At 42.6% G+C, this 68,725-nt stretch overlaps 2 protein-coding genes across 3 annotated transcripts; both read left to right on the plus strand.

Moving 5' to 3' along the window:
* Positions 1-30,789: 30,789 nt before the first annotated feature.
* On the plus strand, positions 30,790-45,570 carry LOC310635641 (serine/threonine-protein kinase pim-1-like). Of its 2 annotated transcripts, XM_083354816.1 has the most exons (6): positions 30,790-30,957; positions 37,507-37,607; positions 40,491-40,541; positions 40,650-41,016; positions 42,646-42,822; positions 45,054-45,570. In XM_083354816.1, the coding sequence occupies exons 1-6, from the start codon at positions 30,873-30,875 to the stop codon at positions 45,218-45,220; spliced, it is 948 nt and encodes a 315-aa protein (XP_083210942.1). In that variant the 5' UTR covers positions 30,790-30,872; the 3' UTR covers positions 45,221-45,570. The 2 variants fall into 2 exon arrangements, with proteins under 2 accessions (XP_083210942.1, XP_083210943.1); XM_083354817.1 differs by lacking the exon at positions 42,646-42,822.
* Positions 45,571-55,354: 9,784 nt separating this feature from the next.
* On the plus strand, positions 55,355-56,407 carry LOC310633378 (epidermal differentiation-specific protein-like; the record flags this gene model as incomplete). The annotated part of the gene is made up of 1 exon (XM_083351080.1): positions 55,355-56,407. The coding sequence occupies one exon, from the start codon at positions 55,355-55,357 to the stop codon at positions 56,405-56,407; it is 1,053 nt and encodes a 350-aa protein (XP_083207206.1).
* Between the last annotated feature and the right edge of the window lie 12,318 nt (positions 56,408-68,725).

Below are 68,725 nucleotides of genomic sequence, written 5' to 3' on the forward strand. Positions count from 1 at the left end.
GGCGGCGGTTTAGCGAGTGCGCGTGCACCTCTCCCAGGCCGCCGCCGTCCGGAGACCTGTCGCATTCGTTGGCAGGTCTCCGGACGGCGGCGGCTTGGGAGAGGTGCGCGCACACTCGCCAAACCTCCGCCATCCCGTTTGCACAGCTGCCGCATTCGTCCATGTTTGACGAACACGGCAGGTATCCGGACGGGACGGCAGCGGCTTGGAGAGGTGCGCGCGCACCTCCGCCCTTCGGAAAGGTGCGTGCGCACCTCTCGGAACAGGCGGTGCCACTCTCCATTTGGAGAGGTGCACGCGCACCACTGCCCATTCGAAGAGGTGCGTGTGCACCGGGCGACTGGGAGCCGCAGGAGACGGCTCAAAGAGCCGCATGCGGCTCCGGAGCCGCGGGTTGCCGACCTGTGGACTAGGCAAACTAGTCCTTCAGAGCTGGGTAGGACCTGGTTCTTAAGTCCCATGGGCCGAGAGCTCCGATGGGTCTCCTTGTCTTTCAGCAAGACAAGGTCGCCTTCTTGAACCAAAGGATCTTCAGGAACCGAAGGAACTGGAACTAAAGGATTCTCAGGAACAGAGGAAACTGGAACCAAAGGATCTTCAGGAACAGAAGAGACTGGAGCCAAAAGAATCTCAGGAACAAAAGAAACTGGAACCAGAGGCTGAGCGTTGAGGATAGCTGCAACTTCTGCCATGAGGGTACAAAGGACCTCATGCGTCAGTGTGTTCTGTACCAGCCTGCTACCGGCCTTGCAGAAAAGGCAACCCCTTTACAGACGGCAAGAGGCTGGAATACGTCTGCCAAATTTATTACAAAAACAAACAAGACACGAACCAAGATACCGGAGCTTTGAAACACTATCTGAGCGGTTGCTTTCAGCAAACCAGCCCTCCCCACACAAGTCCTTTATAAAGAGTTCAGGGCGTGGCTTCTCTCTCCCTCCTTCTGAGAAGCCCCATTGCCTTCCTCTGTTTACTCCTACTTGACTGCCTCCTGCGTCGGGCGTCCTTGAACAGGGCCAGCTGTGGGTCATCTTCATCCACGCTGTCAGGCTCACACAGCTGGGTCTCCACCAGGTGGGAGGGGCCTGGCTGGGGGCTCTGCGGAGCCTCAAAACCATCATCAGCAAGTTCTTCAACACCCCCCTCCTCCCCCTCATCTGAGTCATCCGACCCAACTGCCGAACCCACAGGCTGACCCTGAATCACAACACAGTGTGGGTGTCTTAGTGAACGTACAGTCCAGGGTTTTGCGGGCTACGCCAATCATGCGTTCCCATACCCCTCCCATGTGAGATGCATGGGGAGGATTGAATGTCCAAACACAATTTTGGGCCTTTAGGTATTTGTCAATTACTGGGTCATGACAAATGCTTTCATCAATCTTCAAGACCTTGCGGGCTCCTGAAAACTTAGTTCCTTGGATGCTAAGACAAGTGAACAAGACGATTACTGCTATGCCAAATATGCGGGGTCTCCGTTTGTAGGAGTGTTTAAGGTGGGCTGGTTCTAGGAAACGGCTAGTGGGTGGTTTCTCTGTTTCCTTGTCCAGTGCCTAAGGTTGAACGTTGGCGTCTTGACCTGGATCTGGAAGCACGTAGTGTTCTGGTCTCGGTGACATCAGGCTGCTTGGATGAGCCGATAACTCAAGACCCTTTAGCCATACTGAGTCTGCCAACTGGGATGCAAGAATGGACCACTTAGCTTGGTCTGCAGGGTTCTGATCTGTTGGCACACGTTGCCACTGCTCAGGGCTTGGAGATCTTTTAATCTTTTCTACTCTATTGTTTGCATAGACGTAGAAGTGTCTGCTTTGGTTGTAGATGCAGTACAGCACCACCTTGCTGTCTGTGTAGAAGGTGGTGGATTGAAACTCAAGGTCTATCTCTTTCAATGTGGGGAGTTTTATGGCTATAACGGCACCGCAGGGTTCTAACCTGGGTACGGTGTAACTTTGAAGTGGTGTTAGTTTCGCCTTTCCAATGACAAAAACGACATTGCAACTCTCCCTGCTGTAGACTTTGACACATCCTACAGCTGCTATTGCCTTCTTTGCAGCGCCTGAGAACACGAGCAGCTCTCTGTTTGTTGCGGTGGCAAGTGAGATGGGAACACACGTGCTCTGTACATGGGCGCTTTTGAGAGAACTTAGGGATCCAAGCCACATCTCCCAGTCTTCCTTCTGTTCTGGTGGGAGCGGCTTGTCCCAGTCCGAGACGTGTTGGGAGAGTGAGCGCAGAAGAAACTTTCCTTGGACTGTTATGGGCGTTGTAAGCGTGAAGCATTCTTGGTATGGTTTCAGGTGGGTTGCTCTCCCATTACTGAGAATGGAGATCATTGAGTAAACCTGGACGAATAATGCTAAGAAGCTCTTCTTCTACATCCTCCTTCGACTCAGCAGACTAAAGTTCCACACAGAGAAAAACACAAAGGCCAAGGTAAGTAATAGTTCAGGCAGCATCCAAGTTTGCATTGACCCAACAGGGCACCATTTCCATGTGTTCGGTTCCTTATCAACAAAATCCAGCCTCTATCCCAGTTGCAACCTTGGTAACCTCTCCTTGGTATTTCAGTGGCATTGGGTGTCTCCTACTTCTTGTTATTTAATCCAATAAGAGGAGGGGGCAGGGCACGGTGCTAGGTTTCCTGTGAATGCACTGGATAGGGGGAGCCAGTGGGGAGGGGGCAATGTCTTCTGCTGATTTCTTCCCCCTTCCCCCCCACCCCGACCCTATTTTTAACAGCAGGAGCTTATGATCCTCATCCATTCCACCTTGTTCTCTCCATTTCAGATATAACCCAGGAGCTGTCCAGCTCTGCATTCCTTGGATGCAAAAGAAGAAGAAAAAAAGGCTGGATTGCTATCCTAGCAGAACTTCCAGTGGGGAGGGCTTTTCTGGGAAGGAGATGGCAAAAAGGAAAACGGGGTTTTCCTCCAGAAAGGGAGTTAATCATTTCATTTGCAAAGCAATTGAGCTGGATCGCTGAAGACGAGATATGAGCATGCTGCTTACGAACAAAAAGTGAACTCCATCTAAGGAGCTGGCTTCCATTTGTCATCTAAGAATCCCAATCCATTGGGCAAAGTTTATTAGTCCTTCCAGAAATAATAATAATAATAATAATAATAATAATAATAATAATAATAATAATAATAATAATAATAATAATAATAATTCAATTTCTATACCACCCTTCTCCCAAAGGACTCAGGGTGGTGTACAGGGCAATAAATACAATAAAAATACAATGTACAAAAGTTAAGAAAGAGTTAAATAATGTAGCCCAATGATGGAGACCGGACGATAGTTGTTTAAAACAGCTGGGTCCAGGGCAGGCTTCTTGAGGAGGGGTCTCACCACCGCCTCCTTCAAGGCGGCGGGAAAACTACCCTCACTCAAAGAAGCAGTTATCACTGCCTGAAGCCAGCCTCGTGTCCCCTCCCGAGCCGCATAAACCAGCCAGGAGGGGCACGGGTCCAATAAACACATGGTGGAGCTCAGCTTCCCCATAATCCTGTCCACCTCTTCCAGAGTCATAGGATCGAACTCCTCCCAGATGACATCACCAAGACCGCCCATGTCCTCACCGTCAGACTCTGCCCAGTCGGAGTCCAAACCGGTCCGGATCTGAGCGATTTTGTCCAACAGATGTTGGCTAAACTCCTCAGCACGACCCTGCAAGGGCTCCTCCCTCACCTCCTGATTAAGGAGGGAGCGGGTCACCCTAAACAGGGCGGCCGGGCGATTATCTGTGGACGCGATGAGGGTAGCAAAGTAGTTAGACCTTGCTGTCCTGATCGCCGCGAGATAAGACCTCATAGAGGACCTTAGTCGCAATCGGTCGGATTCAGACCGGCTGGACCTCCAACAGCTCTGTAGGCCCCGTCTCCGGCGCTTCATCTCCCGGAGCTCCGCGGAGAACCATGGAGCCCACTGGGATCTGCACCGGGTCAGGGGCCGCATGGGTACAACTTGGTCGAGTGCCTCCGTGGCTGCACAATAAGGAATTTGCACAATAAGGAATTTATTTATTTTTTTTAAAAAAACCTTTTCACCTTTTCTGTGTCTTCCTCAGACTTGGGTCCTCTACCAGAGGCCTAGAAGTTTGAGGGTTCTGCACACTATCTTTGTTCTTCCTAGCACTGCACTCTTCTGGACAGAGAGTTGTGAGGTTGTTCCTGGGATCTGCTGGAGCCATTTTCCCAATTCAGGAGTCACAGCCTTGAATGCTCCTACTACCACTGGGGCCACTTTGGTTTTTTACTTTACATATCTTCTCCAGTTCCTCCTTCAGGCCCTGGTACTTCTCCAGCTTCTCATACTCCTTCTTCCTGGTGTTGTTGTCACTTGTACCGCTATATCTACCACCATTGTTGTCTTCTGCTCCTTGTCTACTACCACCAGGTTTGGTTGATTGGCCAGTTCTTGCCTGTCCATCTGGATCTGGAAGTCCCACAGGACCTTAACCCTCTTATTCTCCAGGATCTTTCTCTGGACTTTTCCATCTGGACTTGGGAGGGTCTAGCGGCCATACACTGTGCAGATGTTCCTGTATATAATGCCAGCTACTTGGTTGTGCTGTTCACTGTATGCTGTTCCTGCCTGCATTTTACACCTAGCCACTATGTACATTACATATATTCTGAGTTTTGCAGGGGCGAAAGGATTCAGCTTGCTAATATTGAAGGTGTTTGTTTCTCAATTACAGTAAAAGCGATCCAGCATTCAAGCCAAGTTCAACAACTGGCCTGGTATAGAAACTATAATTCAGTCCCTACAAAGCAAAAGTCATCATTTGCACCTTGGTCATAAATATGCCCTCCTAGCATAATCTCCAAAGACCTACTGTTCCTTCCTGTCTAACACACACACACACACACACACACACACACACACACACACAAAGGAACAATACCTCGGTTAAGCTGGTGCCTCATCACTTTTCAAGATAATGAGGTTCATTTGTTTTCTGAATGATCAAGTCATACTTTTTATGATGACAGTCAAAACTGACTCTTCATCTCCACTCTGCTAAAGTGTATTTCAAGGAATGCTCACAACAAAGCACAGCAGCCAAACATTAAGAGTTTTCTGTCCTGCAACTTTCCTGTTTTGATGTCATTTCAGGAGAAGGAAAAATGAGGATTCAAACAGCTAACAACTTGCAGCTACAAATGTAGAAGGTGAAAGGGTACAGAGGGTACAGAGAAGAGCAACAAAGTTGATTAGGGGGCTGGAGGCTAAAACATATAGGGAACGGTTGCTGGAATTGGGTATGTGTAGTTTCATGAAGAGAAGAGTGAGGGGTGACATGATAGCAGTGTTCCAATATCTCAGGGGCTGCCACAAAGAAGAGGGAGTCAAGCTATTCTCCAAAGCACCTGAAAGCAGGACAAGAAGCAACGGATGGAAACTAATCAAGGAGAGAAGCAACCTAGAACTAAGGAGAAACTTCCTGACAGTTAGAACAATTAACCAGTGGAACAACCTGCCTCCAGAGGTGGTGAATGCTCCAACACTGGAGGTTTTTAAGAAGAGACTGGACAGCCATTTGCCTGAAATGGTATAGGGTTTCCTGCCTGAGCAGGGGGTTGGACTAGATGACCTCCAAGGTCCCTTCCAACTTTATTATTATTATTATTATTATTATTATTATTATTATTATTATTATTATTATTATTATTATTATTATTATTATTATTATTACTGAAATCACTGGCTTTTTGATCAACTTTGCTATGCACAATAATCACCAGCAATCTCAGATTTATCTCAGATTCTTGAAAGACTGTCCATCCGTTAGTATCTAGGTCACAAATCTGGGTCAACTTGCCGTTCTATCTAGTGGTATGAATGGAGAAGTACGTATGAACATTTGCAATCACTATGCTTTGTATTCACAACCAGCTTCTGAGCACAAAAAAATAGCGAAAGAGGGGGGAGGCTGGCTGCCACAACCCGCTTTCTCCACAAACAGAAAGAAATTGGAGGATGGAAGTTGATTAAAAAATAACACTGGTCAAAGTTCACATCCTGATGTCAACAGAAACATCCTATTGATTTTATTGGCTTTCAGTCACATTATTTACATGATTGTAAGGTCACAAAATATCTTTTCAGATAGCCCTTTGACCTTTACCCCAAATCAGGCTTTGTTGCTAAACATTGTTTTTCATTTCATTGGTTTGTGATTGAAAAAAGGGACTGCTGGATCTCACAATATTCAAATGTTGCAGTGTCTAGGAGGGGAGATATACTATCAGTACGTACAAGACCATACATGCGTCTGCAACACGGATGCAAACTGTGTGCAATTGTATAAAATACATTGTGTTTTTCTACTTAGAAATTCAAATGGTAGATATGAAATTTATATGCTACTATGTTCTTGAATCCTTTCCTTCCTCCAGACATACTGAGATTATCATTCAGACTTCCCACCCCATGTGGGTCTTTCTTATGGATCTCATGAAACCTTAGAATATATTCTTTGCTGAGGACTAATATCATAAGTAGTCTTCTCCAGGCAATGCTTAAGCATTTTTCCTGTGTAAAATGCTTCGGCTATTTCTTCCCCTTATTAGATTTAACCTGCTTGTTGGTTATAAAGCCAAGGGCATGGCAGTCAGGAATGTTAAGGCTAACAACCCTTAGAAGTGAATCAGTTTAGAGAAATTTCCAAGACTGCATGTTTAGGATCTTGCTCTTCACATGCTGTAGGCTGGAAGCATCAATTTTATGAGGTCTATCCCTTCTCTCGATATATCTGTAGGTGGGGAAAATTTTGTACTGATCACTAAAAAGACACCGAGTACTCTTTCATTTCTAGCGCCTAGAACCAAGGAGAATTTTCCTGACAGTGAGGACAGTTCATCAGTGAAACGACTTAACTCCAGACGTTGAGAGTGCTCCATCACTGGATGTTTTTAAGAAGAGATCCGACAACCATTTGTCTGAAATTGTATAGGGCAGGGGTCTTCAAACTTGGCCCTTTTATGACTTGTGGACTTCAACTCCCAGAATTCCTCAGCCAGCGTGTCTGGCTGAGGAATTCTGGGAGTTGAAGTCCACAAGTCATAAAAGGGCCAAGTTTGAAGACCCCTGGTATAGGGTCTTCTGTTTAAACAGGGGGCTGGACTAGAAGACCTCCAAGGTCTCTTCCAACTTTGTTATTCAATCTGGCATGGAGGCAAACATTTTTTTGGAAAATTACCTTTAAGTGCAGTTTTGCTTCCGAGTCTGCATTTTTTCAAATAGATGATGTTTGCAAATTATTTTTTGTTTTGCTATTATTTGGGATTATCCCACATAAACTCCTCTGGTAGGCTTTTGCTGATACCGGTGATTGAGTATTTATTTTATTTATCTAGTAGTAAATAAACAGAAGGCCACATAACCTCAAGGATTGTGCCTGTTATCAGTTTAGAAACACAACATTATTTCTAGGTCAAGTGCTGAAATAGACGGTTGCTGCTTGTTGGATCTATTCCACTCTGACAGAATACAACGAAATGCACTTAACCGCAGAAGGGTGGCAAAGTGGCAGCAGCTGAGCTGGACTAATGAGCTGATGAAGAATACGCTTCTACCCGATTAAAAATCATTGCACTTAGTTTTACATTTTTCAAAACACTCCACAGTTTTAGACAAAGGCGTTGCTTCCAAACCTCTTTAGCTGATAAAACACAAACTGAGGATGTGTCAGAAGTCAACTTAATAATTCAGCTGACACAGAGCTGGCTGTTCACGTTGAGGGGTTTCAAGCATTTTTGTTGCCAAAATTTAAGTCATGCTTTCTCTTAAATGCCACGGATACCATCTCCCAGCATTGCCCAGCCATCTCCAAGGCAATATAAACCTGATATCCTTCTTACAGTATGGCTATATCAAGTACAGATGCACCTGAAGATGCTGTAAGTCACGTGAGGTGAAATGGCCTCTTCACGAAGACGTCTGATACCAACTGCTATAACATTATAGGCATCACAGCATTATATTGCATTATATTCCATCAGTTGAAAAATGGATTGTTGTTAGCTGCGAAGTCGTGTCCGACCCATCGCGACCCTATGGACAACATTCCTCCAGGCCTTCCTGTCCTCTACCATCTTCTGGAGTCCATTTAAGCTCACGCCTACTGCTTCAGTGACTCCATCCAGCCACCTCATTCTCTGTCGTCCCCTTCTTCTATTGCCCTCGATCTTTCCCAGCATTAGGCTCTTCTCCAGTGAGTCCTTCCTTCTCATTAGGTGGCCAAAGTATTTGAGTTTTAGCTTCAGGATCTGGCCTTCTAAAGAGCAGTCAGGATTGATCTCCTCTAAGACTGACTGGTTTGATCACCTTGCAGTCCAAGGGACTCACAGGAGTCTTCTCCAGCACCATAGTTCAAAGGCCTCAATTCTTTGGCGCTCAGCCTTTCTTATGGTCCAACTTTCACTGCCATACATTGCAACTGGGAAGACCATAGCCTTGACTATACGCACTTTTGTTGACAGGGTGATGTCTCTGCTTTTTAGTGTGCTGTCTAGATTTGCCATGGCTTTCCTCCCCAGGAGCAAGCGTCTTTTAATTTCTTGGGTACAGTCCCCATCTGCAGTGATCTTGGAGCCCAGGAAAATAAAATCTGTCACTACTTCCATTTCTTCCCCATCTATTTGCCAGGAATTGAGAGGGCCGGATGCCATGATCTTGGTTTTCTTAATGTTAAGTTTCAACCCAAGTTTTGCACTCTCCTTCTTCACCCGCAACAAGAGGCTATTTAGTTCTTCTTCACTTTCTGCCATTCTGCAAAGCCGAAAAATGGATACCTGTACATAATTCACATAAGTGTGCCTATGTGGCTCTGGGACATTTTCCAGGGCGGCTTCTATTTTCCATCTGTAAAATTCAAATATGTCCGGATGGCATGGAATTAGATGAAGACTTGCCCAGTTCTTAGAACACAGAACTTCCTGCATCCAATTGCTGTTTCGTTATATTATGGAAAAATGTTGGGAAAAAGAGTCTGGAATACGAGTTTAATATGTCATGTCTGTCTGTCTGTTTCTCTCTCTCCCTGAGCTTTGGGTTCTGTGGAATAAATATACACATGATCCTCGACTTACAACAGTTCATTTAGTGGCCATTCAAAGTTACAAAGGCACTGAAAAAAGTGACTTATGACTGTTTTTCACACTTACAACCTTTGCAGTCCCAATTTCCCAATTTTAATGCTATGGAATCAATCAATCAATCTTTATTTATTGATCAGCCCTTGGGCCATATCAAGTTACCAGATTTCCCCATATAGTCACATGATCAAAATTCAGATGCTTGGCAACTGGTTGCAGTGTCCCCGGGTGACGGGATGACCTTCTGTGACCTTTCTGACAAGCAAGGTCATTGGGGAAGCCGGATTCACTTAACAACCGTGTTACCAACTTAAGAACTTCAGTGATTCACTTAACAACTGTGGCCAGGAAAGTCGTAAAATGGGGCAAAACTCACTCAACAAATGTCTCACTTAGCAACAGAAATTTTAGGCTCAACTGTGGTTGTAAATCGGGGACTACCTGTATGCATCTGCATTTTTTCTCTTCTGTTTTCCACCCCGAGTATCTGTGCAACAAAATAAAGCAGGCTCATCCAAGAGGCACTCTGTTGAAAATCAACTCTGCTCCCAGAACACTGCCAGTGTCAAGAGAACAAGTGTGGTTTCCAAAATGCCATGGAGATCTCAGACAGAGGTAGGCAGACAGGAGCAGGGTACGCACAAACAGTTAAAGTTTTTAAATATGACAAATAAATAAGTAAAGAGAGCATGCTCCTAATATTTGCCATGCCATTTTAACCTCTCAGCGCCCATTCTGTCCCAATGCCGTTTAAAAACTTACAAAGAGCCTTGGTGGAGCAGTGGGCTAATGCCTCCTTAAGTAACACCAGCTGCCTGCAATTAGTGCAGGTTCGCGTCCCACCAGGCTCAAGGTTGACTCAGCCTTCCATCCTTCTGAGGTAGGTAAAATGAGGACCCAGATTGTTGGGGGCAATTAAGCTGACTTTGTAATAATGCCACTGGGGGGGGGGTGTGACAGCCCTAATAAGCAGGCATATACATAGAATGAAGGCTACTGCTAAGCTTGTAAGCCGCCCTGAGTCTTCGGAGAAGGGCGGGATATAAATGGAATTAAAATAAAATAAAATAAATAAATAAAATAAATGCATCCAGAGGTCAAAATGGTCTGGGACCTTCGTGAATGCAAACATATTGGCAAATGAAACACTCTGGACCAATAGCAGTTGTGAACCTAGGGCAGAAAAAAGTCTGCTTTGATGCTAGGTGTTAAGCCAAAGGTCTCTAAATGGCCCAATCAAATATTTTACCTCCAAATGGCGATTTGGACCAACTGCCTGGGAAATTCTGAGAACTGAAGTCCACTCCTCCTAAGGTTGCCAAGTTTTTTTTTGTTTTTGTTTTTTTAAAACTGTTTTAGATTCTAAGCTAGCCGAAAGGCATGTTTGAATTGATATTCGGCAAAACAGCAATTACCAGTAACATGTTCGCCCTTCCATTGGAGCAACGTTTGTGTTTTGAAAGACAGGTATTGACCCAAAAATGTGTGTTGTAGTTAGCATCTCTGAACATGGGCAGAGTGAAATTCCTTCACCACCAGTGGCGTAGCGTGGGGGGTGCAGGGGGGGCCGGCCGCACCGGGCGCAACATCTGGGGGGGCGCATTAGATGCATTTTACTTTAATTACATCAGTATTTTCATAAACAATACATGTGCTTAGGGGGTAAGGGTTTCTTTAACTAATCTAGTGGAAAAGACTCGAGTGCTAAAATCCACGGGTTAGGGGGCGCAAATTACTTGCCTTGCCCCGGGTGCTGACAACCCACGCTACGCCACTGTTCACCACCAAATACTCATTTTCTCAGAAAGTGTTTTCACTTACTCTTTAAAGTGAAAACACTTTTTAAACACATAAAATCAGATGAGGCAGAGAGCCTGGCAGTCACTAAAGGAAGTCTCTGAGGGTTGACGATCGGAGGAACAAGGAGGATGACCCTTTGGAATCAGGTGGGGACTTCAGCTGCAGTCCAAAGACTCTTTACGTGCTGTACCGGAACTGGGGCTAGCTTGGAAAACTGCATCTCTAATTTAGAAGAGAAGGAATTTGCCTATGGCATCTTTTGCAGCCCACGTGTGCCAGCCCATGCTTGGCCCTAGAAGCAGAGGATCCTACATACCTCACAATGCAAGGCATGGCTTCCTTTGAAGCTCTATCCCTGCATTGGCTCTGAAACCCTCCAGCCAGAGGGAGGCCCCAGTCTCTCCCACAAACACCATTGTTTATCTCAGAGCCAGATAAGGGCCAGGCCGGGCAGGGCAGGGCAGCCTTGCAGATCTGTGGGTGGTTGTGCTGGGTGAGTGACTCACTCGGCATTAAGCAGGGCCCGTGCCAGGCTGGAGCCCCCCTTTCTATAAATAGGTGACCTTTCCGGCTCTCCAAACTCTGCTGGGCCAGAATCCAACACAGAGCGTGCTGGTGTCAAAGCATTTGTTCTCGTCTTGTTCTGCATTTGAATCTGCAGGATTTGGGGCTGTCGGCAACCCGTTTCAATGCTTTTTGGCTTTTGCAAATGGCAAATAATACTGCAACCAGTTTTGGTCTCCACACTATGAAAAAGATGTTGAGACTCTAGAAAAAGCGCAGAGAAGAGCAACAAAGATGATTAGGGGACTGGAGGCTAAGCCACATGAAGAACGGTTACAGGAACTGGGCATGGCTAGTCTAGTGAAGAGAAGGACCAGGGGAGACATGACAGCAGTGTTCCAATATTTGAGGGGGTCTCACAGAGAGGAGGGGGGGTGTAAACCTACTTTCCAAAGCATTGTTGGGTGCAATATGGCTTGGGTCCGGATTATCTAAGGGAACACCTGCTGCTGGCATCAACTTCCCATCGTCCTGTGCGCTCCCACAGGGAGGGCCTTCTCAGGGTACCGCCGGTCAAGGAATGCCGGCGGGTTATCCCCAGGGGAAGGGCGTTCTCTGTGGGCGCACTGACCCTTTGGAACCAACTTCCCACGGAGCTTAGGACTGCCCCCGACCTTCGCTCATTTCGCAGGGACTTGAAAACCTGGTTTTTTTGAGCTGTCTGGCCCAGACTGAGGGGTTTTAATTATTTATTAATGGGGTTTTAGTTTAAATTCAGGGACTTAATTTAATCTTAGTTTTAATCGATTTTAACTTTGTATGTTATGTATTTTTAATTTTTCCCTGTAAACCGCCCTGAGTCCTACGGTAATAGGGCAGTATACAAGTTTAAATAATAAATAATAAATATGCAAATAATGCTTCTACATCGTAAGCCACTCAGAGAGTGCTATAAAGGGCTATGGGGCGATATATAAGCCTAAATGCCATTGTTATTGGTGCTAGTAATGCTTCCTCTAGTCTAGTCTGTTCCAAAGCTGTTAATTAGATAAGTATAAACATCCTTACCATCTTATTTCAGCAGATTACTCCAAGCCCTGAAAAATATCAGGGAAAGAGCAGGTCCCCCCCACTTCCCAACCTATACCCCCTACCCTCACCCCAGCACAAGTTGAGTCACCTAACCACAAAAGTGGCTGGAATGTGTCCGGACAAATTCTTTCCAATCTGAGGAGCAGAAAAGCAGCTATCAGCAGAACAGTGTCTGCTCAAGCGTCCATGTAAACATCGGCAGACTCATCTTTTCCATCAAGTGGCTGACTACCTGCGCACAAGTGCACAGAGACTATTTTTAGCTTGCTTTTTTCAGCAGCACAGCCTGAGACAAAAGCACACCTCACTTGAACAACGGCTGTGTAGTTTGATTGCAGCCATCATCCTGGCTTGGCAGATTGCAAGTGAGCTTTTGAAATCCAGCACACCAAATCTTGCATTCCCTACCATGTCCAAATTGCCGAGCTGTAGATGGCCAACATTAATCTTAGGGCAGTGTTTCTTAGCACTGACAACTTCAAGATGTGTGGACTTCAACTCCCAGAATTCCCCAGGCAGTGTGCTGGCTGAGGAATTCTGGGAGTTGAAGTCCACACATCTTAAAAAATTGCCAAGGTTCAGAAGCATTGCACTACAGTAGAGAAACAGTGTATAATCTGTCAGCATCCCCTTTTGTGAATCACTTTGGCGAAAGATTAGTAAATCATGTATCTATTTAATTGTTACAAATTCACCAAAGTGGCAAAGCAATAAAGGACACTCCCAGCTGGCCTCTAAAGCAACTGCCCTATTGACAAATTTAATTTATGATTTATTAAAAGCAGACATCCCTAGTTTGTTGCTCTCCATCTGGCTTGGGATGATAACTGAATTTTTATAAGGCTTTTGTTTGTAAAATTAGTGAGAATTGAACCTGACTGCTTTAGCACTGAGCCAGAGTATTCATGTTTCAAATTCATTAGTACTTCCAATCCTTCTTCAGAAGCACCAAAGTATTCACCAAGACTTATTCCCTTGTGAAATACACAGTATTAAAACTTGTTAGCATCCTTGTGTTTGTGGTCCTTCATATTGGAAGCAATACATAAACATCATGATTGCAAGTAGTCCTTAACATATGACCGTAATAGAGCCTGTGCATTATGGTCATAAATGTTACAACCTTATTATGTGATGGTCATAAATGTTACAACCTTTTTTACAGCAGTCGTTAAGTGAACCCATTGTTTACTGGGGCACACTTTTGCCAAAACCAGAAGTAAATTTCAGCAAACCGTCATTAAAAACATGGTCATGTTAAACGGGGGACACTGCAAGTGGCCAGAAAAATGGTTGTGTTGTTGAACGCCTGAAGTGTAGTCATGTGACTGTGGGGGAATGACTTTCAGGACGTCAGAACCGGGTTGTAAAATGTTTTTCTAGATAGGTTGTAACTTTGATCGCTAACTCTATAGACTCCTTTTAAGCCAACTTTTATTAATTCATTTGTAATATTTAAACCCTGTACAACAGGGGGTCCCAACCGGGGGTGCTCCCACCCCCTGGGGGTGCGAGACGATATTCCAGGGGGTGCAAAAGCTTGGGTTTTCAAAATCATAATTTATATGTGTAATTCATTGACATTATTTCGAACCCTACCTTGGTCTCATCCCTACCTTGCTGTGTCTTTTTCTCCTTTTTTTTTTGAAGTGGAAAATATCTAAGTCAGGGTAAGATGAGGTTCTAGTTTGGGGGGTCCCTTTAGAATGGCCAGTGTTGTTGGCTTGGGAAAGTCCATTAACTCATGCACCACTTTTGAGCAAGGTCATGTCATGGGTTTTCTGTAATTTAGTTATTACAGGATAATGAACACCTTCTTCTCCTGATGTCTGGAGGAATGAAGTGTTTAAACTAGGTCTGTCGAAGGAAATGTTTCAGTGTAACTCAAGGGGCCTTTGAACCTCAGCATCTTATGAGTTTTTCATAAGCCTGGGCCAGTTTCCAGGGTAAGAAATGGTAAAAAAACTAGAAGAAAAGGTTGAAAAAGGAAGAATCCAAAGACTTTGTAATCACCCACATGGCTGGCAATATGTTTTTTCCAGAGCTGTATATTTCTCTGCTGCAATTTACCTCACGAGCATTTTAGAGAAATGCTATTCTCATATTTGCCGTATTGGTGTCGTACTGTGATATGAGCTACAAGGAATCCACCCTTCCTGATGCCTGCGGATTGGGCCATGCCAAGACCAAGCAGAGGAGCAATTACAGGGGATCCTTGGCGACTGTTCAAAGTTACAATGGCACTGAAGAAAGAGACTTGAGTGTTTTCCACATTTATGACCGTTGCAGCATCCCCATGGTCACGTGATCAAAATTCGGACATTTGGCAACTGGAATTATTTATGACAGTTGCAGTGTCCCAGGGTCATGTGATCAACCTTTTTTGATTTTCAGACAAGCAAAGTCAATGGGGAAGCCAGATTCACCTAACAACTGTTACTAATTTGCTTACTTACTAACGTAACTACAGTGATCCACTTAACAACTGTGGCCAGAAAAGTTGTAAAATGGGGCAAAACTCACTGTTGCTTTGCAACAGAAAATTTGGGCTCAATGGTGGTCCTAAGCCAAGGACTACTTGCAAAGTTTTGTGTTTTTTTAAAATGGTTCCAAAGTAATTTAAAGATACAGGGCACACATTTCCATACTCCCAGAGACATCAATGGAGGAAGGGAATCAAAAAAGTTAAGATGGCAGCCACGATTAATGGCCTACCCTTTTATGTCATGTAGGGCAGTGGTTCTCAACCTTGTATTCATCACGGACCTCTTTTAAACACCTTTTGTGGCCACAGACCATGGCCATGGACCAACCCAAATTTAATTCAAGATTTAAATCATAACATTTCTTCAAGCCCTCATGGACCCCCTAGGACAACATCATGGCACCCAAGGGTCTGCGGACCCCAGGTTGAGAACCACTGAGGTAGGGCATCAATCACCCTTGGTTGCCCCATTGTCCTTCAGATTCTCATTAGTCATCTTGCCCATTTCCATAGGACTCAATAGTCCTATAGAGATTAAAGCTGGGTTTTTGCACGCTGCAAGGATTCATTTTTTAGCAGCCAGTTTCTTTTTTACATGGATGCGATATCTGTTCTTCCCAAAGACAGCTTAAAATGGGGGCCAACAGCAGGTTCGCTGCTGAACATTAAACAAAACAGGAAGAGAACTGCTCAAAGTCAAACAATGCTTAATCTTGTGTGGCAAATGGAGTAGCAGAAGGAAGGAGAAGGCACAGAATTTCTCCAAGGTAGGGCTTCTTGATCTTAGCAACTTGAAGATGTGTGGATTTCACGCTGGCTAGGGAATTCTGGAAAGTGAAATTCACACGTTTTAAAAGTTGCCAGAGTTAGGAAGTATTGTTCTAAGGAACTTTTCTAACATGGAATTCACGTTTTAAGAACTATCGAACAGTTTTGCATTAAAATTATTTTCCCACTGTATTCTTGAGTAAATTGATGCAAAGGTGAGGGGAGAAAGCTCTGAAATGAAATTTCGACGCTCGATTGGCTGATGGTGGGATGAGATTTTATGGTCAGGAATAACAGTGGAGGGATTTAAGATTTACTCATTAATTCAACTGGATGCTGCTATTACTACAAAAATTATGAGATATGAAAAACAAAAAAAATTAAAACCCAAGAAATCTTGGGCCAGTCACTTTCAGGGACTTGTTCAGGCAGTCTCCAAGAATTAGACACTATTGAACGGAAGAAAAAAAAAGGCTTCTAGAAGGTCAGGGGAAAGGAGTTTGATTAGATTATCTTTATCGGTATGTGGTTTCTTTGATTCTAAATTTAACACTTCCTCCTGAACATTGCCCCCCCTCCCCCGCCCGATTTCATGGCAGAAGAGAACGACAAGTAATTTTTCCTACTCTATTCACACTGGATGAGAATGACATAACAGGAAAAAGGAAATTTAGAAACTTATTTTTATAAGCCGTAATAATAAAATGCCTCTAATATGCTGCACCATGGGAAAAACCACATTCATTCTTGTTCTAAGCATCGCTTAGGAAAGGAAGAAGGCTCAATATTATTTTTGTGGCAAATAATTACGAAAATTATTTTTCAAGAACCTCCAGTTACAGGAGACTCAAGAGTGCCTTCAGGGAGTCAAAAAAGTCAAAATGGTGACTGAATGAATGAACCTTTATTGTCAAAGTACAAACATGTATACATTGAGATTGGCTGAGCCTCCCTTCATGGCCCCCCCACCACCACAACTCACAGTGACAACAAACCCACCATCTTGTTACACCATGTGAGCTAATTGCACAACACACTGGCCTCGCAAGTCAATCATACATAAAGTTATTTCCCGTTCAACAGCCTGACAGCCCATGGATAGAAGCTGTTCTTCAGCCTGTTGGTACGGCTGGCTATACTCCTGTATCTCCTACCCGATGGTAGGAGAGTAAAGAGATACCGTCCAGGGTGTGAGTAGTCCCTGAGAATTTTCCTCACTCTTCCAAGGCAGTGGGCCCTGGCGATGTCATCCAGTGGTGTCAGGGGACAGCCCACAAGGTCTTGTGCTGTGCTCACATCCTTTGTAATACTTTCCTATCCGCGGCTGTCAGGCCAGCATACCAAACCATATGGTATGGTCATACCTTTGTGATCAGAGTCCTGCCCCCCCCTTTTTTTGTTTTTTACATACAGGTGAAAGCTGAGCTTTGACTGCACAGTTGTGACCATCTTGAATTCTTCTGATTCTGTGGCCCTGACAGAGAGTCCTCAGCTCTGTTTTCCCTGGCCTCAGGAAGCCCTGTTCTCACTCTCCTTCTCATCAGGTCTGGTGACATGAAATTATCACATCCTGACTTGAAAGGTTGGGAGGGTGCTATTTCTGGCTTTGCTACTGTTATGCAGGCAGACCTTGGAGGTCACCTTAAAGAAAAAAAACGGTCAGAGGAAGTTCGGCATGTGACTTTTTGGCACGCTGAGTATTTTTGTGATAAAGGCTACCGTGGATTAAGGGCACAAAGAGTAGAGGTGGGTTTCTTTTTATATCTACGAATACGGAACCTTCCGAATCCTTTTAAATGTTGAAGGAGGGGTGCAAGGGAGAATTAATAAGTGGCTAAATCTGAGAACATGACCTTTGTGTAGGAGATCTGGGTTCAGCAGGCTTTATTTAATCAATGATTTGCTTTGTCTGTCTGCCTCTGTGTATCTCTTTTACTAGGCTTGTGCTGCTCCAGTCATCAAGCTACAGGTAGTCCTCGACTTACAACAGTTCATTTAGTGACTGTTCAAAGTTACAACATTGAAAAATGTGAGTTATGACTGTTTTCACAGATACGACCTTTACAACAAGCCCATGGTCATGTGATCAAAATTCAGATGCTCGGCAACTGGTTCATATTTATTGACCGTTGCTGCGTCCCAAAGTCATGGGATCCCCTTTTGCGACCTTTTGACAAGCAAAGTCAATGGGGAAGCCAGATTCACTTAACAACTGGGTTACTAACTTATGAACTACTACCGCTTAACAACTGTGGCAAGAAAAGTCATAAAATGGGGCAAAACTCACTTAACAAATGTCTCACTTAACACCAGAAATTTGGGGTTCAATCGTGGTCGTAAGTCAAGGACTACCTGTATTAGGTAGATATATAGTGTAGGTAGTCCTCATTCAGCGACTGTCTTGTTTAGCAACTTTGCAGTTATGATGGTGATGAAAAAATAACTTTGCAACCAATCCTCACATTTCGTAGGTCTATAAAGCAAAGGGATATATGTGTGTTTGTGTGTGTGTGTGAGAGAGAAAGAGTATAAGGACATTAGTGAAAAATGCCAAATATAAATACCAAACATTAGCTGCTTATTTTAAATTAATTAAAACAGAACTACCATAACTTCCACCATTGCTATATAGTCACAAGGTAGTCCTCGATTTGTTTAATGACTATTACAATGTACTGAAAAAAGTGACTTACAATTGATGCTACCATTGCAGCATCTCCATGATCACATGATCAAAAGTTGTGCGCTGGCAACCAGCCTGTATTTCCAACAGTTGCACAGTCCTGGAGTCATGTGATGGCAACTTTCCCAGTAGTCGTCCATGTGGGGAGCCTGATTTGCTTAATGACCCCATGATTCACTTAACAACCATGGCACAAAAGGTCTTAAACTGAGCACATTACTAACAGCCATGCTTAGCAACAGAAATTCTGGTCGCAAATATGGTTGCTGGTCAAGGACTATCCATCGCAATGTACATTGTTATAATAATCTATTACTGATACCCTTTTTTCCTTATTATGAATTTTTTTAAAAGGGCAATTGGAATATTGGCAAACAGCATTTATGGGTGAAAGTGAAACAGAAGTTACCGGTAGCGTCTCTTGCGCAAAGGTTGGATACCACATTTTGTTTAGCTTTACTTTCCAAACACTTTTTTTAAAAAAAAAAGCAACTGCACATAGGAGATTAACATGTAGATCACTCTAGCCACTTCCACCTGATCCAGGAAGAGCAGGGCTAGTAGAGCAGACAAAGTTGTTCTTAATAAAAAAAAAGAAAGTTCTTCCACTGCCCCTTCTCTCTCCCCTCCTAGCACTGGAAACAACTTAACAACCATTCATTTAGTGATCATTCAAATGGCACTGAAAAAAGTGTGACTTCATGACCGATCCGAGCACTTACAACTGTTGCAGCATTGCCACGATCATGTGATCAAAACTCAAGCGGTTGGCAACCGGCCGGTATTTACGATGGTTGCTGTGGCCCGGGCTCACATGATCACCACTTCCCAGCCGGTTTCCACCAAGCAGTCAATACGGGAAGTCAGTTTTAAAGGTTGTATGAGTTTCTTAACAACTGCAGTGATTTGATTAACAAGCAGGACAAAAAAGGTTGCGAATTCAGGCATGACTCATTTAACCATGGCCTTGCTTAGAGCAGAAACTCTGGTCCCGTTGTGGTCGTATGTAAAGGACAACCTTTAATTTTCTATCCTAAATTTGGCACAAGGTGTTTTTTTTGTTTTTGTTTATTTGTTTGTTTGGGTTGTTGCAAGCACTAAAGCGATTTTTCTGAATTGCAGCAGCTCAATCTCTGTTTATGCGGCTCCGAAAGTTAAGCATGCAATCAGGTTTGTTCAGAAATCCTTAGGTATTGTTGACATTGCTATGTCAGTGAACCCAATGAATGTCACAATAAACAGTCACAGGGTCCCTTAGAAGAGAGCAAAGATCACCACATTGCCCTGGGGACTTGCAAGCAGTGAAAACAGACATGTTTTGATCTCTGCTCTTCTTCTAAAAGTTCATTTTCCCCTGTCCTATTTTATTTTTGCAACAACCCTGTAAGGTTGGTTAAGCTGTTCCAAGCTGGATTCAGTGAGCTTTATGGTTGAGGAGGATTTGAAGTTGTATCTCCTAATCAAAGTCTATATCAGGGGTAGGCAACCTTGGCTCTTTTATGACTCGTGGACTTCAACTCCCAGAATTCCTGAGCCAGCATGGCTCAGCTTGGAAACCTCTCCCTTTCCCCTCAGCATGGCTGGCTCAGGAATTCTGGGAGTTGAAGTCCACAAATCATAAAAGAGCCAAGGTTGCCTGCCACTGGTCTATACTAACTATATTGTAACCACTTCTTGAAAGTACATAAATACAGGTAAATCTTCGATTGACAACTCTTTGTTTAATGACTGTTTGAAGTTACAAAAGCACTGAAAAAAGGGACTTACAACCAGTCCTCACACTTACAACATCACAGTATCCCAAGGGCCACGTGGTCAAAATTCAGGCCCTTGGCAACTGGCATGTATTTATGGTGGTTGTAGCATACTGTGGCCATTTGGGACCTTCCCAGCTGACTTCCAACAAGCAAAGTCAATGGGTGAAGCTGGATTCATTTAATGACTGCATGATTCACTAAACAATTGCAATAATTCACTTAACAACTGTGGCAACAAGGGCTGCAACATTGGACGTGACTCACTTAACAGCCACGTTGCTTAGCAACGGGAATTCTGTTCCCAGTTGTGTTGAGGATTACCTGCAAGACAAGTAGTTAACTGATATTGACCTCATAGATGAATATCTTATTATTATCCTTTATGTTACTAATAAAAAGGTTATGGTGGCTCAGTGGCTTAAGGATGCCGGAGATGATCTGTGTTCTGGTGGTTCAGGTCCAAGAACCACATAATGGAGTGAGCTCCCGTCACTTGCCTGGGCTTCTAGCAACCTAGCCCTTCAAAAACATGCTACATGCAAATAGCATGTATTTGGTGGGAAAAATAACAATGCTTTGTGCGGAAGTACAAACCCAACTGGTGCCCGACCTGACCTGTCTGAACGCGACACCCGAACGCGAGGCAACATTGGTGAAGGAAACAGCCCTGGATGACACTGCAGAATGCCGTTAGCCATTCTGAGTACGGAGCTTGTTCACTGCCTGTGGTGCACTTCTGAATAGTGCGTGAGCATGAACTGAATGGACTAGCAATTGTAGGCAGCCAATCAACTACTCTGTATTAACACTGTAGTCTTCTGGCTAATGCACCATAGGCTAAATAATAAATGTTACTAATAGTGCTACCACCTGTGAATTTGTACAATATGCGAGTGGGTCTTTCCCTCACCAGGCTGCAGGGAAGAAGGTTTTCTGAGATGACATCTTGGCTTATGAAACATCTTCCCTAGAAAGCCACAGCTGGCTTCCGCATTCATGCATTTTTAGCCCCAAGCAAAGGCTCTCCCCTTACCCCAGGAATTTCTCTTTGTCCCCATTCAGTTTAATTTTAAACTTATTCTTCCTAAAACACCAACACGATCAATTTTATGTTTGCTTTGCCAGTTACAAAGTTAATCAAATTAACTTTGTTTAATTAAAGAAAGAAGTGGGATAGCTTTCTCTCTGGAGCAAGATTGTCCAAATAGGAGCTCTGCCGATATGCTAGTTTCGGTTCCCATAATTCCCTAGCCTGTAAGGCCATTGTGCTTGAGGGCTGGGGAATTGTGGGAGTTGAAATGTGATACCAGCCAAAGGCTTCTGCTTGGGAAAGGCTGCTGAGGATTTATTTCAGAGGTTAAAATGGCAGTAGAGATAAGGTTCAAACATAATGTAGGTGGTGTCCACTTCCCTTCACAGATCCTAAAGCAATGGCGTCCTATTTTAAGAACATCATATACTCAGACGAAGAATGGAAGCTGTTAATTTTGATCAGGACTAGGAGAAACTAAGAGCCTTTAGCCGCTGCTGAACTACTGTATAAGCTACTGCTGAGCATAAAAGGATTCTAACATCATAACTTCAGCGGGCTGATCTGAAATGTTAATGATTAACTCTATCATATTAATTACCTAATATGAGGCCTTGAGGGATTTCTAATTTATTCTGGGGACCAGGGGGAGTGTTTCATTTTTAGTCCTGCCCACTGCAGAAGCTACTGTTGAGGAAAATTAGATAGCAGCATAAAAATTGATCTGTTAAAACCAACACAATATAAAATACACTGCACTTACCCAAAGCCAGCTGTCAAAGAAAAGATTTGCAGTCCTCCCGTCAGGGCATAGACATTGGCTTCCAAGAGAACAGAAACCTCTCCTTGCAGAACCACAGAGAAAAATTAATTTGTTAGAAAAGCAGACTAAAATGTTTATTGTTTATAGGGCTATTGTGATTCATGAGAGGGTGCGCTGCTTTTTCTGTACTCGGAAAAAGACAACCATTTGTAAATAATGGTTTACCACAGCCTAGAATCCATGTCTGGTGTTATGACTCAGTCCTTGTACTCATGATATGAAGAAGTGAAATGAATCCTGGGATGGATTTGTTTGTCCTGAATGAGGGGTTTATATTTATAAACCAACAAATGAGGTTGCATATTTCATATTTTCACTGTCCCCACTGAACAGGTGTAACTATCTCCCTAAATAAATAAATAAATAAATATTAATAATAATAATAATAATAATAATAATAATAATAATAATAATAATAATAATAATAAAGCAGGATTGGGCAATCTTTTGGTGGGTGGGGCCATAAGTAAGATTTTGTGGGAAGGAGGGGGCCACAAGGACTGAGGAGATGTAGTCAAAGGAGAAGGCCTTAAGTCTGCCTTTTCTTTATTTTTCTGGATAGGCAGAGAGAGGTATGTGGGGTTTCGCTTGCTTTATCATAAGGCTAGGGATCTCCAACCTGGGCAACTTCACTTTGTGACTTCATCTTCAAGAATCCCCACTTAGCACGGCCATTGATGAGAATTCTGGGAGCTAAAGTTTAAACAGGTTAGGACAAATGAATTATGCAAAGCTCTTTTTTTAGGTTTTACATTATGGTTTTGTGGTCTTTGCCATTGCAAAAAAAAAGCAGGAAACCTTGTCACCAATATTCTACAGCTTGGCCAGAAAAGCCTGGAGGTGGGGTGCAAAAAGCATGTAGGTCGTAAATGTTAGGTGTCCAAAGTTAACAAAAAGGACATCTAAAGTTTGTTGGAGTTGTGGGTGCTCCAACACTGAAGGTTTTTAAGAAGAGATTGGACAACAATTTGTCTGAAATGGTATAAGGTTTCCTGCCTGAGCAGAGGGTTGGACTAGAAGGCCTCCAAGGTCCCTTCCAACTCTGTTATTCTGTTAAGGAGGCCAAAAAGTTAAGATGGCACCTGCAACCACACAATCAACATCCTGCCCTTTTACATGCTTTGTGTACGCCCACCTCTTCTAGCCTTGACCACATATCTTACAAATTTCAACACAGCATCGACAGCTCATTGCCTCAGCCACCTGAAAGGGCAATGTAATTGAAATATTTAATTACTCTATTAAATAAAGTAAAGAATATTTTCAAGACAAGAAGAATATATAAATCTGTCTTGAAATATTTGGGTGAATATGCTTAATGTAGCATAATGATAAAAGTTGCCAACAACATAATGACTGCATTTCATACATTGCATTAAGCCACAGTGTTTGGCCTTTACTTACTATGGTTTGTGTACATAGACTATTTAGTAAGCCAATATTTATGGCTTGGCCTGTTGTGTAAACCCAGCCAATTGCTGGATTAAGGGCTTAAGGCATTAAACTAAAATCAAAGATATTCAGGTTGAGGTTCACGGATTGTCATGGAAATCTACTGGATGGTGTTGGGTTAGTCGTTCTCTTGAGACTTTCCCTATTACTCATTCTTGAATCTGCAGAAAAATACTGTATACTGGCATAATATTAGTTGCTCCCATCAGTGATCCCTCTTGTGTCTTTGTCCCCAATCACTTGACTTCCCTCCCAGATAATAGATGTCAAAACCTATTGAAATGCTTGAAGGCTGCTCTTGAATGGTTTGAGAACAAGAGGGAAAATATAATCTACCGCTGATATTTAAGGCCATCTCACTTCTAGGCTGGGGAAAGATATTTGGGGGGTCAGAGAATGTTGGGGGACAGTGTTCCTGGGAAATGACTGTGCTGTCAGAGAGTGCAATGGGGCATTTTCTCAGACCCACATTCCTCACAGCAGTTATATTTGTGGGGGGAAATGGGAAGAGAGAGTGCCATTAGCCTCCTGAAGCATCTGAAGGTTAGCAGGAATATAAATGTATTTATTTATTTGATTTTTTAAAATCCTTCCTTTATTAAAGGTAATCCTCAACATACAACCACAATTGAACCCAAAATTTCTGTTGCTAAGCAAGACAGTTGTTAAATGAATTACTGCACTTGTTAAATTAATAACATGGAATCTGGCTTCCCCATTGACTTTGTTTGTCAGAAGAACCCAGGACATTGTAACTGTCATAAATGTGAGTCAACTGCCAAGCCTCTGAATTTTTGATCATGTGACCATGAGGATGCTGCCATAAGTGTGAAAACTGGTCATAAGTCACATTTTTCAGTGCTGTTGTAATTTTGAACAGTCACTAAACGAACTGTTGTAAGTTGAGGACTACCTGTACTTTATAAGTTAACTCAAGGCAGCCAACATACCTGATATTCCTTCTTCTTCCTATCTTCATCACAATAATAATCCTGTGAGTGTCTGGCCTAAACCCCGCCTGCTTTTATGCCTAAAGTGGGACTAGATCTCACAGTCTCCTGGTTTAGAGGCCAGCACCTTAACTACTACACCAAACTGGCTTTTTTTTCATTCAAATTGAATGAGCAAGTGAACAAATGAACCCAGACTAAGAATAACTTTAGTCTGCCTGGAATACAAGTTACATGTAAACCTTGTAAGAATTATCTATTTTCTGGATATGTATGTGTGTTTGTGATTTCTGTGCCACACTATTCCAAAGACTCTGAGCACCTTACATTTACTAATAAAGAAAGAAGTAAATCACATCTACCAATAAAGAAAGTATTAAAAACAGTGGTATGCTAAACCTGGCTCATAAGGTTCATGAAAACCTATTGTTAAAAATTTCTGGAGTTTTGCAAGCAACTGAGAATCCATATCCCGAGTGCTCCAATCAGCTGTTTGGTGGGTAGCCATGCAGCACAATGGTGGCAATGGAGCTGACCAGTTGTTAAACATTTACCACTGGTTAAAAACAACGAGCTTCAGCTTGATGCATCACCAAATCAGTATCTTTTTTCCATTACCGTTACTTGTTTTTGGTTCAGAAGAAAAGCCAGACATCAGCAGATGAGATTCAAAAAACATATTTATTTGAATCCTTCTGAAATATCAAAGATTAATCTTAAAGTGATTTGCAAGGAACAGTGACTAGATTATACTATCCTCTATATCCTGGCTGAGTAAAAATTTACATTCACATTTGATAGGAGCCACTTTGAAATAACATTGATTTAAAGGTCACACGTTGCTTGATTTTACAGGTCTTCTAGTAGAGGATCAGGAAGTCTCACAGGTGCTTAGCATTATAGCCATAAATTGCTCCAATAAAATCTACTTTTATTCCTTTGTTTAGGGAAATGACTACAATTTTAGTATTTGTTAAACATCACCAGACAGCATGGTCTTTGCTGGTGGCAGCAACAGATGTGTGAGTTCATATCCACTAATCTGGAATAGCAACCTGTTTTTTTTATTCCACATTTTGCAGTCATAAAGTTGAAGGAAACAGAACAGTCTTCTCCAGTTTAGCTGGGCCCAATCATGGTCCCCAATGTCACCTGGTAATTAGCAGTGATTTGTAGCATCTTAAACAGCTTTTCCAGATGGCTGCATTTAAAGTGCCATCCATCAGTCTCTGAGCTGGCTGAAAAATATGCCAGCATTAATTGTACCGCCTCTGTTCTAACAAGGCTGACAAAAGGTGCTGACCTTATGCATCTTGGCAGACAAAGTTTAGGAAAGGATTTTATCCAGTTATTTTCCCTCTCCAAACAATTGGCAGGAAAATAGCTATCTTCTCCTTAACCCGGGATGGAGTGAGTCTGGGCAAGGGCAGGCAGTTGCTCAGAATAACAGATTTAGTCCCCTGTCAAGTTGCTCAACTAACAGATCGTAAGTGCAGAGGGGTGCACAGGAGGAAATGGATAAGATGGCCCCAATTTTCCTGCTTGGTGCAATCCCTCCTCCATGGCAGTTGATCCATCAGGCTATTTCTGAACACAAGTATAGCCCTCTTCTGAAAAGGTGCTAAACCTGTGTCTAAAAATAGCCTGGCTAATCACAGCCACAAAGAAGAATGATTGGCGGGGGGAATGTGATTTCTTTCCTCCTCAATCAGCACTGCAAGGGAATGGCAAAAAGTCATCAAAGAATCCAAGCCAGTATCCTCCAACCATTTTGAGCTGGGTTGATAATAATGAGCTTTGAGTTCTACGAAAGAGTAGAGGTAGCCCTTGACTTACAACCACAATTGAGCCCAGAATTTCTGTTGCTAAGCAACACAATTGTTAAATGAGTTTTGCCCCATTTTACAACCTTCCTTGCCAGAGTTATTAACTAAATCACTGCAGTTATTAAGCTAGTAACGTGGTTGTTAAACGAATACAGCTATCCCCACTGAATTTGCTTGGCACAAAGAATGATCACATGACCTCCCAGAACACTGCAACCATCATAAATATTGCGGTATTTATTTAAACATTGTGGGTGCTTCATCACTTGAGGTTTTTAAGAAGAGACTGGACAGCTATTTGTCTGAAGTGATATAGGGACAGGGGGCTGGACTAGAAGACCTCCAAGGTCCCTTCCGCCTCTGTTCTGATTGAATTGAATATGCCAGTTGCCGAGTGTCCAAATTTTGATCATGTGACCATGGGGAGGCTGCAACTGTCCTAAGCATGAAAAAAGGTCATAAGCCACTTTTTCCAATGCCGTTATAACTTTGAACAGTTCGGTAAATGAACTGTTGCAAGTCGTGAACTATTTGTATTCTCCCCTTTTGAGTTTTCCATATGTTTGTACATCTCTGCCACTGAATAGTGTCAGGGATTCTTGTAAAACTACTGATATATACAGGATGAGTGAACAAATAGCACCAACATCTGGTGCCTGTTCTTTTTTTATTTATTTCATAAACATCATCCAACCTGTAGTGGATCAGTAAAAAAGTAATTCCTCTTTGTGATTCATTAACTGGTTTCACCACTTTTAACTTGCACTCACAGCAAGGAAACACTTCCTGGATGGGTGATCTGCCTCTCATTTTGGTGGGGAGGAATTCTGGCCCATTTCTTTTTGGCCAACTATTTCAACTCAAGAATATTTGAAGATTTTCTCGTTCATGTTAGGTCCCATCCCAAAATCCAGACAGCAAGACATGCGGCCCTGGACTAATATAGCCCCATGATTTTAACATTATGTGATTTTTAGTGATAGTTACTATTTTATATATTTTATATGTGGCCCAAGGCAACCCTGATTCATTCAATGCAGACCAAGCATCATCAAAATCTAAGGCATCCCATAGGATGAATTGTTTATAAAAACAAGAAAAAAAGACGGTAAAGATGTCAGATGACAAAATTGAATGAGAACAAAGCTTTACAAGGTAGCTTTTTAGCTACCTCCTTTGAGGTTTATAGGAAAGCAACCCACCTTTATTTATTTATTATTTATTTATTAATTTTATTTGTATACCGCCCTTCTCCCGAAGGACTCAGGGCGGTGAACAGGGCAGTACACGTTAAAAGACAAAATACAAAAATTAAAAGACATTAAACAAAATGCCCACAACTCTTACAATAGGTTAAAACACATTAAAAGTAATAAAAACCCAACCCCATCCCATCTGGCCAGGCCAGCTTGTTCGAAGAGATACGTCTTTAGATCGCGCCGGAAGGAGCGCAGGTCGGGCACCATCCGGAGCTCAACCGGAAGACGGTTCCATAAATCTGGCGCGCCCACAGAGAACGCCCTCCCCCTGGGGGCCACCAGTCGGCATTCTTTGACCGGTGGCACCCTGAGGAGGCCCTCTCTGTGGGAGCGTACTGGGCGGAGGGAAGTTGATGCCGGCCGCAGGTGCTCCCCAAGGTATTCCGGACCCGTGCCATGTAGGGCTTTGTAGGTCAATACCAGCACCTTGAACCTCACCCGGAAGACAACTGGAAGCCAATGCTATTCACTTTGCAGGTTTAAACCCACCTTTGTGTAATCTCTAATACTGTTAATACCACTAAGTAGCTCAGACCAAGAAAATAACTCCATAGGAAGGCTAAAACTACTGAGGCTGGTTATACTAACAGAATCTTGCAAATCTGATTCCAACTATGCCTCAGCATTTGCTCATCAAAGCTCACAACTGAAGAATACAAAACTTCCCAGGATCAGAAGTCTTCGTTCATGCTTCTTTGTAGCCATAGGCAAACACATCAATACAACAATACTACATGTAAGCCACCCAGAGTCACCTTATACGGGAGATGGGTTGCATAAAAAAATTAAAAATAAAATAAAATTGCTATAGGGTCTATCATCCAGTACATCTGTGTTGTTCTTCTTCACCAAGTCTTGTCAGACTTCACACCTGGGCTGGTAGTAAATCTCAGTTTCTCCAAACATTTAGAGCTGAAGATTCACACATGGCAGGATAAGGTCAGAAAATGAATCACCGGTAAGAATGGATCCTTAAATGCAAAACTTGATTTGCCGCTACAAAGCAAAGAAGTCAGAGCATTTGTATCAAGTTTATGCTCCAGTATTTAAACACTAGGTTCTTTCTTCCTACCTGCGTTAACAGATACTTGACTGGATTTATTTGCTGGCCTGGGAGGCAGCTAATAAAAATTTATGTGATGGCTCTCTTCAGCCCAGAAACCCCTGCCTCCACTCCGAAAACTTTTAGCCCTGATGCCTTGTAGATTTGAAGGTTTGGAATTATTGTCTTGTTCCTTCAGCTAATGGTCCAGTACCCTCCTGTAAAAAGCTGTGATACAAAACATCTTACTTCAAGGGTGGCTGAATCATTGAAGTCCTGAGACAACAGCAAAGCACACAAAACCATAACACTAATACAGGTGGTTCTCGACATATGACTACAATTGGGTTCAGAATTTCCATCATAAATGGTTGTAAATCAATGGTCATAAGTGTAAAGACCAATCGTAAGTCACTTGTTTTAATGCTGTTGTAACTTTGAACAATCACTAAATGAATGGTTGTAAGTCAGGAACTACCTGCAAATCATTTGTGAGAAATTGGCTTCAGAAGGACAGTGAGTGCACAAGTGTCCAACATCCTTCCAAGTATGGCAGCTCCCAAGAACATAAAATAGCAAACAAAGCAACAAAGCTGTCTATTCACTTTGCTAATGCACGCCACTGTGCAATTGTTTGCTTAATCATGGTTTGTTGTGTTGAAAGAAAAATCTTCATCAGGGTCCAGTCTAAGCTGGGAATAAACAAAATGGAAAATGCTTTAGAAAAAAGGCTGTAGTTTATTGGAGAGGAGAGCCAAACAGGAATATGGCTCTGGGAAAGCTGACCACATGTAGTAAGGAGTAGTGAGTTTTTATACCTTTTTGAGCTTTTGTTTGGAGTTGTTCCTATGGCATGGATTTTGACCTGAGTCTGAGTGTGCATTTCTGGTATTCTGATGGTGGTGGGTTAATCCTATTATGTCCCAAAGGTCATATCCTGCTTCCTTGGGGCTGTGGCTGATGACTGTTGGGATTTTTGGTGTGAGGGATTGTTGATCAATATCTTTGTCTTTCTAATCCAAGCTTCCTGGCTCCAATCTTTCTGACAAGATTATCACATCTGCATTTCTGCAGACCTGGTTCTGTTTGGGGCAGAGAGACTTGGTGGTGGTGGTGGTGGGAGGGTCGGTTCCTGCCTTTAAGATCCTTTGGGGAAATATATTCTGCCTTTTTAATGTTTCCCCAAATATCTCTGGATTCTTCCCAGAGTTGGGATAACCAGAACTGGTGGCTTTACATTTCGTGTGAAGCCATAAATATGCCAACCGCATCGAAATTAGTCAGTCTCTGCTTCTAGGCAACACTATGGGGCAAAGTTTCTTTTCCCAGGTGCAGTGTATGCCTCCCAGCATACACAAAGGACAGCACAGCAGGAGGCTGATGGTGCAGATCAGCAGAGGGGCTGGACAGCTCCGGGGGGCGATGACTGCTCACTCAGGATAAGCCTAATGACTTAAGCTGTTGACAGCCCCAGGCATGGTCAGCCTGGTGGGAAGCCAGGATCTACACCCATTGTCACCTGCACTGGCAGGAAGCCCAGGTTTGAACTGATTGGATGCCATCCACCTGGGCAGGTACAAATAGACGCCAGGCTTCCCTGTATCCCCAGTTCGTTCTGTTCAGAATAAACTCATCTTCACCCCAGCTCTGTCTGTGTCCGTCTCTATATGAAGCACGCGACTTTACACCAGGGCTCAGAAATCTAAGCAGAGAAGCGAAGGTAACTCGTTGGGCAGACTTTTCCTCATCTGAAAAGCAGCAGCAGACTCCAGAAAAGGAAAGAGCCGGGAAATTTATTACATTTATTAATTTTATTACATTTATATCCCGCCCTTCTCCGAAGACTCAGGGCGGCTTACAAGCTTAGCAGTAGCCTTCATTCTATGTATATGCCTGCTTGTTAGGGCTTTCACACACACACACCCCAAGCGGCATTATTACAAAGTCAGCTTAATTGCCCCCAACAATCTGGGTCCTTGCTGGTCACCAAAAGGCAGCAGGTGGAGATTGTTGGGCAAAGGGACGAACCGAGACCAGAGCAGCAAGCCGAGAAAGGAGCTGGGGCGGGGGGGGGGCGGGGCGGGAGGGGGGCGTTGTCCCAGCAGGGAAGCTACAGGTGGGCGGGGCGTCCCCGCACAGGGGGCGGGGCCGAAATCGCTTTCCCAATCCCGTAGGCTTCGCTGGGATTCCGGTCGCCGCTCCGGGAGGGGGGGGGTCGCTAGAGTTGCGTGTCTTTGCTTCTGGTTCGCCAGAGCTTTGCTCGTTTGTCACCCCCGGCTCGAAGAGGCCGCGATGTCCTCCGTGCAGGTTCTTTACCCTCCCAAGATTCACCACACCATGCTTAACGCGGGATGCCTCAAAGACGATCCGACTCAAGGTAAGCGTCCGAGGAGAGACTAGGGGGGGGGGAGGGGGAAAGGGAAATCGAGAGGGCTGGGGGGGTCGCTTTGCTTGGGTGGGAGGTTTTACAAACCTCGGTAAGTTTGGGGTATGCACAAAAAGTCTGCATATGGATTGTTTCAACCCTAACTATCGCTAGCTCTGGGGGCAAGGGCAGGCTCGATCCTGCTTGTGGCGGAGGCTTGACCACCGCTTTCGTCTGAGTAGCTTCAAATTGTCCATTGGTTGTGGGATTTGGGGCTCCCACCAAAAGTTCTGCGTGTTCAGGGAGGGTTTACCGTACCCGCACCACGACCTTGTATTGGCTTTAATTTAGCTGTCAGGGTTTGTTTCCCCCTGCAGAATCTTGGGACCTGTAGTTTGTCCGGGACGGCTGACACCCCAAGTGAACTACAGTTCCCAAGGTTGCATGGAGAGACGGAATGTCTTTTAAGCCCAGGTAGATGTGTGTCTCTAGAGATCCCTAGCCAAGTGCTTCAGATGGGAGATTGGTGACATCAGAGGCTGCAGCTATAGATAGATAATGGCCCCTGAATAGCCTCCCTCCTCAACTTAGTAGCCAAGGCTAGGCTTTCTGGTAGTTGTGGTCTCAAAACAATTCGAGACCATCAGGTTGGGGAAGAATGGGTGGATCGCATTTCTTTAAAAGTCAACAATCTGGTATTCCACTCCCCCAAATGTTTAAATCTGATTGCGATTTGTGTAAATGCCCCCTCTTCTATCTTTTCCTTCACTCCAACTTCTGATATACCTGCTAAAGATTTCCAGTGCAAGCTGCATTTTATGCCTGAATATGATTAATTTTAATAGAATGTTTTCCTTGACTGGCCTACCGAAACCATTCTTAACAAAGTTTGAAGACCAGTCCTGAAATATTTCCATCACGTTACTTGTTGCAAATGTAAAGGAGACTGTGGTTGTTCTAGCTCAGTACTGACTCCTGTCAGCAGTTGTTAGCTTTACAAGCTTTTTAGCTACCTCCTTTGAGGTTTATAGTAAACTTTCTCTAAACTATTATTGGACTACAATTCACATCCCCTAAAGCCACCAGGACTGGCTGAGGATGAGAGTTGTAATCCCTCTAGCTGGCTATTAAGTCTGGTTTAAGTCCAGATTAGGTTTGGATTGGCTAAAATATATGTAAGTAGCAGGTTTTCACAGCTCAATGAATTGAGTGGCCAGAGCAGAAGTCTACACAAAATGTGCCCTTGGACCCTTTCTGTGTTTGGGATCTTGCCCCTATTTGGTTTTTAATCTTTTGTTTAAAATGAAACAGGAAATTGGGATGCAGAATGCAAATAAAAATCTGTACCAACTCATTTATTTGCACCAATACCTTTGGATTCTATAAATACCCCATTGGAGAACCTCCTTGGAACTGATTCTCCTTCTCTGAATTGTTTTATAAGTGGTCATGTCCATCATGCCACTGATTTCATTAATAGGCAAGGATCCCATGGTAGCTATTTTGTGAAACTTTCCAAATATATCCTTGACTTAGAAAAAGCACCTATTCTTGCATTAGTGGGCTTTTGGAGATACTCAAATTTTGTCCTTTTTGTATAAGTGTGCAACGCAATCATATTTATAGAAGAGAACCTATGTAGTTCAAGACTGAACTGTGGAGGACTTGGTGCTTTCTTGGTGTTTCGTTACTCAACTAAATTACATCATTTGTGCTAGTGAATGTGAAGTTTGCTTCCTGTTTATATACAGTAGCTTGCCCTGCTAGTATTGTTGGGGGTACAGTGTTTTCTTTGATAGTCTCTTGATTAGGGTATTGTTTTCTGCTTGCTTTTGTGTCTGATGTGGACAAATATATTTCCAAGTGGGGCAGGGCTTCAGTCATGATGCCTTACCTGCCAAGATGCAAACTTTGCCCTCTTCCATTTCCTTGGATGCCACTGTTGCCAACCATTTGTACTTGTTTATAAATAGACGCCCTTAAAAATTAACTCTTCTCCTTTAAAGCAATCCATATGATTGCTATGATAGGACTTGATGCTAGATGAGCATTTGGGCTCTATAGATCTGGCTAGAATGGCTTGAAATACATAAAATAATATGCATTATTTATAGATAAAGCCCTATTCAACACAGAGGAAAAAAGATAATTAAGTCAAGGACAAAGAGGCACAGGACTTTGTTAAACTAAAACTCAAGAGTCCAGTGGAAATGGGCAGCCAGTCAATCAGAATAGACCTTGTAGTCCAGCCCCTTGCTCAAGCAGGACATACTATTTCAGACAAGTGGCTTGTCCAGTCTCTTCTTAAAAACTTCCAGTGATGAAGCACCCACAATGTCTGAAAGAAAGCTGTTACAATGGTTAATTGTCCTCACTGTTAGGAAGTTTCTCCTTAGTTCCAGGTTGCTTTGCTCCTTGATTAGTTTCCATCCATTGTTTGTTGTCTTGCCTTCTGGTGCTTTGGAATATAAAATATACTCCTTGTGGCAGCCTCTCAAATACTGGAATACTGCTATCATGCTATCTAGTCCTCCTTTTCTCCATTTGCCCATTCCCAAATCCTGCAACCATTCTTCATATGTCCTTGTCTCCAGGCCTTTAATCATCCTAGTTGTTCATCTTTGCACTTATCAATTTAGATAATGCATTACATAGTATTTGTATGGGTATTTTACAGAGACTATGTTCACATCGCCCACTATATCATGTTTTTTAAATGTGCAGTTTAAAATGTAGATTCTGCCAGTGTTTTTCAACATTAGTCTGGCTTAATACATTAAGTTGCGCTGAGAGAGAAAATGACTGGTTCAAAGTCATCCAGCTGCTTTCTTGCCTAAGATGGGACTAGAACTCACAGTCTCCTGGCTTCTTTGGGCCAGTCTCTCAGCCTAACTCACCTCACAGGGTTGTTGTGGAGAGAATAATAGGAGTAAGGAGCATTGTGTGTGTTCACCACTTTGAGTTATTTATGAAAATAAGATGGGATATAAATATTTTTTAAAAAACCAGACATCTCAATAATATAAAAATTCTATACATTACATTGCAAAAATTTTCCTGTTGAAGGGGAAGTAGAGTTGGGATATAGTGTCTGATCTAAAGCCATCTAGCCAAATGGCAGCACCTGTGCTTCTTTTGATGTTTCCAGCTTATATGCTCATGTCTGTGAGTAAAGTACTGTAAGCAAATGTCTTTGCAAGTTAGAATCAAGTTCACGTGAAGTGTTAATACCACTTTATAATGCCTTGGTAAGACCACACTTGAAATATGCATCTAGTTTTGGTCATCACGATGTAAAAAATATGTTGAGACTTTAGAAAGAGTGCAGAGAAGAGCAACAAAGATGATCAGGGGACTGGAGGCTAAAACATATAAAGAATGGTTGCTGAATTGGCTATGTCTAGTTTAAGGAAAAGAAGAACTCGGGTGACGTGATAGCAGTGTTCCAATATCTCAGGGGCTGCCACAAAGAAGAGGGAGTCAAGCTATTCTCCAAAGCACCTGAAGGCAGGACAAGAAGCAATGGATGGAAACTAGTCAAGGAGAGAAGCAACCTAGAACTAAGGAGAAATGTCTGTCACTTGCCCCCAGAAGTTGTGAATGTTCCAACACTGGAAATTTTAAAGAAGAGACTGGACAACCATTTGTCTGAAAAAGTATAGTTCCCTTCCTGAGCAGGAGGTTGGACTAGAAGACTTCCAAGGTCCCTTTCAACTGTTACCCTGTTATCCTCTTGACCGACATAGAAAACTTGCTGGAAACAAAACTCATTCTATTTTTACCCTCTTGCAGATCTATCAAGATTTTAAAAAAAATCTATTTTGTTTGCATTCTTTTTTTCAATGGCCCTTCTAAATTTATGCGTCACTGAAAAACACATAATGGTAGCAATGCATTTTCAGTCAAGGTTGCAGTCAAGGTTGCCGTCTTGTCCTTGTGACAAAATTGTCCCTCCTCTACTCCACACTATCCTTTTTAAATGACCTTTTAGGATCTACTTTTGATCACTGGGATGATGTAGAGCTAGCCAGTACTTTGGCCTCACAACACTATTTCACATGACAGTTATGCCCTCTATCTTCTCCCCCTCCCCATTTCCCAGCAACAGAGAATCTCCCACAAAGTACACAGTAAATAAAAGTGTCCCTTTGGCCAGAAGGCAGAGAAACATCATGTTCCTCCAAACCCATTGTGCAAGATCCTGTCCAAACTCCTACAATCGCTGCCATGATTAGGCTGAGCAAACTTCATACTAACCTCCTGAAGACGTCATTTATAGCCGGAGCTCCCTGACTTAAGGGCAACTCCTGCATTCCTAAGGAATTTATCTATGTCTCTCAGCACAGTGGATAGTTTTGGCCTTTGTCGGCTTGGATTGCAGGAAAGTGAAACCAAACTGGCAGACTCTGCTGAAGGAGGCAGAAAATAGCGACATCTGTTCACTCATTCGGTACCTGGATTAGATTGTTGAGGGAGAGGTTTCATTTGCTCACTAATCAAAGGCTTTTAAAGTCAGTGTCTCACACTTCACTGCATCAACAGCTTGTGCGTGTTAGCAGTTTTTCCCCCCAGCTGATTCATTTTTAAAATATGTAAGGTTTTCAAAAACTGTAAGCATCATTACCAAGCTCCAAACTGTGCTACAGTTGTCCAAGTTCAACTTGGTTCTGTCACATATACTGACCTCCATGTTGTTTCAGGAGTAAAATGCATTAGACTTTGAAAAGATGAGGCACCAAAGTGCTGTGTGAAAAACAGACAAGCACATATAAAAAGATATAAAAGTTTGTATTTCCTAAAAAGATTAAAAAGCATTCCCCTTGTTTTTCACTGTGGTACTTTTGGCCTTGGGAGAGTAGAAATATACTAACCCTATACAACACAAGTCAATGAGGACCTGTACCTAGGAAACCGACATTTAAAATTAATCAGCTTCAGGATAGTTGAATTAGAAGCTGTTCTTTCGCATTTGGATCTACACAGTATGAAAGGATCTTGCTATTTTCCTGTTTGTCAGATACAAACCTTGACCAGGCTGCCAAACTATTTGTTAGTAAAGGCTGCAACCAAACAGGAAAGATTTCTTCTAACCCCGCTATGGAGAATGGGCCGCTTACAAACTCAAGGTCTCGATTAGACAACCTTAGCGATATACCTAACCTGAGGTTAGTTAGTCCGTAACTAATATCTGCATTTATTTTATTTTATTTTTAATTTTTATTACATTTATATCCCACCCTTCTCCGAAGACTCAGGGCGGCTTTTACAAACTTAGCAGTAGCCTTCATTCTATGTATATGCCTGCTTATTAGGGCTTTATTTATGTTTGCAAAAAAAAAATGTCTGTGGAGAACAGGGAGGCCTTGTGGCCTCGTTTTATAAAATCTAAACTGGTTCTTTGGAACGGGCAAAGTAAGCAAAAAGACGTAGGCGCGCTTTTTTAGTTGCGTTCGTCTGAATGAGGAACAGGAGTTCAATCCACGCCACAAATCCACCACGACCGAACCCTTTCCTAAACTTCAACTCGCGCGTGCTTTCCCTAGCCGGCCGCTTCTAAGAGTTGCTGGTTACGTTTAACTGGAAGGAACGAGGAAAGGCACAAAACAGGAAAGCGGCGCAAGGACTCCGCGTTGGGCGAACAATCCGCTCTCCCTCTGCAAAAACTTCCCAGCACTGCTGCTGCCGCCGCCGCCGGCCGCTCCCACGTGGATAAACAAGCGGCGGGGTTGGGGGGGGGGAATTCTCGCGCGCCTCTCCTCGATTGGCTCGCATCGCGCGCCGTGCTCCTTCCGATTGGTTGGCGTATTTTTGCGTACCCGCCCTCGGGTAGGACATTTTCCCCCGTCCTCCTCCTCCTCCTCCTCCTCGCGAATTTTGCCGACTGTTTGGTCCCTTGGTACAGGGGTCGGCAACCTCGGCTCTTTTATGACTCGTGGACTTCAACTCCCAGAATTCCTGAGCCAGCATAGCTGGCTCAGGAATTCTGGGAGTTGAAGTCCACGAGTCATAAAAGAGCCGAGGTTGCCGACCCCTGCGCTTGGTAGATTAGACTCGGCCGGCTGGCCCATTAAACTTTTCAGGCTTTCGTTCTCCGATTGGCCCAGCTCTCCCCTCCGTCATGCGGCTCGCCTGCCCATTGGCCAAGGTGATGGTGGAGTGAATAACCTCGTAAAACCGAAGGAATTTCTCTTCCCATCCCCATCCCGACTCGCGTGGCTGAAGCAGCGGCCGCGGAGGAGGGCGGGGCGGGGCGCGGCGGAGGCTTTTAAGGCTGGATTGAGGCGGGGGCCGCCCGCTGCTTTGGCTGGCCATGCTCGTAGCTCAGGCGCTCCCCTGCCACCGCCAGGCTCCTGAAGGGCCGCTGGCCCCGGACGCCGTGCAAGAGGAGCCTGGATGCTTAGGTAAGCCCAGCGCCGGCAGCACGTGTTGGTCGTAGCACCCGGGCGTCTTTTGTGAATGGGCGTCCCCGCTGGGAAAAAGAAGAAGAGGAGGAGGAGGAGGAGGCGAGGACGGCTTTCCCGGCACAACTCACCCGGCTTTTTCTTCCCTTTCTCCCTGCAGGGAAGGTGGCCTTGGAGACGCGCTACCGCCTGGGAGCGTTGATCGGGAGCGGCGGGTTCGGCACGGTCTACGCGGGGACGCGGCTCAGCGACTCCCTCCCGGTGAGTGCACGTGTGAGCCTGCGGCTCTTTGGGCACCAGGCTGGAGGAACCGCGTGCCGAGTGGGACCCGCGTCTGTAAGCGAATGGGAACCCACCACCCTCACGTGGGGAAAGGGGCGGTGGGGAGGACGAGCTGCCCTCTTGGTTCTCTGAGCCCAAACCATCATCGGTTCTAGCTATCCTGGTTAGTAGTAGTATGTGGAGTAAAAAGCCTCGGGAAGCCAGGGCTGTCCCGGGATTTATCCATCCTCTGCTCGGAAGGATTGACGCTAAATTTACAGTAAATTTCGGAGCGGGTCCGCAAAGCACCACACCAGAGATATTTGAAATCCCTTGTTACCGGCGGTGTTTTGTTTTGTTTTTTTTTTTAAAATGCACGATTAAAAAACAACCACTCTCGTGCGTGTATTAGCAATTGACTCCTGCTGGTGATTTAAGCCATTTATCTGAGTTTAAGGGCTTCTAGACTGATATACTGTGGCATAAGCGTCTTTGGACTATTAACCCAATTTCCTGAAATGTTTGCAATGGTGTTATTTTGACCCCAAAAGATGTTTGTACCTGTGATTGAAGGGGACTTGAGAAGATGGCTTTTGGAAATGCAGAAAATACATGGATAATTGTTTACCTAGTTAACTGATTTGAGGTGTGCAAAAATCTGGATTGGAAGGACAAAGTGAAATTTGGAGGGGGTGGGCATGCCTGTCGCTCCTGTGGAGAACACCTGGTATGTCTGTCTTGGACTTGCAAGCTGCCCTTGATCCTGGGTAATACACATTTGGTTTAAGGTGTTTCCCTAATGGTGCTGCCCATATCTCCGCATTCATTCAGAATCATATTTTGTCCTTTGAATCATGCTTTAAATAAATCGGGGCTTAATATTAATAAATTCATGTAACATAACTGTATGATATAGTTCTAGACCACAGGTCTGCAACCTGCGGCTCCGGAGCCGCATGTGGCTCTTTCAGCCGTCTCCTGCGGCTCCCAGTCCTCTGCCATGTGCAGTCCCAAAAAAAAAGTGGGACTAAAAAAGTTCAACTAATCAATTCAAATATGCAGGGTAGGTGCATATCTCGCCTTGGCTCCACTCTTCAGTCAAACCCTGTTCTGCGCATGCGCGCATGTATGCGTATGTGCACACATTTTTTGCGGCTCCCAGTTTTTCCTTTTGTGAGGGAACCGGTTCCGAGTGGCTCTTTCATTGTTTCAGGTTGCTGACCCCTGTTCTAGACTATGCTAGTTGGCTTCAAAAAACATGATAGCTGTGGGTTATTCTGTTGTGCTTAATATGGTATGTGCAGAAGTTCCCAATTTGGTACATTATGTACCAAAATGGATTAATTCACTAACCAAATATTTGGTCTAGTGCACAGGTCTGCAACCCGTGGCTCCGGAGCCACATGCAGCTCTTTCAGCTGTCTCCTGCGGCTCCCAGTCCTCTGCCATGTGCAGTCCAAAAAAAAAAGTAGGACTAAAAAACTTCAACCAATCAATTCAAATATGCAGGGTAGGTGCATATCTCGCCTAGCCTCCACTCTTCAGTCAACCCCTCTTCTGCACATGAGCCCATGTATGTGCATGTGCACACATTTTTTTGCGGCTCCCAGTTTTTCCTTTTGTGAGGGAACCGGTTCCATGTGGCTCTTTCACTGTTTCAGGTTGCTGACCCCTGGTCTAGTGGTTAAGGCACCAGGTTAAAAACTGGGAGACTCTGAATTCTAGTTCTGTCATAGGCATGAAGATTAACAGGATGACTGAGCTATTCTCGCCTTTTAGTTATAGCTATTAGTTATCAGTATTAAGGTAGCATCTGAGGATATAGGCAGTTCTATGCAGAGGTGGGGAGGTTGTGAAATTAGTGTGTTCTGATAAATTCAAAATTTCCAAATACTGAGAGAACCCTTTAGGTAGTGCTCCGAGGGCTCCAATCACAATTGGTATAGCAGTAGATTTCTTTTTCCATAGGTGTTCAATACATATAATGATGAACTGTACAAGGATGCTACATATATATCATTATACAATGCATCATACAAGTGCAGTATCAAAAAAAAGTGCATGCAGGCCTAGGCATTTTTGCCACATGTTTGTAACTGGACATCAAAAGGCAGCTAGAGTTTCCTTCATTTTTTCCCTCAACTAGTAAAAAAAACTAGTGGCATTGATGCTGGGGGAGGTGTGTGTTAACAATAGATCTCCCTGCAAAAGATATTCCAATTGTTAAATTATTAATTTTTTATTTATTGAATACTAAAACATATTGTTTGCAACTTCTTTACTGATAGGGAACTTTAGATCATAGACAATCTTTACAGAGTATTGAAAACAGCATCCTGTGTTATAGACCACAAAAAATAATGTGACAGACAGCATCGCTCTGTTCTGCAGCTATGGCACCTGGTTCCATGCTGTTAAAATATTTGGGAGAGAATCCTTAATTCTGAATAAGAGATATTTTGCCCTGTGCCAAAGAGATTCTTTCAGTTTAGCTTATTACAAAGGTAGACCTTGTTTAGTGACCTCCACTAGGCCTGGTAAGTGGTTGCTAAATGAAACTACAAATGTGCTTATGATCTTCAGTTTTCCTTTGCTTTACAGACCTGTAAAGATGAGGACTGGTTGCAGTTATTTTTCATCACTATTCTAATTTTGAGACAAGGTCTACCTGTATTTGTTTCTGAAAGTAAAAAATTGAGGAAAAACTAGTTTATACTGAGAAAATGCAATATTCCTCCAGCTTTGGAGGCATAAGGAGGGCTTGTGTAAAGGATGCTGTGATTTTCAGGAACTGGGTTAAGATACCATTGTGGGCCATAGCAATCTTTGTTCGAAACCTGTAAAGATTGCATTTTAAAAGTTTGCTCATTTTCCTTCTTTCAGGTGGCTGTTAAACATGTTGCCAAGGATCGAATCTTGCAGTTCCACCATATGGTGAGCATTCCTTGCACGTTGAGCATTTTTGCAGTTAAAACTCCAAACCTTTGCTGTTTGGAGAGCTGTGGCAAATGGCCTATCCATTTGATTTCTGTTCTTCTCCAGAATGGCACCCTCATCCCTCTGGAAGTCCATCTGCTGAAGAAAGTATCGTCCCCCGGTTGCCGAGGTGTTGTCCGTCTCCTGGATTGGTTTGAGCAGCCTGACTCGTACTTCATTGTTATGGAGCGACCCCTTGTTTCTCAGGACCTGTTTGACGTTATCACAGACCAGGGGCCACTCCCAGAAAATGTGGCTGCTGGTTATTTCCAGCAAGTGGTGGAGGCAGTGCACCATTGCCATCTGTGTGGTGTGTTGCATCGAGACATAAAAGACGAAAACATCTTGGTAGACCTTCTGCACGGTGACTTAAAGCTCATAGACTTTGGCTCAGGTGCATTGCTGCGAGATACTCTATACACAGATTTTGATGGTGAGTGAGTATAGAGGCTGTGTAGTTGGCAGGGAGAAGTAAGGGGACATTTGCATGTAAGAAAGACGAAGCCTTTGTCCGAAACTGCACTGAGTTTCTTCTAGCCACTGTGGAGTTACATACAGGTAGATGGACCAAGGGTCTGTACAAGAGAACTTTTTATGGAAGATGAGAAGAGACGGAATCCAATATAACAGCAAACAATGGATTATCACAGTACTGTCCCTTAAAATAGCTCTCCTAAACCCAGTGCCCCTCAACTTGAAGTAACCATTTGGCTGGAGATTATTGATGTTGAAGTCCGATATCAGGTTCAGAAAAGCTGGTCTTGAAAGGTGACACAGAAAGGTTTCTGATTACAAGAATTTCAGAGAGTCGGTAGAGAGACACAAGAGGCCTTTGGGTCTTTTCCTAGCTCAGTTCTGGGCTAATTAACCAAATCCTCTTTTGAATCATGCTTAATTTCTGCAGACACTGACTATAGACATTCTCAGCGTTAAGTAGACTAATGTTATTTTCTTCTGGATTTTTTTTTTAATTTTCAGTTTAGCTTGGAGCCTTGGTTATCCCCTAGTGGCCTCCTTTATCTGCTCAGCCTCACAATTGCTGCCACCTGCTGAAGTGCTCAACCAATAAATTAAAAGCAAAATGTGTTCTGTGTGTGTGGAATGAGTAGTTATATTGATAATTTACATGAATGCACAGAAGAGTTCTAAGGCCTTAATTTGTTACCTTTTCATCAACAGAACTATGCCCCATCTATAAACATCCATTGGACATTTATAAGGAAGAGATTTTTATATATACAAATTTTGTATGTAGAGACTTACATTCTAGGTATGGGTCAGGATACACGCAGAACTTTACAATGGATTGAATTCAATTAGCATTCCTAAAAACTCCATGTGTCTCATCGTATGTCTGAAGACTTCAAGAATGTTGTTTTGTGCTAAATACCTAGTTCCCAGGGCTCTCATATTTTGAATTCTTTTGAAAAGTATGTTAGAGGTAAAAGCAATTTGATCTTTTTTCTTAAGCTAGGCTGTTTGTTTTAGATTAAGAGTGGCCATTGTTTCTTAAAGAAACTCATATGCTTAGGCATTTTTCAGAATACTTTTATCTCGCAAATATGTGCGAGTTACTCTTGATTCCTTGCACCCTTTCAGTTTTCACCTTTCTGGGAAGCAGAAATTCTGTGTGCTAAGCATACAACTGATACATTTATAAATTAATTCTAGATATTCCAGATCCTCAGCAGTGTCTGCTCCCATATAGTATTAAAGTTGGTTGCAAATGAGAGGAAATCTATGTACAGCGTATGTTACTGTAAAGTATTCATAAAGGTTTTCATGATTGTTTTCTCCAAAATAATTATTTTACAAAGTATTTTTACACAGAAATTTTTTTTTAATGTTTTAAATATCATCTACGGTTGTACATAGAATCATTTTATATAGAGAAAAACAGCATGGTCGTCTTTTTTTTTTTAAACTTTAGAACTGTTTTATCTGAACAGGATGCCCTGTCTACTCTGTCTTACAAGAATAAAGAAGATGCAGTTTACAAGCATTTAATTCTGAGGAAGTCTCTTGGGGCAACGTTGTCAGCTCTTCCTTTCTCTTGCTACAGGCACGCGGGTATACAGCCCCCCTGAGTGGATAAAATACCACCACTATCATGGTGTTCCTGCCACAGTGTGGTCCCTGGGTGTGCTGCTATATGATATGGTATGTGGGGACATCCCTTTTGAACGTGATGAGGAGATCCTGCTTGGGAAACTCCAGTATCACTGTAGGATATCCTCAGGTGAGCACTGCTCTGAGCTTAGGCCAAAGAATATGTCTTGTCAGATTCTGAGGGTCTTTTAGGCTCATGTCACAGGGCCCAAATGGAGGGTGGTCTGGGAACTTCTAGAGCAGGGGTGTCAAACTCAATTTCATTGAGGGCCGCATCAGCATTGCGGTTGCCCTCAGGGGGCCGGGTGGGCGTGGCCTACTGGGTGGGTGTGGCTAGAGTGCGTATGGGCTACTGGGTGGGCGTGGCCAGCTCTACATCGTTGGCATCAAGGGTGCCTATGGGGGCCTGGGCAGGAGTGGGACAGATCTGAGGGTCTCTGGCAGAAGGAGGGTCTCTGGGCCAGGGCCAAGGCAGTGGGGGCCGTTCCCTCACTGTTTCCAGGATGGCTACGCGGGCCACATGAAACCTCTTTGCGGGCTGGATCCGGCCTCCAGGCCTTGTGTTTGACATGTCTGTTCTAGACACTGACAAGTTATCTGGCTTTCTGGGTTTTGTTTTTTTTTTTCTGCTGACAGTTCTGGCCAATATTCTTTGCCTTGTCTAGTCTTTTTCTTCCTCTCTCTGTCTCCATCTCTTTCTTTCCTCTCCTACTTTCTTTCTCCCTCTTCCTTCCTTCCTATTAGTAACTCCTGGCGATTGCCTGAATTAGTCCTGCAGTTTTCTTGGCAAGATTTCAGAAGTGGTTTGCCCTTGTCTCCTCCTTCCTAGGGCTGAGAGAGAGAGAGAGAGAGACTGGACCAAAGTCACACAGCTGGCTTTGTGCCTAAGGCAAGACTAGGATATGAGTTCTAGTCCTGCCATAGGCAGGACTCCTAGTTTCTAGCCTTACTGCCTTAACCACTACATCAAAGTGGCTTTCTAGTAGGATTAAATTGGCCATTTCCCTATAGAGTTCTTTGTGTGTGCCATTGGAAAGCGAGATCTGACTTCTTTGTGCAAAAATCTCCCATCCCCAGTCAAGTAGTTTAGGTGGCTGAAATAACAACACCAATACCCTATAATCAGGCAGAGCTGAGCTAAAGTAAATTATTGTACCAATAAAGCACAATAAAAACACGAACTAACAAAATTAAAAGTGGTTGTAACCCTCATCAGCACATAAGTGTTCTTTGAAACATTATGGTCTTACTGTTTTGTTGAGCAGGTTCTCCTGTACCCCTCAGAAACCTTGGCTAAACTAATAATGTGGGAGTTGGTCCCAAGGAGGGCTGTCTCTGTTTCCCACCTTCAGCTCCTTCACCCCATATTGTGATGACCTTTAGAACCCCTTTTTCAGAAGAACATGTTGGACCAGTACAACTTGTGCAAGAGGCAATTTATTTAATTTATTTTATTAAATTTATATGCCACCCTTCTCCCTAAGGACTCAGGGCGGCGCACAACAATAAAAATTAAAAACATAAAATAGAAAATTTTAAAAAGAATTAAACAATAAATACAATAATTATATGACAATTTTAAAACCGGTAAAAAGCTAATTAAAACCGTAGTCAGTCCAGGGCCGCTTGTTGGAACAACCATGTCTTCAGGTCACGGCAGAAGGACCGAAGGTCGGGTTGTCCACAGCTCCGGGGGCAATTCATTCCAGAGGGTCGGCACGCCCACAGAGAAGGCTCTCCCTCTGGGGGTCGCCAGCTGGCATTGCCTGGCCAACAGCACCCTGAGGAGGCTGACTCTGTGGAAGCGAACCAGGCGATGGGAGGTTGACAATGGCAGCAAGTGGTCTCACAAGTACCCCGGGCCTAAGCCATGTAGGGCTTTAAAGGTTATAACCAGCACCTTGAATCGCACCTGGAGGGCAACCGGAAGCCAATGCAGCTTGTGCAGGAGTGGTGTAACATGGGAGTACTGAGATACTCCCATAAGCAATCCTGAAGACCCATTAGAGCCAAGCCACATAGAGTGATGTGGGTTAAGGCTAGCCCTCTGTTTGGGACCCATAAACATGGCAGCCAATGAATGCTTACAATTTCACAGTGGCTTTGACTGGAAATGTTAAGGATGCTTGACAAGCAGTTGTCATTGGATGGACCAGTTTACTGCATGAATTTATGATTACCTGTCTGAATGACTCCTTCAAGTTTGGTTAAACAATGCAATCAATCCATAGATTTTGGCTGGAAAGTAAGTACGCTTTGGCAAAATGGCACAATCACTGGTGTTCTAATGATGTAGGCCTTGCCGAGTGGTTTGTCCATGTAGGGTGATGCAATTGCAGTAATTATTTCCTTCTTTGATAGATTGCCGCCACTTGATTGAATGGTGCCTCTCGTTAACACCAGAGAAGCGACCTTCCTTGGAGCAGATCCTGGCTCATCCCTGGATGCTCACCTTCTTGGAACCAAGCGGGCGCAAAGTGCAGCAACCCACCACCCACAAAGGTGGTACTAGCCTCCGGACAGAATAGGGGCAGCCAGTCATACAAGGAGCAAAGGCACCGTGGCTTCTCCTGCACCAAAGGACTAATCTAATCACTGTTTCTTATTCCTGCTGATTAGCTGAGCGGGAAATTGCCGGGGGGGGGGGGAGCAATTTCTGAAATCCCAATGGTGTGGCAGTAATCCTGCCCAACTGACTAGACAATGGGGCTGCCACATGGCCCTTAGACAAGACAACAGAGACCAAGGGGTAATGTTTTGTTTACACAAGGACTCTGCCTGGCCCTGTCCACTGGCAAGGGGCAGAGACTGGCACCAGGCAAGCAGTTTCAAGGCTTTTTCTTATATGATTTGTATGACTCAGGACCCCCCACCTCCTTGGGGCAGCAGGATCGACTTTTATTTTTATGTAACATGGATATATGCATATGTCTCTACAGGTCGCAACTTATTTATTTAGCATGATATTCCATTGGGGGAGCCTCATTTTTATGCTGATGCTAAGCGTTTACCTGCTACCATTTTGAGTGTAAAAAAATTTTCCCCCTCCGGTACAGCCCAAAACTGACTTGATAACCTCTCCCCACTTTACCCCATGTATCCATTCCTATTCAGCCATTCCAAGTCTGAAGCCAAGTTCTAGAGCTTGACTTTCTCCACTATTGCCCTAATTTATATGGGGAAGGAAATAAAAAGTAAAGACCTAATCTCATTAAAAATGTACAAAAGTTCATCCATAAATAAGGGCAAGGTCGGGGGTAGGTGGGTGTTAATTGAACCTCTGAGAAAAACCTGGCTCCGATCCTCTTCTCTTCTTACAAGAACCTCAGATTTTGTTCACATTCAAGCCAAGCTTTCATTCCAAAAAAAAAAACTTTTCCAAAGATGCCGGTAGAATCATGCAGTTCTAATAGTTTTAAGAATCCTGAGTTTCTTGTTTGAAGTTCCTGATAGGATTCTTGCCTCTTCTCATAGATCTTTACTCTCAGAGACTTTGGATATGAATGTGAATGGCCCAGGTTGTTCCTCATTCCATCTCTTCAGTTTTAGGCATCCCATGTGGTAACTTGCAAATGCTACTGAGATTTTGGTTAATATAGGGAAAGTCTGGTGCCATGGATGTTTTGTTAGCTTTGGCAAATATCTTTGCATCTTGATTTTTCTGGACCTCTGTTCTCCCACCCATCCCCTTCCTTTTTCATTTGCCTTAGAAACTGAGGGGTCAAAGGGGGACTTTTGTGTTTACCCTTAATCATATTAATAAATTAGGCCAAAGTACTCTTTAATATTTGAGTAAGAACTTGTGTTTTGAAAAAGTAGCAGCAAGAGCCTTTTTTTCCTAGAAAACTTTGGGTTACATGAGATTCTTAGTTATTCCCCATCTTTATATGGAGGTCAGAGCCTTCTCTTAGCCAAATCTTTTTCACTACTTGTTCTGAATTCTGGTCTTTCCACTTAGTGAGGAGGGGAGGACACTGAATCCCCAAGCAGTTAAGACTGACAATAGATATTTGAGATGAAGATTCAAGTTGATTTTCACGCAGATTTATTAGTCATGGTCATCTAAACAGGACTCAACAAACTTTGGCCAGCCTTGGTCGTCAGTCAAAAGGAGTGCTTACCACGAACTTGCTTATCCTGCATGAAGCAGGTGAAATGATGAGCCTGCATGATATCCTCACGTTGAAAATCCAAACTGACTAAAAACATGAATATTTTTGCTCTAGCTCTCATCCGGGAAGGTAAACAAGACTCAATTTTTTTATCTGAATCTTAAAAGATATCTGGAAAACAGGTTTAATTGCTGAGTGTCTCCGAGGTTCATAGTGATCTTAAAATAGTGAGACTCTGCTTCTGTAGATCATGGAGAGAGAGAGAACAAAAGTCTCTCCTTGATCTTTTCCTGGCCATGCTAAAATATGAACTTGTGGTTCCCTGTATCTGCACAAAGCTGAGCAGTCTTAAATTTCTGTTTCTTTAACACAAATATTGTGCCTCTTAATAACTAAATGGGAGCTGGATCAGAGTGATAATGCAAGAAAGAGAAGGGTTGCAAAACTGGAGATCCCTTCTGGGATATTGCCAGCAACAGTTTCAAAGCCGCCTGCCGCTAGCAATTATTATTAAAGAATATTTATACGCCAGTTCAGGTTGTTACTTTATATTTGTGGACTTGTGTGTTTTGTTACTACTGTCTCTCATGTACATTTATGCAACCGCATAAGACAGTGCCTCGCCCTTTTGGGCCCCAGTATCTACAAAGCCCAGTCTGGGTTTAAATAAACTTTTATAAGAAAAAGAGTTGTTTCTTTTGTGTGCAGGTGTACTTTGGGGGAAATATCCATTGAGTGTCAATGTGTGTAACTGACCTGGGTTTGAGATAAATAGATCTTGTCTTCACTGATTCAGTGCTTAGTTCCAAAACTTTAATATTTGTAAAACCTATCCTCTGAAAAATTTAAATAAACTTAGGCGCAAAGAATAGCTACAGAGGTCTGCTATGGTACATGCTTTACATCCTTTGAATGTAAGCATCCTTTGAAGAATGTTCAAAGTAGATTTAAAATATAAATGACAATGCATTTTTAAAAATCTACAAAAATAGCAAAATATGCAGAGGAAACTGCTTAACTTAGTGAGATTACGTAGCTGCTAATGGTTGGCAAGATAGATGCTCATCAAAGATCCTTAAGATAAAATTTCTTTTTTGTCATTCAAAGCAGTTTGGATGGGAATATGCAATGGATCTATATATTGTACTAAATCTTGGCTTATCCGATAAATCAGTTGGATTTATCAAAATCTTAAGCCACAGGTGCTAAACTCCCTCAGACCCACCTGGTGGGTGTTTTTTTTGTTTTTGAGCTGATTGCAAGGCATCTTGGCTTTTGTCAAATTTCTTTAGTAATTTAGCTGGACGTTTGGGTCTACAAGATGTACGATGCCTTGTGAATTACCGGATTTGTTGCTACCAATTTGCCTTTTTAACTTATGTATATTTATTTGTATACTGCCTTTATTATTTTTACAAATGAACTCAAGGCAGTGAACATATCCAGCACATCTTCCTCCTATTTTTCCTACAACAAACAACCTTGTGAGGTGGGTTGGGCTGACAGAATGACTGGTCCAAGTTTACCCACTGGCTTTCATGGCTAAAACAGGACTAGAACTATGGTCTCCTGCTTTGTAGCCCGGTGCCTTAACCACTAGACCAAACAGGCTTCTTTATCCATTAGTCAAAATCTGATTATCAGTTTTCCATCAATCATGTAAAATATCCATTTGTATAATCTGTAGGTTTGATTTCTGCAAAGCCCATTTTTAGATACGCTAATGCTATCTCTGATTTATGCAGTTTCCATATCTCCCAACGTTAAAAAATAGCTTATCTTTCTTGCTTGCAGATATCTTTAATTAAATCTCTCAATGCATGTTCCTAACGCTTGTGTTCTGATCCACAAGATTGTTTGCACGTCTTCAGGAAGTGTGCAGAAGGTATTTCCTTTTCGTTTGTAGTAACATACCTATCTCCCAGGGTGTGAATCCAAATTTAATTGAATGTCTTATGACACAAGGGAAGCAACAGGAGAGATTGGCTACCTTGCCAAGTTGTGAGACTGATTCAACCTGTTTTTAGGAGTTCGTGATTGCCCACAGATTTGTGAACCACAGGGAGTTGCCTTTAAAACTGTCCCTGAGCAACGTTTGATAGAAGCAAGGATGGTATTAGACCAAAAATCCAGACCAAAGTTGCAGATGTCACTATCTTGTTAAGTGATGGTTCAGTGGAGTGTCATTCATGTCATGCTCTCAGCGTGAGAAGTTCTAGTTCTCCCAAGCACGTGGGTGTTGTCTGGGGCAGATAAAGCATGAGGTTTCTGTCAGGTCCTGACAAGATTAAAGCAGCTCAGCATCCTATTAAAAGAGGTGTGTTCTTAATGCTGGAGTATAAATGATTCTGCTGGAACAACTGCTTTGAGAAATGCAGAAACTCTTGGAGTGAGTGCTACTCAGGTAAGTCAATGGGCTTTGGTAAACCAGGTGGGCTGTGAGTAGGTCACCAATGCCTCTTTCATTAGAGAAGCATAATATAGTAGCTGGGATAGGGCTGATTAATACAGTTGTTAGCTCTATCTAACCATTTTCAAGGAAAAACAATTTAATTTGTAGAAAAGTAAAAGTCCTCTGGGAAAGACAGATTACCATAATAATTTAGACTTTAGTATGATACTTCTGCACTGATCAAGAAATTACTGTAATGAGTTGGAGAAACGATTGTTCAAATCACAGATCAGAGAAGGAAGCATACTATAACTGTAGGAGTCCAATTTAAATGGCAAATATAAGAATGAAATTGATAGGGACGGATGACATCTGAAATCAAAATTGGCTGAAGTACTAATGATCTGAGATACACAGAGGGCATTAAAAGCAAGTGAAAAAGAAAAGATCGTTATGAAAGTCAGTGGAAAACTACAGCTAAATATTAAGACAAAGATAATGTCAACCAGTATGTTTCTATAAACTTGCAAGTGATACCAAAATACTGAAAGTAGTAGACGGCTTTGTTTTGGGGGCTCAAGAATAGCTCAAGATGAACAGTATTGTGAAAAGGTAAAGAGAAATATAGAGGAGACCATGAAGGATATAGACATTTCAGGTACAATCAGTTGTAGACAACTGAAGCCCACATACTGTGGTTTATGAGCTAGAAAAAAAAATTACCTTGACAAATTGAGGCCATGGAAAAAGACAATGGAGAGACAAGATCAAAAGAATTATAAGACGTCTGTGGTAGAGTTGCAAGTACTCAGGCTGAGTACATGGACCTAATATAGAAACAGATCAAGATGGTCCATGTATTCAGGTTGAGTCAAGCCCAACTCAGTGACGCCTAACTGGTGTATCAAGATGTCTTGAACTACTACTACAACTGCTTTCCATGCTGGTTTGAGTTAATGAAGGTTGAAATCCAAAGCATTTGGGAGGCACAATGTTCACTATCTGTGCTTTGCATGCATTACAATAGTAATCTTGATTTATGCTTTGAAGGTAAGTCAATAGTATTCTCTTCATTTTGCAGATTTTATGAGAGAGAACTTAAGTTCATGTCTCAGACGCACCCTCTGCCATGAGAAGGATATTTGGGATTTGAATTAGGAACTTCCAGCTTGTTATAATCTTAATATATCCTACATCAGTTTGCAGTGCACACCTATTGTTGTATTTTAAAAATTTGTGTGTTCCTTTGCACGTATTAGTCTTCTTCAATTTGGTACCCTACAGATGTATTGGGATTGCGGCTCAGTGTTCCAATCCAGCATACCAGTAGTTAAGAAATCTTGGAATTGCTCAATAGTTTGGCAGCTTAGGGAGTTGACTTTTTACATCCGGAATATATAGACAAGATATGACAGACAGATATTTCAGAGATTTGCAGTCAGATGCCAGGTAAAAAAAACCAAATGAGATCTGCAGCTAAATATCACAGATTCCTCACTACTTAGTATGTTTGAGACTTACTCATTTTATTTTCCAGTGGCCCATAAATAATATTTTAAATACTGTCATGGAGCTGGAGAAATATCTGGTGATGTTTAACCTTGAGAAGGCTGATAGCACAGTTCAAATGCTTGAACAGATGTCATAGAGAGGAAGAAGAGTTGCTCTCTACCACTCAGAGTGCAAAAAATAATGGATTTAAGTTAAAGGGACAGATATTCCACTTAGACATTAAAAAGAACTTCCCAGTGTAACAATATTTCCCAGACAGAAATGGTATGCTCCTTTACACTGGATATGTCCAGTCCAAGATCCTTTAATTCTGAGTAAGGATTTGAAGTTAGTGATCTAAATTACCCCTTAGGATCCTTTGATCCTATGGGGTGATTTGAATTTGTTTAATGTGGGCACAAATCAGAGAATAGATGGAATATTTATTTTAATCAGTTTGATTTGGCTGGGGGATACTGGGAGTTGAAGCCCACACGACATAATAATAATATAATAATAATAATAATAAGAAGAAGAAGAAGAAGAAGAAGAAGAAGAAGAAGAAGAAGAAGAAGAAGAAGAAGAAGAAGAAGAAGAAGAAGAAGAAGAAGAAGAAGAAGAAGAAGAAGAAGAAGAAGAAGAAGAAAGCCAATGTGGTCCTAGGCTGCATTAACAGAGGGATAAAATCAAGATCACATGAAGTGTTAGTACCACATTATAATCCCTTGGTAAGGCCACACTTGGAATACTACATCCAGTTTTGATCACCATAGTATAAAAAAAGATGTTGAGACTCTAGAAGGAGGGCAGAGAAGAGCAACAAAGATAATAATAATAAGTTGGAAGGGACCTTGGAGGTCATCTAGTCCAACCCCCTGCTCAGGCAGGAAACCCTATACCATTTCAGGCAAATGCCTGCCCAGTCTCTTCTTAAAAACCTCCAGTGTTGGAGCATTCACAGCTTCTGGAGGCAGGTTGTTCCACTGGTTAGTTGTTCTAACTGTCAGGAAGTTTCTCCTTAGTTCTAGGTTGCTTCTCTCCTTGACTAGCTTCCATCCGTTGCTTCTTGTCCCGCTTTCAGTCTTAAAGTTGCCAAGGTTGGATGTCTGTGAAGGTTGTCAGTCACCCAGGCCGTAGTTGTTTCAAAGATACTTCTTTTTCTTCAAAAGGCCCCTGGACTGTTTTTTCCTTGAGGGAGAAGAAAATGTTTCACTTCTCATCCAAGAAGCTTGATTACAGGTAGTCCTCAATTTATGACCACAACTGAGCCTAAAATCTATGTTTCTAAGTGAGAAATTTGTTGAGTTTTGCCCTATTTTACGACTTTTCTTGCCACGGTTGTGAAGTGAACCACTGCAGTTGTTAAATTAGTCACATGGTTGTTAAGCGAGTCTGGCTTCCCCATTGACTTGGCTGGACAGGAGGAGGTCGCAAAAAAGGATCATGTGACTCTAAGTCACCGCAAATGTCATAAATATGAGTCAGTTGTCAAACATCTGAATGGAAATCACATGACATGGGGATGCTGCAACAGTCATAAGTGTGAAAAATGGTCATGTCATTTTTTTTCAGTGCCATTATAACATTGAACAGTCACTAAGCAAACTGTTGTAAGTCAAGGGCTACCTGTAGTTGTGATGATGGAGGGGTGGTGATGATGGGGGGGTGGTGGAAGGATGGATCCAGTCCAGTTGACTTTTGAAGAAGAAAAAAAACACCTTTGCCAGAGTTGGATACCCCTGCTTTAAACTGTGCCCTGAATACAGAATTACTAAATCTAAGCTGCTAAAATCCAGATAACCACTATACGGCTGCAAAGTATTAGGGTTTTCTGTGTATCTTTGCTCCCACTTAATGATTTTTTGGATTTTATCATTCCAGAACTGTAAGCGTGACTTTCCAGAACAAGCATCATGTCATCCCTCTAGCATGATTGGGTCAGCAGCCTGGCTTTGATCAATAGCTGAATGACGGGTTCTGCACATTAATCTTGTGATCGTTAAGATTATTACTCAATGATCAGTTTGCTACTATTAGCTTCAGTCATCATCATGCTTTTGTTGCATCCCCAGTCCAAGAGGGTAGTGCCAAGGCAGCCAAGGACCCAGCCAATTTGGATAACCCAATTGGCATGCTGGAAACTCAGGTTGGGTGAGGAACCTGTTGTTCATGCAGAGAAACGGTTATATAATTGTTCACGAACTTGTTCAGATCCCAGTCTCTTATATTAGAGCCAATTAGAAGTTGCCAAAAGCAAAGACTACAAGTGCAATAAATATGCTTTGAAGTGCAAGCCAATTACGTGGATCCACAATTTCATGACTACCCTCCTACTGAATATTATGTGGATCTGCTTTGTCTGTATTTTCTATGGCGATACAAATGAATTCTGAAATCAGCTCATTTGATCTGAGAGTCAATGTAGTATGATAATTATACTACTAGAGTAGCAAGTGGTTACGATGTTGAACGAAGGAAACACGGGCTCAAATCCACTTTTGGGCTAGAAACTCCCAGGTGATTTTGGATGATGTGCTCTATCTGAGCACAATCTCCCTTGTATTCAAATAGCAAAACCAATAGCATTTAAACATTTTCTTCCAAGTCTAGCAGACATAGTGTTAACAATATTCTATCTATCCCTTGCCTGAAATACCCTCATGTTCGCCCTCACCATTTGCTAAAATTTCCTACAATCGTGCCACGGTGAGCTGCAAATGTGTGCCTGTGTGTAATGGGGTGGGGAGGAGAGGAGGGACAGACTGACTGTAATTCATCCTATTTCTCATTACTTAAAATGGCTACAACCTCTTGTTCAGCGCTTACCAAGGATAAAGAGTAATCACTACAGGCAGTTAGAAAGTTTAGCTGCTCCTGATACTCTAGTGTTTTAGCTTCAGCAGATGTGAGGCACTGGAAGCTTGGATGGTGGGGAAGGAGTAGGCCCGTCTGTAGGAGCCCAAGGGCACAGTGTTTACAAGTGTAGGACACAACAGCAGAACTCTGTGTTTCAGGCCTCCAAGCATTGCAACACAGGGCAAACGGGTTTACATCTGTCAAGCAGATTAAATCACCTTCACTGTCTTATGAAATTAGAGGAGGGCTGCTACTCTGAAGGAACCTTGTGAGCTAAAGGGGAGGGAGGGAGGGAGGAAGGACAGAGACAGCCTCTCCCAACATGATTTAACCTGATATCTCAAGAAACTTGCCAGGAATAGTACCTGGCTATCCCCCATCACTCCTCTCTCTCATTTATGTATAAACAGCCCCCAAAGGGGAATGAAGGTGGCAGTTCAGGTCAAGGAAATACACGTTGGGACAGGTACAGCCCGTACAATATCTGCCGAGGGTATCTGTGGCTTTTCAGCATTCTCTTTCAATACAGGTAGTCCTCGAATTACAACTGATCAGTTTACAACCATTTGAAGTTACCACAAACCCCCCAAAGATGCTTACAATCCGGTTCCAAACTTCCAATGGCCAGACTCCCTTCCCCCCCTCCCAATCACTTGATTACATTACAGAGACTCAGCAATTACGGCCATTTGTAGTGTCCTGTGGTCACATGACCGTGATTGCAATGTTTTCGTTGAAAATCAGCCTTTACTTCCAATTTTGCCCCATAGAGAACAATGGGTTTGCTTAATGACTGCAGATTTGCTTAATGATGCATACCCATGTAAGGCCGTAATGTGGGAGATTGCATCACAACATATAACCATAAGGGCAAGCTCCAGTATGTCGTAAGTCAAGGACTTTATACAAACATTTGTACTTTCTGAAAGTCCACAATTTCTTAACTGTTTGTAGACTTTTCTGGGAAACTACTGTGGACCGTAAAGATTATTTCTGTCTCAAGAAGTTAAATTGCATGCCACATTAAAGCAAACACAAAAGCAGTTGCCTCTCTCTTTGAATTAATTTCAAGATCCCGGGGTTATTAGCACCAGGGGAGGCAGTGGCTTTCCATAATTCTATATACAATGCAATATGGTTTAGCTGTTCCTGCACCTTGAAACCCCTAACCCTGTCTACTTAGCAGCAAAGAGAAAAACAATGAAGGGAAGGATAAAAATAAACACAATAAAGGGTGGATACCAACAAATACAATTGGGCTTCATTCTTGCGGTTAAGGATGAGTACTGAGGCATTAAGCCAGGAGTGAACAAGCTTTGGACTCCAGACTGCTTGCAGCCCTGGACCTAATTTGAATGACCCTTGACCTAATTTCAAAACCCTCAGTTAACATTCAGATCAGAGAATTAGGATGAGTGGTCTGCCACTGTTTTTTCTGTCCACATGGCAGAAAGAGAAGAAAACTAAGAAATGGGGTGGGGGGGGGTCATCCTCTCCACTTTTTACTTTGGTCCCATCTGTTAAATGCAAGGCTCCCAACAGATTTCCCCTTGAGAAAATGTTTCCTTTACCCAGAAAATGTCTCCCCATCCTTAAGCCACAGGTTTCACAAAAGTAGAAATTTGGATGATGTGAAAGAGAGAGAGAGAGGTGATTATCCATACAGACACATACCAAATATTTTGCTTTATGTAGATTGTTTACAGCAGAACCAAGGAATTAACTTTCTGAATTCTTTCTAGCAAACAGACTGGGATAAAACAAACTTTGGATTCCTCTGGCCTTGGAAGAAGCACTAGGAAGAAGCCTCTATGTTCTCCCAAGAGCTCAGCATGAATAGAATTGTTGTGTATGACAAGCCCAATTTTGAGGGCCTCAGAAAAGAATTCACCTGTGATGTCCCTGACCTGCATGAATTAGATTTTGGTGATTGTATCTCCTCCTTGAAGGTGATAGGGCAGCCCTGGGTGGCCTACAAGCTCTCTAAGTTTGAAGAGGATGGCATTGTTTTTGAGGAAGGGGATTATCCTGAGATTGACAACAACAACAGGATTTCATCCCTCCGGCTAGTTCACCAAGATCTCTCTGACTCCCAAATTACACTGTACGAACATCCTAACTATGAAGGTCAAAGCAAGGTGGTGAAGGAGGAGACCAACCTCACCTATGGTTACTTTAACGACCGTGTCTCCTCCCACGTGGTGCAGAGGGGGGTCTGGCTGCTCTACAAAAATCCAAACCGTGGTGGATGGTATCACATTGCCTGGCCAGGGGAGCGCATTCATGACTATAAAACTGAGATCAACTTTGATGATAGCGTATCTCATTTGCAGCCCCTGAAACCGGGCCGCCCACTCATTACCGCCAAGCTGCTGTGGGATCAAAAGAAAGTGGAAGCTGAGCAGGATGTTCTGATTGATGAGATTGTGGGAACCAACTGCACCGAATACGAACAAGCGTTCACCACCAACTCCACTCGAGAATATACTGCTACAGTGTTCCAGAGCTTCCATTTCAGCAACGCCACTTGCTTAAAACTTGGCTTTGCTTTCCAGGTGACCTTGGGTTGTTCCAATGTATTTATAGTGGAGAAAGGGAAAAGTGAGTCCACCACCACTACTGAGAAGGTAGAGGTCCTCCTGCCTGCCAAAATCCCTCCATGCACTGAACTTTCCATACAGGTGATCAAGAAGGAGACCACCACCTCAGTGCCAGTGGAGCTCACCATCTGTCAGAATGGCAAAGAAAAGAAGGAGAATGCTGAATACCGCTGCGTTTCAGGCCGTACCATTACCACCAGATATACCATGAAGCCTGTCCCAGCAGCACCAGGCGCTTCCCAAACTAAGCCACAAGACGCATGACAGAGAAGGAATACGACTGTGTTAATTCTCAGACGTGGATAGATCTAAGAGAACATTTTCAAGCACAGCCTAGGCCAGGGATGGGCAAGAGAACTTAAGTTGTTTCTGATTAAACTCTTTTCAGATTGGTGGTCTTATGGTTCCATATACTTCCATACTGAGAAGGAAGAGAAAAACAACAGTCTGCTTTTCCTAGATGTGGTGATGGTTTCTCTCTTTAAATAATTAGGTTACAGGGGAAATAATTAGGTTTGGAGAAAATAGTTTAATCCGGATGGCAATTTATATAGGAAAAACATGAACCCTCTCTCGAAGATATATGAACTACCTGGAAAATCGAGAATGGGTGTAATAATTTTTCCTCAGTTTGAACAGTCCCTGCTATTCTTAGTACTGAACATCAGAAAACAGCAGAATTAAAAGCTCTACAAAGTTATCTGTATTTCTCAGTAAGGGGAGGAAGCAGTGGTTTGCTTTATTTATCTGATGAAATTGAATTTTAAAGGAATAAACAGTTCGTTATTAGCTTACATAAGCCTCCATTCAAAAACATTTTTTTTACTTTACTGGTCCAGCTATATTTCTCATTAAAGTTATCCCTCTGATCTTAGATGTCTCACTTCACTGTGTCTAATCAGATTTTATTTGCTTATTTCAAGCACTGTATATCTGCTACATATAAGTTCTAAGATGGCGGCGCCTGGAATGGCTGCGGCTGCATTGGCTCTTGAAGGCGAATAGTTTTGGGAGGGATAGTAAGGGCTATAGGCCACATGATCAGGAAGATTTTAATGTGTTTGAGCAACATGGTGGAACTAAGGTAACATACGACATACGACCAACAATCTTTGCTGGCCTGGCGAGTTTCTAGTTGTTTTGGAACTGTTGGTGAGACCGTTAAAAGTTGTTGGCGCTGTTTGAATTTGTTCTACCAGCAGCAAAATCTGACTGCTGGCCCAGTGATGGATTCTACTGCAAATCAGGGCTGTTTCCAGAGGAGGCAGAGGAGGAGACGACCTGGAGCTTATGGAATGAAGGAACTGGATGAGGCTGTCGGTAGGCCCAGAGGAAGAAAGAGAGAGGCTTTTGGAGGAGTTGGTGGTGGCGGCAGCGTGCTCCAGGGGTGAAAAGAAGCAAGGCCTCTTAAAGGAAAAGGAAGAGTCAGGATCAGAAAAAGGAAAGAAGGCGAGGTTGTCAGAATACAAGCGAATTTGAGGGCTAATCCACATGGAGCCACATTTCCATCTGTCCTGTTTGCCATCATTCACTCCCTAGAGACTAAAATGGACAATGTGAAATTTGAGCCGGCCCCGAACAAGAAGTATATATCGGAGGTGGTGACCCATTGAGAGCTGTATGCAACGAAATTTCATTTTGATGTATGCCAATTGGTGTACATTCAAAGTGACAATAAAGTTATCATCATCATAACCATTTCTAAATTGAAGTTGTTCGATCGTGAGCTCTGGACCACATGGCCAAGATGGATGATGCAGGACAACAGGGTTCAGCATAACATTCTTTATTGATGTAGCACAGACTTGGCAAACAAAGGGGCAACTGCCCCTCTTATATACCTAGCCAGGTATCCTTGGAACCAATCCCATTGTCCGGATTTCCCACCAAAGACTGCCCTGCCAATCCTGACAGGGCACCCTGCCACCTGGTGGTGTCAGTGGCTATCTCTGTGAACATCTCCTATATACATATATACATAACAGAAGTATACATTAAACAAGCCAATTCACAGCCACATTTAAGACACACATAAGAGCCCTGGTCACAAAACCAGATAAACTACTGTTAAAACGTATTTGATGGCACATACCGTAATCATTCAATTGGCAGGGCCACCTGCGGTCAGTCAAACCTGTGGGAACCCTTCCAAAAATTGCTGCCCAATTACATTTTGTAAGAGAACATGAAAAGGAATAATTTAATTATATGTATTTATTTCATTCAGTTTTTATTTTAGTCATACTTCTTCTTGGGTAATCCCAGCCCAATCGCAGGGTGCCTTTCAAAGGCCAAATGAGGCTTTATGACCTTGGGAGGTCTTCCACTGTTCCTGATAAGAACCCCAACATTGTGCATACACATTGCGAGTTCATTGTGTGATTTTGCTTGGCAGCCTAGTGAGGTCAAATGCACACATAGGAATCCTTGCTTTTGTGGACAACCTTATGGCCCCTGGATAGCCTCTTGGCTTCTCTTAACCTTTGTCTAGCACAGGGGTCTTCAAACTTGGCCCTTTTATGACTTGTGGACTTCAACTCCCAGAATTCCTCAGCCAGGCCCGCTGGCTGACAAATTCTGGCAGTTGAAGTCCACAAGTCATAAAAGGGCCAAGTTTGAAAACCCCTGGTCTAGCATCTTGCCAATGTAAAGTGTGACCTTTTGGGGATGGCCATCAATTTCATCACACCAATTTCTATTAAACTGCAGAACTGTAACACAGGACTGTAAAGCTACCATTGGAGCAGAGAGGCCTTTGCTCTTCAGAATCCTCTTCCTTGTAGCTCTTGAGTTATCCATTAAATGAGCAGGGAGAGGGGAATAGGAAATGGTGGCTCCAAATGTTTGGTTCCTCTCTGCTCTTTGGACCTGCTTTGACTCACCACCGGGTGACTCAGAGCTATCGGTCACTGATTCCCTAGAGTTGTCAGAGTTAGAACCTTTTACCCAGTTAAATGTTCTGGAACAGCCCTTTGATCCCAAGAGGGTATGTAATTAAAATTTCTGTGGTGAGGTGGGCACTAGGACTTTTGTCCCAAGCCAAGCTGATGTTTACTAGTGTGGGGGAGAAGCACTAAGATCTTCTGAATTAACTAGAAAAAATGCACAAATATGTACCTGCAGAGAAATGGATGAAGCCACCTATACCAATTTTAATCAGAGGATGGGGATGGAGAAAATAGTATGCCAAAAGCAATGCTAAGGGAAGACACTTTCTGTCCAGGTTCAGGTGTGTGTGCAGAAGATAATTTTTTAAAAAACCAAGATGGTGGGCTGAAATATGAAGGAACAGTCACTATGTTGCCTTTTTGATCCTCTCTCCAGATATTTAAATTCTCCCCCCCCCACTCCAAACATTATGGAGGGTTGTTTCCATCAGTGTAAACGAGAAAGTCCAGTTGCCTCACGAAAAAGCATCTTTGGGACAACCATGACCTGGATGATTGAGAATCTCCATTGACTTACATCTGTATAGTCATAATTAACCTAGATCATTCTTTCATCTAATACCTGTTAGCTCTCTTGAACCAACTCCTGGTCCTTACCTAGCGCAAAAACTGGCTATGCTAAGTAGGAATTTGGGGAGTTGGTAGGCAACACATCTCCAGATTGTGAAAGCTTACCTAGATGGTAGAACTCTTGGATGATGGACAGAAGGGCTGAGAAAGGAAAAGCAAAGCACTGTCTAAGTTCTGGATGGACAACTCACTGCAACCAAGTCACTGTGGCCAACTTTCATCCTTTCTTTAATGATTCTGTTCCACCATTTCTTTGATATTAGTATAACTTTTGTCCTGCAGTGAGTTGTACTGCAGTAAATTGGCCATGGCGAGTTGTCCGGCGGTAAATTGATCATGGCAAATTGGCCATGGCAAGTTGGCCGTGGTAAGTTGGCTTTGGTGAGTAGGCTGTGGTGAATTGTCATAGACCTGATCTGGAACAGGGAAGACCAGATCTAATGGACTTACTCATCTGTTTTAATATAAGACAGGCTAAGACAGGGGTAGCGAACCTTGGCTCTTTTATGACTTGTGGACTTCAACTCCCAGAATTCCTGAGTCAGCTTGGCTGGTTCAGGAATTCTGGGTATTGAAGTCCACAAGTCATAAAAGAGCCAAGGTTCCCGAACCCTGGGCTAGGCAATCTCTGACCTCAGGGTGTCGTGACAGCAGTACTTGGAACATCCACTAGCTATGATTGTTGAAAGCTGAACTGCCTAGTTTACTGATATTTTAAAGTGGAAAACCCATGAAAATGATACTGCAAGGATTGAAACAGCTTATCTCTCAGTCCAACCCATCTTACAGGGATGTTCTTATGGGGAAAGCAAGAAGAGGGAGCCGTGTTGGATAGGTTTGTTACTTTGAGTTGTTCGTAAAAAATAAAGGCAGGATACAAATGAATAGCATAGTTAAAAAACAAAGACCACATACAATTCTCAGTTTATGACAGTAATGGGGTTTGCCCATCATGGCCATAAGTCATGATGGTTGTAAAGCAGATTTTTTACAACTATAAAAAAAAGACTTTATAACCTTTTTTGTGGTGGTCATTATGCTAAGACATCAATTGTAAAGCGAACCAATTCTTTGCTATGGGCCTTTTTAAAAAAATTGGAAATAAATGTCTAAGCAGCTGGTCGTAAATTGAGGACTGCCTGTAATACAATCTAAAATGTAGCCATTTTCCACTTTGTGACCTGCAGCTTCACCCTCCCAAACAAACGATGGATACTTCTTAACTATGAAAAGATTCTCCATCCTTCCCATCCTTCATGGTTTTTAGAAGATAGAGACAATTTTAATTCCTTAGCTAAGTTTTATTAGCATACATATTGGTGGAAAAGGGCCAATTTGTTATTACTGTTATGTTTTTTATAGTTTCCTATTGTCGCGTTTGCAATTCCAACCCACTATCACTCACCTGGGATATCAAACTTAGAAAAATAAATGTAAATATAGAAAAATGAATAACACAAATTGCTGACCTAAAGGCTGCATCTAAGGCTGTTGAATCTTCTGTGTTCAACCTGAGACATTTCCTCATTGACTGCTTTCCAATCCGGCAATTTTTTTTGGGTTTTTTTCCTCTCAAAATCAAACTGTAGCATGCAGTTAAAAAGGTAAAGGGAATGTTGACCTTATGTCAGCTTCTGGTGAATGAATTGATGTTGGGGGACGATGTTATGTAAGTGGCCCTTTCTAGCCCTCCGTTCTGTATTTTCCAGTGTACAGTACAGAATCCCATGCAAATATTAACCAGGTGTGACTTTGCTGCAGTCAGAATTCTGCACTACTAAGGTTGCAAGCTGCTGCCATCTGCTGAAGCAACACGGGGAGAAGAATTTCACAAAAATGACAGCTGCGGGGGTGGGGGGGAGGTTACTGCCCTCCTCCCCATTTGTGATCTCATGGAGATTATCTGTTTGCAAACCAATTAGGCGTGCAAAAAAGCTTGGCAGACCTTGTGAAGAGGTCAAAGCCACCCTTTACCTAATGCTAAGGTTCAGTCTAAAAATCAAGCTAAGAAAATAAACAAGAGGGTAGGTGGCAGGGAGGGAGCAGAACTCTAAAAATAACTACCGTAACCCCAACCAAGAGGATGAGCCAGACATCTACAAGGGGATCGTCAAATCCTTGATTAAATTGCAAGATATTGCTCTGTGTCACAAAGCTCACAGAGAGGCTGTTTGATGTTTGCATTAATAATTTAAAATCAGCAAAACAAAAAAAACAACAGCTGTCGTGCCACAGCAAAACCTGCCAGTGAAGCGCCATTCAGCATTTTAATGTTACAGATTTCAATCTTTCCCTTATTTATTTTAAATTATTCACTGTCATTTCATGGGTGTTTAAGATAATGGTAGCCTTGAATCAATTACATACATTGTTTGCCATTGCCTTTTTTCCCCCCAGAAAGTTTTTTTCAACTTCCCAGTCTAGCTTATATCCCTGGGATTTCTTAGTGGTGTACAGAACTAGTACCAGATCAGTACAAACCAGTCTCACCAGGCTTAGGTTATTGTTAACTTTAGCTACCCAGGTTAAGCTGAGAGTCACCTCCTTCTCTGAGTTATGTCCCATTAAACAAACCAAAAACTATCCTCCTGGGATGTTTTCCAAATGTGCTCAGTCTTGGATGACCTCCTTTTTTCATATGCACATTTATGCAAATACTGTTTAATTCACTTTAAGCCTAGGAGAGCTATTAGGCAACTTGATATCTTTTCACGGGAAGTAATTTCTCAGACATAACGTTCAATTCCAGGTAGTAGATGCTAGTGTTTCCCTGTCTGGCATGATGTGTATAGGATTAACTGTGTACTTCTTTTATGCAAATGTTATGGTTTTATTTTTTTAAAAAACATTATAGCTTCCTTTGAAGGTGTACAGTGTTATGTACTGGGCTCTTGTGAAACACCACGTGGGTTGCTGGAGCAGCTAACGGCTCTCCAGCAACCCAGACTTTAAGTCTCCTGTGCTGCAATTGGCTATCTCCAAGCGGCAATGGTTGATTCAAACCTATTGGCTGCCGCCTAGGGGCTAGACTATATTTATTTATTTATTTATTTAATTAAATTTTTATACCGCCCTTCTCCCAAGGGACTCAGGGCGGTGTACAGGGCATATAATAAAAATACAAAGCTACAAAAGTTAAAATAGAATTAAATTAATGCCCACGATAAAACAATAAAATATAGCAATATTTAAAACCCAAATTAATTCCCCATCAGGCCAGGCCAGCTTGTTCAAATAGGTGGGTCTTTAACCCGCGCCGGAAGGAGCGGAGATCCGGTGCCATCCGGAGCTCCACCGGCAGCTGATTCCACAAAGCCGGGGCGCCCACAGAGAAGGCCCTCCCCCTCTTATATATTGCGGCTAGTTGCAGACAAATAATAATAATAATAATAATAATAATAATAATAATAATAATAATAATAATAAGAAGAAGAAGAAGAAGAAGAAGAAGAAGAAGAAGAAGAAGAAGAAGTTGGAAGAGACCTTGAAGGTTATCTAGTCCAACCCCCTGCTAAGGCAGGAAACCCTATAACATTTCAGACAAATGGCTGTCCAGTCTCTTCTTAAAAACTTCCAGTGTTGGAGCATCCACCACTCCTCAGTACAGTTCCAGCACGAAATAAACAATGAGTTACCCTGTACTCAGCTTCGCGTCTTCATTCCTTCACCAAAGAACCCGCTATTTAACATACAGTATCCTAGTTAGAGCGATGTACAACATTGGAAACCTCTATTCTTAAGTTTAGTTGCAGCTTCATAGTGAATGAGAGCTTGTGCAAAGTTTTGTGCAAATCAGAAACTAGGAACCAGAAAAAAACTTCAGCAACGTGAATAATCTAGACTAGAGTCTAAATACTCAGAAACAATTGCCAACACAGAGCAATCCAATCACAGGGCTGATTATCGATACAATAATTGTTATGGTAGCAATCATTATATCATTAAAATATGATATTAAATATTGGACTGAACAGCAGTTTTTGTATCCAGACTTAAATGCAGTCATCTGTAGTCTTCTGCAATTCAGCAAACTTCCAGGTTTTAACTAGGTCATATTTGTTTATGAACTATTTAGGCAATGCCCAATATGGTCTGTTCAGGTCAATATGCTCCCTTCAGTCCTTTGCTTTAGGCATTCAATTATTATAATTAGCACTCTTATAAAATGACATAAAGATAAAACATGATTAATTTGTTATTTTAAAACCCCACCCATTAACTTCAATTAATTTCCAAAGACACTAAATAAAAACCAAACTGCATACCATAACAAGTATTGACAGTGAAAATAATAGAAGTGATAAATAGCTCATGCCTTTTAAGACTGATTATCAACAGTAAAGGATACATACCAGATATGTTCCAGAGACTAGTGATGGTAAAGTAGCAATGAAAGGCATAGAAAAGATACTCAAATGCCAGGATACCTACAATGGTCAGAATGATGTAGGCCAAGGGTCTTCAAATTTGGCCCTTTTATGATTTGTGGACTTCAACTCCCAGAATTCCTCACCAGCATGCCTGGCTAAGGAATTCTGGGAGTTGAAGTCCATAAGTCATAAAAGGGCCAAGCTTGAAGATCCCTGATGTAGGCAATAGTTTCCCATATCACATTCCATGGGCTGTGTTCAACATGGACTGGACAAAGTGGAAAGAAAAAGAATGAGAGAATATCCGTCACCATCGTGGATGGACTCAATTATAGCAGTGACAAGCACACTCTCAGAAGGGCTGAAGGACCAACTTTGGGACAGATCATCCTGGAGAAATTCTATCATGTGATTGCCAAGAGTTGACAACAACTTGATGACACGTGATCAAATAATACTTCCTGATCAGCTCTATATCATGCCTTGGTGTTTTTAAAGCAGTGTCTCTTATTTCTGGCACAACTCAGTGTGAATTTGAAATCCATAAACCAATGCCAATGTTAAAAAACACTGATTAAAAGAATCTGTCCCCATCAAAAACAACTTCATCAGATATGTAGTTCTCCTTCAGAAAAATGTAGATTTTTAATTTGCCTCTTTTGCCTCAAAAGCTATTTTGCTTGTAAGAGTTTCTCAAAATATCCTAGGTTTAAATCAGATATTAGGCAATGACAGATAAACACAGTTGGCTTTGAATGCAGAAAAAGGTATATAATAACCTAACCTGAATTACTTGTTAATTGCACAATTTGTTTTGCTTTCTGAGCATCTAATTCATTAGCCATATATCTGAACTACTAAATGGGGTGAACTGTCTATATGACAGCCAATTGTGAGATGTGCAGTATTTGCAATATTGATTGACACAGATGGGAACTCCTGTCTATGCGTATACATGTGGATATATATCATAAGTGTTCCATAGTTGTTGTTATTACAATCTATATATTTTGGAGTATGATAGTAAAGGCAATCCTTTATTTACAATAGTTCAAAGTTACAACTCATCAAATTTGTAGATGACACTAAACTGGCAGAAATAGCCAACACTCAAGAAGACAAGCTCAGGATCCCAAAAGATCTTGACAGATTTGAACAATGGGCCATATCCAACAACATGAAATTTAATGTGGAGAAAAGCAAGGTTTTACATCTAGGCAGGAAAAACCAAAGGTACAAGTACAGATTAGGCAAAACTTGGCTGAAAAACAGTAACTGTGAGAGGGACCTTGGAGTCCTAATAAGTAGACAGTCACTTAAACATGAGTCAGCAGCATGTGGCAGCAGCCAAAAAAAAAGCTAACACAATTTTTGGTTATATAAACAGAGGCATAGAATCAAAATCACATGAAGTAGTAGTACTACTTTATAAATAAGAAGACCATACGTGGAACACTGCATCCAGTTTTGGTCACCACATTACAAAAAAGATGTTGAGACTTTTGAAAAAGTGCAAAGAAGAGCAACTAAGATGATTAATGGCCTGGAGACAAAAACATATGGAGAACGGTTGCAGGGATTGGGCATGGCCAGTCTAGAGGAAAAAAGGACTGGGGTGACATGATAGCAGAATTCCAGTATTTGAGGGGCTGCCACAAAGAAGAGAGGGTCATCTTATTTCCAAAGCACCAGAAGGCAAGACAAGAATCAATGGATGGAAACTAATCAAGGAGAAAAGTAATTTGGAATTAAGGAGAAACTTCCTAATAGTGAAGACAAATAAATAACCAGTGAAACAGCTTCCCTTCAGAAGTTGTAGGTGCTCCATCACTGGAGGTTTTTAAGAAAAGACTGGACAGTCACATGCCTGAAATGGTATAGGGCAGGGGTAGGCAACCTTGGCTCTTTGATGACTCGTGGACTTCAACTCCCAGAATTCCTGAGCCAGCATGGCTCAGCTTGGAAACTCTCCCTTTCCCCTCAGCATGGCTGGCTCAGGAATTCTGGGAGTTGAAGTCCACGAGTCATAAAATAGCCAAAGTTGCCTATAGGGTCTAATGCTCGAGCAGGGGATTGGACTCCAAGGTCCCTTCCAGCTCTATTCTGATTGACTGAAAAAAGTGACTTATGACCATTTTTTATATTTACAACCGTTGCAGGATCTCCATAGTCACGTAATCAAAATTCAGCTGCTTGGCAACTGCCTTGGGCCCATGTGATCAGTTTCCGTGACCTTCTTACCAGCAAAGTATATGGTGAAACCAGATTCACTTAACAACCTTGTTATTAACAACTGCAGTGATTTGCTTTACAACTGTGGCAAGAAAGGTCGTAAAATGGGGCAAAACTCACTTAACAAATGTTTCACTTAGCAACAGAAATTTCGGATTCAATTGTGGTCGTACGTTGAGGACCACCTGTACTGCACCACATATTTCAGTAGAATTAGGCTTATTCGTCATTGACTCCAAAATTACTTAGACTTTTATACAATAGCTTAGCTGTGTCCTTCTTGATCAGAAAAGTGCAAAATTAATTACATCTTAATTTAAATGCTTTATCTGATTTCACAAAGTTTAGTAAATGTTTTATTGTTTCTATACTTCCTATAGTACATAATACAGGTAGTCCTCAACTTATGACCATAATTTGGATCGCACTTCTCATTGCTAGGCAAGGCGGTTGTTAATTGAGTCACATCCAGTTTTATGACCTATTTGCCACAGTTGTTAAGTGAATTACTGCAATTGTTAAGTGAATCAAGGGGTGGCTAAGCAAATTCTGCTTCCCCCATTGCTTCTGTTTGTCAGAAGCCAGCTGGGTTTGTGTTCATGGCGTGTGTCAGTTTGCTTTGTGTGGGGGTCGGGAGTGGGTGCAGCAGCTGGAGATGCCGCCGTGGTTTGGCTTCTGGATGGTGGTTGCATTTCATCTATGGGGTGGGTTTGGGTTTGAGTCTGGTGAAGATGATTGGTGGTGGCGTCCTGTGTTGTTGTCGGTCCGGTGTCGGTTTTTGTGGCTGGGACTTGTTTGGTGACTAGGGTTAGTTTCCAGATGTCTGGTAGGCAGGAGGTATCGTCACATTTATTCATGTTGTGGGGGTGTTTCTCTATTTCGATGGCTTCCATAATTATTCTCTTATTGTAGTGTTCAGTTTTGGAGATTAATTTCATTCCTTCAAAATCAATTTCATGTCCTGTTGCTTTAAGGTGCTAGAAAAGGGAGGAAGTTTTGTTTTTTTTCTGACACACACCATGAACACAAAGCCAGACCGCAAACTTGGAGCCAAACCAGAGCCCGGGATGTTACACCACAGCCTTCTGCTCAGGACATTACATCACAGAACTCAGGAGATTACAATACTAAAGCTCGGGATGTCACAACACAGCCAACCACCCAGGATGTTGCAGCCCAGAACTCAGGATATCACTACACTAGAGCTCAGGATGTCATCACACAGCCCATCACCCAAGTCATTACAACACAAAAGACTAATGGGCACACAGCCAACACCTCAGCCACACAGGATGTTACAAAACAGCAGACTAAGCTGCAAACAATAACTCCATCATCCAATCAGGATGTAACAACACAGCCAACCAACCTGCTTACAGCAACAAAGCGAGCACCACACACAACCCCACCAATATTTGTAGAGAGACGGCAGCTCCGATCACACTTTGCTCGCACAAGCACGAAGCGTATATATATACTTCACATCATTCTTACAAAGATGTTCTGTAAGGATTTTTTTGTATAAACAGCCAAAACCTCCTACCATTCCTTTTCTTTTCCCCAAACAAAAAGTTAAACCAAAACTTGTAGTTCTCCAGGAGATCCTTCAGATCAAAATAGGGCAGTTCATAAATGGAAAAACTTTCTGAATAGTGTGTGATCCAACACTACTTAGTTGGATCATACTATTATGTCTACGGAGATTCTCTGTCATCTAAGACATGGTTATCCCAAAGGTGCTTTTTCCCAAGGAAACTGGACTTTCTTTTTTCTCTTTGAAGACATTTCGCTTCTCATCCAAGAAGCTTCTTCAGCTCTGACTGGATGGTGGGGAACGGAAGGATTTATATTCTTTCCTGACAGCTGGTCATTTGCCTTCTTTTAGAGCAGGGGTCTTCAAACTTGGCCCTTTTATGACTTGTGAACTTCAACTGCCAGAATTCCTCAGCCAGGCACACTGGCTGAGGAATTCTGGCAGTTGAAGTCCACAAGTCATAAAAGGGCCATGTTTGAAGACCCCTGTTTTAGAGTTGTTGATGCCAGTCAGGGTCACCCGAGTAGTGCAAATGGGTGTGGAGCCTTCTTGGAACTGTTGAAAGGACTGTGTTGTAGACTGGAGACAGATGGTTTCTGACGCCTTCCCCCTCTGTTGACAGAGGACTGTTCAATTTTGGCATACATGGCTTCCTTGACCCTTCTTTCAAACCACAGTCCTCTATGTCCAAAATGTGGACTTTGCTGTCTTTGAAAGAGTGGCCTTTGTCTTTTAAATGCAGATGGACTGCTGAATCTGGTCCTGATGGGCTTGTTGCCTCATGAAAAAGCATCTTTGGCATCGCACTATTATAAACATAAAACAAAACGAGCCGACAACCTAACTTCTTAGCATAGAGTTTAAACAGGGGTCTTCAAAGTTGGCCCTTTTATGACTTGTGGACTTCAACTCCCAGACTTCCTCATGC

The sequence above is a fragment of the Vipera ursinii genome (genome assembly GCF_947247035.1).
Source record: "Vipera ursinii genome assembly, chromosome: 2".
Taxonomy (NCBI): Eukaryota; Metazoa; Chordata; class Lepidosauria; order Squamata; family Viperidae; genus Vipera; species Vipera ursinii.

Bases quoted from the DNA above. Each gene is read 5' to 3' on its own strand.
- LOC310635641 (XM_083354816.1), top strand. From the start codon at position 30,873: ATGTCCTCCGTGCAGGTTCTTTACCCTCCCAAGATTCACCACACCATG. The intron at 30,958-37,506 runs GTAAGCGTCCGA...TTCTCCCTGCAG, and splicing joins CAAAGACGATCCGACTCAAG to GGAAGGTGGCCTTGGAGACG. The intron at 40,542-40,649 runs GTGAGCATTCCT...GTTCTTCTCCAG, and splicing joins TCTTGCAGTTCCACCATATG to AATGGCACCCTCATCCCTCT.